The 72,089-nt window shown below is 37.1% G+C and overlaps 2 protein-coding genes across 3 annotated transcripts; both read left to right on the top strand.

Moving 5' to 3' along the window:
• The first annotated feature begins 16,304 nt into the window (after positions 1-16,304).
• LOC139963840 (uncharacterized) lies at positions 16,305-31,338 on the top strand. Its single transcript, XM_071965032.1, has 14 exons — positions 16,305-16,670; positions 18,913-19,148; positions 19,514-19,692; positions 20,774-20,865; positions 21,919-22,193; positions 23,165-23,326; positions 25,133-25,173; positions 25,797-25,888; positions 26,802-27,066; positions 27,508-27,782; positions 28,405-28,793; positions 28,972-29,086; positions 29,879-30,053; positions 30,396-31,338. The coding sequence occupies exons 1-14, from the start codon at positions 16,530-16,532 to the stop codon at positions 30,581-30,583; spliced, it is 2,625 nt and encodes an 874-aa protein (XP_071821133.1). The 5' UTR covers positions 16,305-16,529; the 3' UTR covers positions 30,584-31,338.
• A 22,005-nt stretch (positions 31,339-53,343) lies between these two features.
• Positions 53,344-70,710, top strand: LOC139963825 (uncharacterized). 2 transcript variants are annotated; one of them, XM_071965018.1, is made up of 15 exons: positions 53,344-53,589; positions 56,214-56,449; positions 56,813-56,991; positions 57,790-57,881; positions 59,034-59,308; positions 60,571-60,732; positions 61,785-61,825; positions 62,430-62,521; positions 63,605-63,869; positions 64,273-64,547; positions 65,171-65,559; positions 65,743-65,857; positions 66,740-66,914; positions 67,258-67,474; positions 67,526-70,710. In XM_071965018.1, the coding sequence occupies exons 1-14, from the start codon at positions 53,449-53,451 to the stop codon at positions 67,443-67,445; spliced, it is 2,625 nt and encodes an 874-aa protein (XP_071821119.1). In that variant the 5' UTR covers positions 53,344-53,448; the 3' UTR covers positions 67,446-67,474; positions 67,526-70,710. The 2 variants fall into 2 exon arrangements, with proteins under 2 accessions (XP_071821119.1, XP_071821113.1); XM_071965012.1 differs by having other exon boundaries at positions 67,258-70,710.
• The last annotated feature ends 1,379 nt before the right edge of the window (positions 70,711-72,089 follow it).

Here is a 72,089-nt window from a genome sequence, read left to right as displayed (position 1 = left end):
ACATGTATTGGCGTGACCTGATGTCATATAATATGTGCATAAGTGAACGGGCATTGACCTTTTTAGAAGCATTTACCTCCCAGACATGTTTGCTTTGTACCTTTAATCTGGAAGCCAAATATCCATATCACCAATGATATTTGACAGAAAGTCATTATAAAGACCAATAAAGGCAGCCGACTCTTGAAGTTTTAGACTTTGTTTCTTCAGCAGCAGATGGTTTGTTTTACAATCTTTCTTCAGAAACTCAACAGTAGGCCTACACCCTGTTAATGGTCTTTGGTTGTTTTAATGTTGTGTTTCACGTTGCGCGTCAGTGTTGTACGTGTCGTCGTGTGTGGGTAACATTGTTGCATGTGAGTGGCGTCGTGCAATGTTTCTTGGTTTAAATTACTCTTTATTCTATTTGCTTCTGGTTTATTCTAATTAATTTGTCACAACAACGACTGATAGCGATGGATATGCATCTGTTTTGTAGGCTTAAAGCCAACAATTTCTATGTAGGTTGTTTTTCTTTAAATCTGCTTTGATATCACAAATTACATTAGTGTAATTTAAGAATGATAATGTCTATGCAAAGAACAGTTTTACCTTTATGTAATATACTACAATGATTGTTGTTAATGTTGGTTTAGTCACAGACTTGTTCAGATTGTCCAGAATGACTGTCTAGAACTGATATTGAATAAACTTTGTTCAATAATGTAAGATTTTAACTACGTTGTGAGAATTTTTGGCTCTGTGACTGTTTAAAGTATATCGCTGTGAGATTTAAACAACCTTTGGAGTATAATCGTTTTAACTACCTATTTGACCCATCCCCATGACCCCACTCCCTCCCCAACACAAAAATTGTTTTACTGAATACGAATAAGAAATTATTGCCATAACTAACTTTTTTTTTTAATTAACTTTTAATTTTCCAGAAATAAATTGGGGCACTGCAGAAGAAGATTCAACCTATCCCTTCTGAAGCTATCCTCATAGCTTATTACTACACAATAGGGCAATAAAGGGGTGTTAATTTAGATGATAGAGCAAAATCTCTTAGTCTATTGAGACATTAGTAAAGCTAATACTAGTACTACTAGTACTAGTGCTCGGCCGCGCTCCCTCCAAAGGGTCGCCACTTGCCCTACTGGAGGTTTCCTGTTCCCCGATCTGGTCTTCGGATTTTTTAATGTGGATTACTTGACAGAAGAACGACTCGTTTATGTCGACCCGTTAAAGCCCATTTGTTTTATTTCATAAGAAAAGGAGGGATCGTAAAATGCTTCTGTGAAGTGTTCGCTACATACGGAGCTGAAAACTGACTAGGCCCAGTGAAATCGACGCTGGTGTTGTGCACTAACGTGGTCATAATCGCCGTGTTTTTGTCGTCCTTCGGCCATCGATGAAGGCTAATTGCATGGGTTATGACATTTCTGCAGCTTCCAACAACACAACAGACCGGCATTTCTCTCGGATATTTTACATTTTGTCAAACAAACTTGAAGTTTCTAACGATATAGCGTAATGCAGTGGTTTTTCTCTAAGTGTAAATGTGCGTGTATGTAGGACGGTATGATCGTCGCGGATCCGGTACATGCCTGGGCTTGGCATTTGTTTTCCTAACATGACGTCATCGTTGTCTTGTTTTGAAATTGCATTTTTCAGAGATGTGTTTTCAGATGCGATTAATATAATGTTAATATCTAATTAGTCCTTGATGTTATGAAGGTGATGAGGAAAGTTTTGAACAGAGATTTTTCATAGATTCAGAGGAAGTTACTCTCGATTAGTTGGATTTTTTTATGAAATGGCCTCTTTAAGAGACACCGAAAGAGACACGAACCCTGCCATCAGTTTTAGTCTGTGATAAAGGTAAAAATGGTCTTAAAACAGCTTCCACAAACAGCTAAGAATTTGTTTAACTCCATTTGGGCGATATCAAGTATTTTAATGTTTTCCCTAACACGAGGATGAAGACTTGATCAAGTCTATATACGACGTCATCCAGCCACTTGGATTCAATGTTTGTTTGTGTGCTTTTTTCAAAGTAATATTTTTGTTTCCAATGTTTATTTTCTCATTTTCTCTAATGGATGGAGTCGGCTTTGCGTATCTTAACTATTAAAGCTCTTAACATGACCTAATTAATTAATGATAGCAAGAGGAGTTTCAGTTTCAACCCTGTTAACATTTCAGCTTAAAAAACAGGGAATTAGAAAACAAAAAGAAACCGAAAGGTTGCAGATTCTAGCGGCACTATGACATCACATATTTAAAGGGAGTGAAGACTGGCGCACAAAGAAACGTCTCATGCGGTAATCTGACCTAGTTTCGAATGAGGTGTAACAAAAGTGTTGACATCACCATCGATCCCATAAAACACACACACAGCTTGCTACCGTCGGTAATTCGACACTAGTGTACAGTCAATACATACAGCTACGGTCAATACCCACAACACAGTGTATATAGCAGCGATGGACATCTCAGGTCTAGATAAAAAATAGCAAGGTGTAACGATTCATTACTGTCTGCATTTTGTAGCGACAAGAAGAAAATTTCACTTGCAAGCAACGGAAACTTAACTTTTTCAGAGCGCGGCACGCGGTTTGGAGCGAGTCTTCAATGCCTTTAAAAACTTACAGCAGCTCCCAGAGAGATCTTTTAAAGTAGGATTTCTCTCACACAGAACAAGATGTTTCTCAGCTGTCTCACGGAGTAGTTCTCCACAAAGATCTCTGTCGCATGGGCCTGAAGAAGATGGGTGGGTTGGTGTATCCCTGAAAAAAGGGATAATACAGAACTGACAATATTCAATGGTCTGGGACTGCCACTGATTTGTTGGGAGGCTAATTGAAAGGTAGCTTCATTTAATTTGAGAAGATAAGCAGCTTAACTTGGGTTTATCAAATTTTCTCTGAAGTCTTCGGAAATATTTGGTATATGCGTTATAATTACCAATATGAGATTATTGAAGGTAGTATATACCACTGAATTTGTCTGGGTTTCTTTGTGAATAAATTGAACTATTAAAGGGAAATGAAGAGACCAAAGCAAGAAGACGGAGAGGAAAAAACCAAAAGCACACACACAAACCCACGCAGACACACACAGAGACAAATATTACCTCCTTTCTGTGTACGTACCCCAAGCTTACCATATTGAATTTTATATTAGGATAATATATAAACTTTAATGTGGACAGAATATGTTACATAAAACCTGCAAAATTTGCCCAATTCAAGCACACATTCTTTTACAAATCACTCCTATCAACACCTGTACTCCTTTTAATCGATTTCACGGAATCGTGATACGGCAGCCAGTTGGAACAAATTTGCAATGTTTTGCAAATATAGGCACCCTCCATTTTACGAAACATTCTCATACTCTTACACCACCCCTCGACCACTTAATATACTAGACCCCCCCCCACAAGGTGTTTGCGCCCCGTGGCTGATACCACTGTGGACATGCATTACATATATTAATTCAACACTGACTATGTGATTTATGTTATCTACAGCCTATTAAACCATAGCCTCTCCATGCACTTACGGGTTATAACTAGGCAAAATATTTGTTGCCAGTCTGAATTCAGTCAACCCGATCAAATATTGATTGTTGTGAAGAACTTAACAACCACCAAACCTATTCAACAGATATTGTTTTGTCTTTGAGACGCACCATGTATGCTATGCTGCTACTATTTATAGATGCATCGCATACCGTACATACACACCAGCAGTAGTTCGCTATACAGTTCAAGCAATGTGAGAACAAACTGCATATACACGCCTTGTGTAGTTCAAACGAGATTAGATTTAGATATGGTATTGCATTGCTGAACAGAATAAAAGTAACCTACTATCCATGTGTACTGTTAGCTGTAACGTGAGAATCCACTGGACTTTCTGTATTTTGAAATAGCGCACCTTTCTTCATGCAGACAACGTAACGGTGTTTCTTATGCCCTACCCCTCCCCTCCCTTAATGCTAGATACATGATATGTTGTTACCAATTAAACTTCATTATATTGTTTAATATTTATTGTTCGAACTTATGGTACTTTGAGAAACAGCAACAACATTGCGAACACAACAGTATGTGTTGAGATAACCATAGATCATTGAACAGCAATTTGCATGTCATTGCATGTTTTTTAGGGATTTAATGGTAGGCGAAATATTAAATTTGGTATGCAAATCCAAGCTTCTGGAATTCGCAACAAAAGAGCCGTCGCCCTTTCTTCCTGATTGGAACAAAACTTAGAGCTGACGCTCGGTGTTCACGTTAGCTCTACATTAAAATATCCGACTGACAGATTCTACCGCCTCCAGACAAACCCAAGTACCACATTAAGCTTACTATATAATAGAGCTCTTTCGGATGACCAGCTTCCCTAGATAAGGAAACCCATGTTCCGTATAGGATAAATTCCAATTTAGAAGATGTTTCTGGGACCTGTCATTCTGTAAATGTGTGTTGCCATTGTATCACAGGGATCTCCTTTTCTTATCATATGTTCATAGTAGAATGTTATCACCGTTGGCACTAAAATCAATACCATCATCAGGTTAAAGGTATAGACAGTATAGGCCCCAAATTATAGCACGCTATAATTGCTAGAAGTTTTCAAAAAGTACTTTCCTGGAGGCCCTCAGACATTTGTAAGGAACACACAAGATGACTGAATGTCCCAATGAGGAACGTTTCCTCGAAGGTTGTGATATAAAAAAATAAGAACTTTGACCAAAGGTGACCATATTTGAATATCTAGCATATTTGGGGCCAATACAGCAACCTTTAAGTTTCAGTTGGATTCACACTGAAACAGGTGTGGAAATGACTTATTTTTCGGAGAATCTTTAAGTATTAATTCTGAAGCTATATTGATAGCGCAGCAGTGTAAGCGAAGTACCATTGCTAATTGTGAAAATCGTCTTAGGGTATGAGGCAGGTCGGTAACTATACTGCTCCGGCCGTAGGTATGGTGCTTTTCTGTTGGCTAGGATCCCGTGCCATGTCTCCTTCGATGTCGCATCAGAACCCGGGAAGATGCGAGGAGGGTCGGTCGGAGGTCGACCAGACGGTGACGTGCGTGAATCCTAACCAAAGTTTGCGTCCGGCATATGTGCATAAGTGTCATGTTGGCGCGCTATTCTCCTCAAACTGTGTCTAAGGAAGCCTACAAAGGCTTTCACAAAACTTCTTTGACTGTTTATATAGCGAATTAAAATAGCGCCACCCCTTTTCGATGATTCCAAAATGAGCCATATGTATATACGTAGTCAGAGAGCATGGCCAAGTAGAGCCAATCATACAATAGCATAATAATGACGTCACCTTTAGGTATCGTAGTATGAAGTTAAAATAGGTTTACTTGAGGTTAGCAGTTGAATAATATTTTAGCAATCAGTCAAGACAAATGTTTCCTACCAACCGAAGGTCGCATGGAAGCAATAAAATGACGAAGCTTTTAATGATATCAAGTAGTTTCCCCCTGAAAAAAATCATAAGTATTGAATAAAATAGATCTAGAAGTATCTCAAGATGGTGCAATTTCCAAGGGCTTTGTCCACTGGACACCCATAGGTGTTTTCAAATTTATTTTAGTGAATCTCTATCAGAGAACACTGAATAAATGAAAATGTCACAGGAGACAGAAACGTTTCAGGAACGCTTCGGCCTCCCCCTCCACAATCCATGCATGGGGCCACTATGTAGGGCTCTGAGATGTAATTTCAGACTTTTTTTTTATTAATTTGTTTTCTTCTCTTCAAAATTGGCAGCAAAGACGGAATACTAACTAAAATGCTGTAGCTTCCAAAGGTTTGACCGATTAAAAACAAGGTTAATTAATTGTAGCTTTAACACATTAACTGGAAAACTATGTGGATAGTGACATAGTTAGTGTTTGCGTGTGTGTTTGTGTGATAAATTGTGTGAAAGAGAGGGGGGGGGGTGGCGGAGAAAGAGGGGCACAGTGACACGTTTATTGCGTGCGTTTGTGTGTGTTTCAACGAGAGAGAGAGAGGTGGAGGTGGAGAGAGGTGGAGAAAGCGGCACTTACAAAACAGATACCAAACATTCAAATATCGCATTTCAGGTATGAATATCATAAAAAGGTACGCAGAAAGACAGTTTGCATGGTTGGCTGTAAATAAACCTGTAAACATCACCCACGCACGCTACAAAAGGCGACACCAACGGAGCCAAACAGATTACATTAAAACTTCACGACAGCATACAATGACAACAACAGAAATACATTTATGATATCACTTGTATACAATGAAACATGATTATATTTCTATAACATAAAGAAATTCATATAGCAATGTGATACAAACGATTTTAATTCTCGGTTATATGTTAAACTGTGCCAGTTATTATTCCTAATATATTGATGCCATTCTGAATACGCTGAGGATATTACTAACATTGGTATAGGATTCCTCATATGTTGATTTCATTTCTTTAAGGCATCATATTACTGACATTGAATTGTTATAAAAAAGAAATAGTATCGTTACCGATACAGTTAATATTGAGTTGATCCTCATGCTGATATAGTTCTTAGTATTCTGATAAACTGTTCACATATATATTCAGGCCAACTTACTTTGACACATTCTCTTACACACTGGCTCTTTAGTGGATTAGCAGTTTGCTAACAGTTGTGTTGAATTTAAAATGTTAATATGTTAATATACCATTTTGCGGTGGATAATTCTTGTAACGTTTATCGATAGATCTATACATATACAATTGTTGAAGGTTTTTATATTTGAATCATTACCAGCTTGAAAGATTCTGGTAATGGGAAGGGGAATTTCTGTCTCCGTATTGATATCGTTATTCTATGAAATAATATCGCTCAACCCTAAATATCACGTAATAAAGAATAGAAGCTTAATAAATGAAACAGAACGATTCAATTCAAAGAAGCAATACATATCGTTTTATATATTATCTTTTGTATGTGTTGATGTATTTAATTGATATCCTACCATCGTAACCTTTGGCCCCCTTTTTATATGAGTTAATATTCTTGTTGACGTGTTATATGACTCCTCTTTATAAATGTTATATGTATACTGGAAGGAATAAATAATATAATTATAAAGTTAATAATAAAAACATAAAAAGAAGGAGCCACATAGTAGAGTATAACTTGGAAACACTTGAACATTGGCACAGTTGTTTTCTAGTTTAAATTTGAGGATTCACACGAGGTTGGGTTGGATATTACGAATGTGCCTGTGAGCGTAAGAACAATTTCACATTCCATTTAAGGGGATAGTATAGTGCAAAGCTTCCAAGACGTTTGAAGGATACTAATAAAGTATTGTCAGAGCTTTTTTACGTAATACACTAACTTGAAAATGAAGAATTGCACACCATTTTCCGAAATCTGTGTGCTTCATAAGAGTTCCGATTTAATAGATTATGCCACTGGAACTTTTTTTTTTTGCAAGTGCATGTGTTCACATCTTCATGAAAACGGAATAAAAAATTATGCTTTTACATAAATCTAAGCAATAAAATTGTTTATGATTTATCACGGAATTTCATTTTACAGAACCATAGCTAAGATAATTGTTCATTAACACTCGATTTTGCCAATGACAGTATGCAATTCGATTGATGTGCAAATGGAAAGTTTATATTCATGTTTGACAATTTGGAAACTGAATCATGTGTTTTCGCATTAGTATATGAATTGATGGATATAATACAAACTTCTTCATTATTGATGTTAATGTATTTTCAAATCGCTCAATGTGTGTTGTGAAATATCAAGGCAATACTAGTTGTATGCTTTTAATAGTAAGTTGGAAAAATTCATTTATTAATGTCTTTAAAATTGATCGGGAAGGACAAAATGTCTCGATCGGTGAATATTATTGAAAATAAACAGTAGAATGTTTCATAAACAGGCCATTTACAAAACAAATTAATATATTTATCATGTTAATCATGATGCGTTCTAATGACGTCATGTGGGGGTGCAATGGGGTGCAGAACATATAGAAGAATAAAAAGAAAGGATACATTAGTACTTTAGAAGTAATAAATAATAACACTAGCAACACACCAACGACGCAGGACTTTGCGATACATCATTAAAGACACAGTGCCTGTCAATATAATGGTTACTGAACATTATAAGGATCCACACCTTTATACCAGAGAGTATCCATCCCATCATGTCATGCAAATTAACTTCCCGAACAATTTCATACAATGGGTAAATGTCGAGGTCTGGGCCAGAGCTGTGACATTACAGCCGGGCGTTGTGGGGTCGGGAACAATTACATAACATCACTGAACCGCATTCGGAAATATTAATTAATATCGTAATGGATAAATGAACCTAGATACGTGGTTACGAATTCCTGTAGAGGTTCAGTAATGTTTATTTTAAGATAGACTAATGTCATAGGGGAACGTTGTATTAAGTAGACGTAACGGATTTTCGCAACAACGTTAAATTAACACGAACAACATGACTTCTAAATTAAATCCATCTTTTTCAACTTCTACATTTACTTATCAGCAATCGGCTCTCCTTGCCCTCTCTACCCTCTACCCTCACCATATCCAACCCCCTCCATGCCACCGAAGAAAAACATACTAAACCATGTTGTTGATATATGTGCATAACCCATGCAATGTGTTTGTCTGTTTAATACATTGTAGTAATTCGTGGGCATTCATTTTAAAATAAATGTACCACCCTTCGATTAGTTTCTTCTATTCTAAGGTTATTTGACCTACCCCCCCCCCCTCCCTCCACACCACCTTTCCCCATGTGACAGTGAAAATTTACGGTGTACCCTACTACACCCAAAAAAAGACGAATATTAGTCATAGCCAGTTCTAGCATAGGGAATGTGTGACGAATGTCTAAGATTAACTGAAAAATGACATGACATAACGACGAATATTGTTTACACAAAAATGACTACTTTGATGTCTTTTTTTTGGTTTATTTAATATATTGACAACACTTTTCAGTAAAAAAAAATCCTTTTTTAATTAAGATACATTTAAGTCAGAATGTGAAAATCTTTAGAGCGCGTTTTCTCAAAACGCACTTTTTGCACATTCGTCACTCCGCCATAACGGGGACGATGTGTTCGATTGTTACAATGAATGAAAGACAAGATCAATGATACGTATGAAAAAAAGTCATATATTTAAACTGAATGCTGCTTTATCAAGAACTGTAATCGGCGGGATGATATATTGTTGGTAATTCGTTTGACTTACTTAGACTAAAGAAAGATTAACGATAACCTTCACCATGCCGTTTTGAAGGCCCAGACATGATTACCCCTGTATACTTATTGATAAGTAGACTGGAATTTTCCCATCTAAGTTTACACTTGACCGCGAGTCCAATCGATAAAGGTACAGATAAAGTTCAAGGAGAAATAAAGCCAACAATCTAACAATCATAGATTAAAAGACAGAGAAACTTTTCGAACAACAACAACGGAGGCTGTCATTTTGTAAATCTGTGACGTCACAGTGCCACTAGGATCTTAAACCTGTTATACTTTCTCTTTCCTTGTCTTTTCAAATTTCCAAGGTCAATTGGTAACAGTATTGACTCCTTAACCTTTTACTCATTAGGTTATGTTAAGAACATTGTAATAAATAAAGAAAAACATAAGAAAAAATGAAGCACATGTAGCTCGATGATGTCACATTTAGACTTGATCAAGTCTCCTGTCTTGCGAGTGAAGGAAGGAGCACAAAAATCTATGACATTTTCAAAACGAATGAATATTTTTCTTATCTGTTTTTGTCAAATTTTTACTGACATTTCGCTCTATCATATATGCCGATGAGGATGGCAGTAATTGTTGTTTCTTTAAGGTTAACAAATATGCAACTCATATAACGGTTCTGAACGTCAGAGCTCTCCATCCATCCTGACGTATCATTGGAACTCTTTAAGATTCCTAAAGTTGAGGCACCGAGTTTTCAGTCGACCCTGCCCGTTCTATTTCATACCTAATATAGAGACATTAAATTTAGGGTAAAAATTTGTTCTGCTTTGTTTATATACGAAGTAAAAATATACAACCCATCCACAACCCTTTCCCCACCGACCTTCTACACTATATGTTTCCCCACGACTGCAATGTGCCAAGTATGACTGTTTGGTGAACTCAAAAATCTACATCAGACCTTTGTCGTCACCGCCCTTCGAAAGCAGCTAGCACCGAATTTTCCTATACTATACTTGTATTGCGTAACTATGTCTGTCAAAGTGCAAATCACAGAGTTTTTTATCGTTAAAGATATAATCTTATCACAAAGAATCTCAAAGGTTGATGGTCTGTTTACTTTCTTTTCAGATTCAGATTCAAATTTAACTTTACCTGTCAATGAACCTCAAGAAGAAAAATTTGATATAGTGAAGTTGAGTACATATGACAGTAACTCGTCCTGTATAGTTGTTTCACTTACGAACTAGACAGGACTGTTATTTTGTGGTCAAAAACCACGGGTTAAGTTATGTACTTATATATTTTCTGTCTCAAGCCAGTACCCGTTGGATAGACTATAGTACTAAGAGATCATAATCCAAAACGTTCCGTTGGTCTTAAGAATACTGAATCGCACATTCTACTTTGAGGCAGCCCGTTTGTATGCATATTAATGATGTAATTTACAAAATATTTTCAGTATGCATAGGTATGTACACACATTGCTACCGTTGTTTAGTTTTAGACTACGGGATACATACTTTGTAATCGTAAAGACTCAGTACCTTGTTACTCCACAGCTCTCCGTATACGCTTAGTGTTAATGTAAGTTTACTCCAAGCTTGAAATCGTGATCTTGTTATAATCTCGGCGTATCGTCTAAGATCATGCGTAAAACAGTAGACACAGTTGATCGCAAACGAAATTTTAACCAAAATCATGTGTAACATGAATATATATATATATATGTTTTTCATTTATATATATATATATATATATATATATATATATATATATATATATACATATATATTCCATTCGATTGATGTGCAAATGGAAGGTTTATTCATGTTTCGTCATTATTGTAGTTAATGTTTTTCAAATCGCCCAATGTGTGTCGTGAAATATCAAGGCAATACCAGTTGTATGCTTTTAAGAGTTTGTTTGATAAAATCATTTATTAATGTCTTTAAAATTGATCGGAAAGAACAAGATGTCTCGATCCCCCATGCGACAGTGAAAATTCACGGTGAATATATATATATATATATGTATCATATATATAAATATATATATATATATATATGTATCATATATATATATATACATATATATATATATATATATATATATATATAAATATATATATATATATATAAATATATATATTTATATATATACATGTATATATTCCTTATCCATGTGAATCGTGATACACACTTGACGTAGTAACAACATTACGATCACATGGTTACAGTCTCCATGTACGAGGACTGGGGTTGATAGTGGGTCAAGTTGATTGGTTTTTTACGTGTCCATATAGGCTCTATCTTTCATGACTCTTCCACATCATGACTAAGAGTGGTATCACGGATTTTGTTGAAATGAATCTCTACCCATAATTGGAAGGAAAGTACTTATATAATATGAATCTTGAAAGGGGAAAAGACATAAAAAAGGTGTTCTGTATCCTATTGTGTGTTTACGCTAACTGACTCTAGGCGCGTGTATACCTGCAAAGCAAACGGCACGTTCTAATATTGGAACAAGATATGGCCAATAGTGACAAATATTTTCTTGAATAAGAGCTTATCTGTTTACATAATATGTAAAAACAAAATAACAAAGGACACACGATAAGTTAGTCAATTAAAGGTGGTAAAGTTTAACACAGACCGACACCAAAGATAAGGTTAATCACTGATATATTGTCTTATACTGTTGCGTTCTGTGATGAAAGAAAAGGGAAAAACCAACACTATCGTCCTGTTATTAGGGATTAGAATGCATTTGCATTACAATGACATGTACAATATATAATCTACGGTATCCTTTCAAAGAAACCGCGATACCGCATATAACATGGTCATAATATTAGTCACAATGGTCTCGGGCTTGGGCTGGGGCTGGCGTTGGGGCTTGGAGCTGGGGCTGGGTATGAGAGTGTGTCATAACAGTGGACTTCGTCATGACTCTATCGATTTTTTTTTATAGGAAGCAGTGATAATCACGTGCTTACAGTCACTATGTCAGGGTACTGGAGCTAATGGTGTATCAGTTCTGTTAACTATTTTTTCCCTCCTTTTTATTCGTGAGACATTTCTTGAAAAGCATAAGTCAGTTTACTTTCCAGTCTCCGAATGAAACGAAATGAATTTGCAAACGGAATTCTGGGATTGGAAAACATAACAATGTTTGCATTCTATCCGCGAGAATCCAGGCCATAGAATGTCACTCAGCTACACTGCTCAGTAAGACAAGAAGCCAAATCGACTCCATTCTCAGTCACATGACCAGGTATACATGTTGATCATTATACAAATAATGAATGGTTATGAGTGCAATAGTGCAAATATTTCATGAGTTGAAAGATGGAATGTTCCATTCAACGAGACGCAGCCGACTTGAATGGAACAAATTACATCTTTCAACGACTGAAATATTTGCACTATTGAACGAATGGAAACCATTCATTATTTGTTTCATACAACATATTATATTAAGATGAGTAAAATGCACTCATGCAACAGATTGTTTTGAACAGACAGGTTTCTCCGCTCTCTTACCATTGAAAAAAGTTCTACCAAAAAAGTATAACCAATGGTTCTATTTCATAGAGTGGAATAGAGCGGATTTTGCATGCAATCAACGAGCAATTGACCAATCAAATGACCAGAATACAATTAGGTGTTGTATAAACAATGCTACTTCATGTTCGTCATTTCTGTAACGTTTTATTTTTGTTGCGGCCACGTTATTACCCCATAGAACCAACATCCCATCCACCTCTTTTACCCCGTCAGAGCCATGACAGAAAGGCTCTCCCATATACCGCACAAATAACTGACTAGCACAGATAGTAGAATTAACCAATGGCCGAGGCTTGTCGTTAGCGAGGTTAACTTCAACCATACAGTGTGTCAGCTTTGTTGAATGATACTATACTTAAAATGGTTGTCAAAGTCTACTCGAAATTGTATGGTTGTCGAACCATTGTTCACGAATTATGAATATTAAAGAATATATTGTCTCTGAGTGCAAATGTTATCCCAGAGGTAAAAAACAAAACAAGCTAAATTAATGCTTTTAAGTTAATAGATTTAACCCAGTGGTAGAGATAATTTTCTTGCGAGGTTTATTTACTACCGTTGTTTGTTCCTTGTTACTATATTGCTAATTATATTTGTCAACGTCAGACTAAAAAAGTCGTCAAAACCAGAATCACGAAGAAGAAAAAAATTTAAAAAGGGGAGAGGGACCCACATAAAACTGTCTTTACTTTGAAACTACAATTTCGGTTTATCTTGAAGATAAACGAGGATGCGGATCTGAGTTCAGACTTTGATTGACTTCGTGTGAACACTGGAACAGTTGGAAGGTAAATGTTCACTATTCAATGACAGGGGTTCAGCACATTAATGACTTGACATAACAATAAACCCAGTCACACAAGTTGTGTTATATAGTATTAATGTTGTCTTAAACTAACAAGACAGTGTACAACATAACAGTAAAAAGTCTTCACCATTCCTTTTAAACACAGTTTGTTTTAACAAATCTTATTCTTATAATGTAATCTTCGTTGTTTTCTTCTAAAATAGATATACACTGTTATTAAACCATCCATTTTTTGTGAGATATTTTCTGCCGTGTCGAACTAGTGGTTACGTCACGATTAATGTTTTGAATTGGTTCTATTGAGATTCGGCATAATTTTAATTTTCATAAAATGAATATGTTTTAATTGATTTTTTGTTGTTGACAATCTCTATATATTACATGGCTTCGTAACCATCTTCACCAATGCTGTTGAAGTGTGTATCTTATATTCGAATCTACGTTGACGTCATAAACATCATCTATATTGCTCCGAAGTTATAGATATGCCATACCACAACAAGAGCTGTGTACGTCCGCATGAAAACGTAACAATTGTGTTACAAATTAGTCGTAAATAGACCTACTGAAGTGACTTGTTTGGTATGTTGTTAGTCACCATCATTCTTTGTTATGATTGGATGTTGAAAATAATGAAATATACCAATTAATTATCAGGAGGATTTAATTAGGGCGTCTAAAATATGTTTGGTGTAACAGGAAAATGGGTTAGGGACAGTGCCGGCACCAGAAATGAAAAAGCGTGTGTAAAGGTGTTATGTTATGTTCACGATATTCCATGTTTCCACAGGCATCCCTTTTCCCGAAGTTTTGGCGGGCCGAAAAAACTAGTTTGGTGACCCTTAAAAAGTATCGTGATATGCGCATTTATCTATCTGTTATGTTGATATATCCTACAAAATGTAGTTCCAACAAGCCTATATGCAAATCACAAGTAGGTATATTTCATGTTTATTCTTGTCTGCGCACCGCAGTAATACGGTCTTCAATCACTCTTGTGACGTAGATTGTACAAGGGGGGGGGGTGGGGACGGCTGTCTTGGCAATCTTCAATCTGACCATCTTCCATGGCCCTGATGTATTTGTTTGGGCAGGAGGACAACGAGTTTCTTCAAATATCATGTATAGAGAGGGAATCTAGAACTCTAGATCGAATATATAGAACTATTTTTTTCTTTTACTTAAGACAGTCATGATATTTCATGTTCAGATCTAAGACAAATTGCGGTCGTATACGATCAACCCTTGAGCTCTTATCCTCCCCGACATGGAATTGATTTTGGTAACATTAAGGGGTATCGACCGTCTGCCTAAACACAATATATATGTAAGATGGTCAGCTCTTACATAAAGTTTCTTTTGTACCATAGTTTTACTTTAGTTTATTAGTGCACTGTGCAGTGCTCACTGTACAGAGGGCTATACATTTGTACAGTATATTTGTATGTTGTCTGTGGCAGCAAAAGGGTGGGATTAACACCTCTTACACTGCTACCTCTTCTGGGTTGCTAAGCAACTATCTTTGTTCTTCCTGGAAATTAGCCCTCACAGGAAATGGGGTCTGTGTGTATATATTTTAGGAACAAAGGAGTTTTGTAAGGGTAAAGGGAGTTAGGCAGTTGGCCATGAGTATCTGAGCAAGACAGTTGCAAAAGAGGAGAAATATAGTTTTAATGCTGGATAGTTTGTTTTAAACCTTAATTTACAAAGTTCAAGTTACAGTAGTCCTTTTTATTTTATGGAAGGAGTGATATTCACCTGACAGTATGGGACACTATTTACTATAAAGGATATTATTTACTTTAAAGAATATTATTTACTTAGAGGATATTATTTTACCATAAAGGATATTCCGGGACACCATTTGTTATAACTGACATTATTTTACTACAAAGGATATTGACATTATTTAACTGAAGGATAGCCTGGGACTCTAATGCTTATTAATTAAAAGATACTATTTTGTTGGGATCGGACATTCATTATACCATTTATTCTGTTCAACTATACTGATGTCGTGGAAGATCCGATGTCGTGGAAGATATGTACTTGATGTCACCAGCAGGCCAACTCACCAGAACAGACTTTTAAATTAAGTGTATTTTCTTATATTTTGGGTGCGCACCTCACGACTCTAAGTTGTTTTATTTAATTCTTTGATTGGGCCCAGATCAGCTGTTTATTGTTTGTTATTCATAATTATAATTTCATTTGATCCAATCCAGTTGAGTTTTCCATTTTTTATGTGTCTTGCTCTGTGTTTGGTCATCACACCAAATCCAGAGTTCTCTGATCAAGAACAATCTTTATTTTCAGTGGCTAACACCCTTACATATAAACCACTAAAAAAAGAACACGTCGATTATCAGTGCATGACTAAACACTAAAAAACTAATAATAATATATCGCAGATCCCAATCAACTGATTGCAAAATTGGGAGCAAAGTTCATGAAGTATGCCGAATGCGGAGGGTGGAAATACCCAAATTTTATTGACCTAAAAGCCTATAATTACATTTGATAACCTGGGATATTTACCTCGAAAAAAAAAGAGCCTCCAGCTTGAAGTGGCGTCTGATAAAAAACGATATGAAACATCGTCAAGGTTTGACGAGGTCCTGGATTGTTAGAATACTGGAAAGAGCAAACGCTCTTATCATTTCTGTGCAGTTAAAAAGTATACGATATAATAGATTTCAAAAAAAAATCCTTTAGCAATGCAGCCATCTGTTTGTGTAAATAAAGCAGAGTCGCCATCAGTTAGCCCTTAATCCTTATGTCGGAAGTTTTACTATAAATATGGGGAAAGCTTCCGATTAACCTTCAAACTTCAACTCGATGTTCATATCATCAACGTCAAATTATTTTCATCATTCTAAGAAAGGAGCCAAAATTAACGTCAGAGAAACAAGATGTCTGCTCCTTGGGTCATCCTGTTACTTGCGCTTTCAGTTTCGATCGGTGAGACAGAGGCATCTCATTTCAGAGGAGGTCTCATTACCTGGCGACCTGTCGACCCTATACCAAGTAGTCATCAAAGCAACATTCCACAGGTAAATGAATTTGTTAATTTGTTTTAATTACGTCGTCTGCCCTTTATGTTTTTTAGTTTTTCTTCTATACGTTATGTTGTAAGCGTTATCATTTGCTGGTTGGATAAATACCTAACCATCGTTTTGCTTTAAATATTTCCACTTTTCTTTGCACGGGCCCATGCACTAGAATAAGTATATTCATGGTGGTAGTAGCGACGGAGGGATTCGCTTGGGGTAGTACAGAGAGAGAGAGGGGGGGGGGAGGGGTAACGTTCCAGTAACTGTACTTTTCTAGTGCATAGAGATAAATAGTTGGCATGTGCCCGTACTTTTGATAAGAACTAACAGCGGGAACGACTGACTTAAAATGAGCAAAGTGATTCGATTACCATTTTTATTTTGCTTCAGTGTAAATAAGTTTTGTTAGCAAGTTAGAAAGTAATGTAGTCTATGTTATGTTTTTCAAAGCAGAATGTATATGCTCGGTCAATACCTGTTGTGATATACCGTATAAAGGGGAAAAAGGTTACTTAGTCCAGTGGCGGCAAAAAGAAAAGGAATGGTGGTCGCCCCTACCAACATAATGCTTGTCTCCCCCGGTTTCTGTCCAGTCGGCTGCGATAAAACAAAATTGACCCTCCCTTACTTCCAAAGTTCCATTATTTAAGTTATATATTATGCTTGTCATTTAGCCTCTGAGGCAGATCCTGCTAGGACCGAAACGTGAGGGAAACTTACTTGTACACATTCTCTTACATAGGCTCATTAGTGGATAAACAGTTTAATAACAGTTATGTTTTATTTTAGTATATTATGCTAACAAAATGCTAAACTTCGGAAAGGTTTGCCCCCTAATCCCACACAGGGGCTTTGAATACATTCCAATGAAATTTAATTACACATTGCTACAAAAGAACCGTCTGCACTGCACCGGGATTGGACTACCTTCCACATAACTTATTAAATTCATCTTTCTGACATGTTCTTTTGCGCTTTAAAGTTGCTCCGAAAAAAACCCCGCAAAACACAATCAATTCCATACATATTGAATTTTATATCTCTCGCACATACTACTTGCTACGAGAGAACAACGAAGATCTGAACACTTGAGCTTCCTGGGACTCGCCTTCTGTACCCTCACTAGCCTCATTCCAGAGAGCTGTAGGTGTAATTAATCTCTCTGAAATGTTCTGTTGCGCTCAAAAATCGCGGCAAAACGAACAAGATTTAAGTACAGTGCTGCAACTTCTGACTGGGCTCTCATTCAATAACTGTGTACAGATGCTATTATAAAGCAAGTTGCCGCTTTTGGTTGGTTTACTTTTAGAAACCATTTATCAGCTTGTCACTACAGTCGGTCGCAAAAAGCGGAGTCGATCTTGAATTCGATCAGTATCCCTCTCGACAAATGGTGAATGTAAGACCCTGGTTATATGACGTTTATATTTTGCAACAATTTTGAATGTAATGTCGATATGAAAATTTTCATAAAATAAAATTTGATTAACCGATGATGCGTGGGTTGGAAATAGAACATGTTCACTAGCCCACTAACCTCCTCGTGATGTGCACTCTATACAGTGCGTTTTTTCACTACCACCCCCCCCCTCCTTCCCCAACTGTCGAAACGGCTCTCTTAATGTTGATTGCATTATAGGTATCGTTCATTTAAAAAAATCTTGCTCTTCGGGTGGGCAAAGGAGCCGGGTTTATATATGGCTTTGAAACTATTGCTCCGTTTACGTTAGACCATGATCGTGACAATGAACCCTACGCTCGGGATCCGATTGTTTTGTCGTGTAAACGTGGATCAGGCCCCAAGGTTGTTACCCCGCGATAGGCTAGGATCGAGAAAGGATCAAATCCCTCCGTCGGTGTTCGATTTGTTATGTAGACGTAGCTCGGTGTTGACCCGAGATCAGCGGTGACTTTTAATTTCCGTTGATGTTTGTTATGCGTTTTATTTGACACAATTTACAGTACATGCACGTGACACGACTTACAGTTTTGCGTCTTTCTTTCTATAAAGCAATGCTCAATTTCCAGTTCGGTGATCACAATCGAGAGGTGAGATACCAAGCACGTGGTCCAATGTAAACGCGTTGAAAAGGTTCAACATCTATTTACCTTGTTCTGATGCTGAACACAAAGCGAGGGGAATCCATACTGTACACGCGGCATCTTTGCTAGAACTAAAGAAACAGGGACCTTTCAAACATGCCTTGAAACATTCCTTTGAACATTTTCAATTTCCCAATAGATTGAAATATCCTACCGAATGTCATGGCGACGTAGTTGGGGAAGTCAACATAATTGTACGGATGAACACATTGCTGGAGGCAATCTGCTTGATGGAGAAGGATCCTTGCAATGCAATTGCTATGGACTGAATCAACAGCTCTCCTATGTTTGCACGGATTTTAGTGAGACGGAAGACTGGACCAGTGGCGTTAGCTCTGGCTTTTATCAACCAAATATTCCCAATTTCCAAGTTTGGTAAGTTCTCCGACCTCTTGTTCTCTCTCACCAACTCAAGGTGAATGTCATACAAAAAATTGCGAACTAATTAACACTTTCACTTCTGTATCGAGGGTATAATGTCTACAAACAGTAGCAGAGGCGTTGATATAAGATGAGGTACGACGGAATTTAAGTTAGTCTCGAGGATGTAGACTGAAGCCAATCCACCTTCACCCTCATCCTTCCCAACCTCGCATCCCTTCCCGACCAACCTCATCACCATTTCATCACCACAACAACAGTGCTTCCGTCTCAAAGGCCATTAATAACATTGATATATACAACACACAACAAAAACATCCGTCAAAGCAGGACTGTCGTCTCATGTTGTTCTTTCTCAGGTTTTCTGGATGCTGTTGGATAAATTTAATGAACTACGCAGGTGGGGATTGGTTTTTAATGGCGGCGATTGACTTGAGTGTTCGTAATGACACCGGTCGTATTAACTCATCACCGACAACTGCAACACTGCCTATTATACGGTATCACCGAGAATGTCACAACACCATTACTATACCTGGTAAGACCTTAAAGGACTCGTCTCTCTCTCATATTTTCAAAATTATTTTAAAGGAATATTCCTGAGACAGAAAATGTGATGCTGACAAGGAAGACAAAAGTATTCCTCGTTGCTATTGGGCAACCTCATTTTAATGAGTAACTTGCTCTCGGCACTAGATGTTCTGTTTCTGAAGATGTTTCTCCCTTTTTTTCCCATCATTTGATTTCATTATTACACATGTTCTTCAACATCTTCACTTTCTATATATATCTACTTTTGGAATGTTCTCATAGCTGTCTCCAGCAATTTATTTTAACAAAGTGCACATGTTGGTACATCTATCTATTAGCTGACAAGCGCAGCTTTACATATCACAAACTTTTTCTATAGGATATAGACACTAGGCGTATCTGCGTACACTGGTTCTATGATTTAAACGCCACAAATATTCCGGCGACATATAATGTGACCCATGATTAATATTCTACAATTTTAGTTGAAATCCCATCTTAATATAGTGTTCCTATATCTCATGAAGCAAGTGGAACATTGTAGGTGATATGTAATGTCATCATTGCAGATGTTCTTTGAATTGCTTATATTACCTTTTATAACATTTTCGTTAATATTATACTTGAAATGTGATACAATTTTTTATTGGGGGGGGGGGGGCGGGGGGAGACTTTTGTTAGCTATCGATGTTCTTTGCATTTTCTTAATTTAAAAAATATTATTCCAATAATTCGCACATAAAGACGAAAAGCAAAGACAATACAGCTCCATTGCCATGGTGACATCGCTAAATCGAATGTTCCATATATACAGTCATGAAATTTGAAAAGAAAGTCTCAAAGACTCAAAATGCTACGACGATTTGGGTATGACCTAAACATGCAGACAATTCCAGGCAATCTTTACAATTGATTAACACGCTGTTACTGAATTCCTTTACTTATAGTTTCATACCGTATCTGTTTTACGAGCTAACACTTACATCATGACAGTAAAAGCAACCTTTGGTGGCACTACAAAGCTGGCGAATTAACAACATTACAGTAGGATAATTTCATTTCTAATCTTCTCTTTCTACTTATTCCAGTGGCTGATCCGGATGGTGACGACGTCAGGTGTTTCTGGGCAACTAATTGTGGTACTGGTTGCTTTAACCTACCTGGAGCTGTGCTTGATAATGTAAGGCCTTATCCAAAGAGCATAGAAATATGTATATGTTATGAAGCGCCGAAACAAACTCAAATGATATCAATAAATATCAAAGATCACCATGTTAAAATGTACGTCTGCGTATGGGTGTATGTATGGGTGGGTGTATTATGTATGGGTGGGCGTATCTGTGTGTATGTTTGTAAACATTTGAAATTGTAATGAGTTGGAAAATCCAGAACAGCGCAAAGACCTCCGGCCTCCACCGGGAGTCGAACCCGGGCTTCCCGCATGTGGACACCCTAATCAACTAGGCTATGGACGCTGATATACGTACATATATAAATATATATACATATATATGTTATTATTATTATTATCAGTATTTTTATATTTATATTAGTTGAAACGTATCAAATATATGAAATATCAAACATTGCAGTCATCGGAAAAGTTACAAACCAACATTAAGTATACTTGTAGTGTGATGGCTTGCAATTATTGTTAATGTTATTACTAAATACCGTTACTATGTTTGATAAACTGAAACATTGTGTTGTACAAGTTATTGGAAAATTTCATCCAAGCATACTTTAATTTTGATGGTGTGTTAAATTTAAGGAACAGAACGACCGTAGTCTTTCAAAACCTTTTATCATATTTGTATAAGTTTCATTATGTTTAGAACCATTTTTGGCATGTTTTTGTTTTTATTGTGAAGGGAACCATCATAATAAGAATCATAGTAGTATGACCAGAAATTCTACAAGTCTTGTTTATCAAAGGACAAGCTGCATCAACAGAGATGGAAGTCCTTCACTCTTTTGTACTATTCTTGAAATTCTTCAAGATTCTGTCAACTCACAACACATTATCTGTTATATCCTTCTGGTCGTCTTGAAAGCTCTAAATGATTTACATATTTAGCATACTTATGATGTAAGTCGTATACTGACAGAAGTCCTAAGGTACGGTTCCTCGTGTAGTGCTCTGATCGGGAAAAGAACTGCATTTGGTTGTGGACGCATGCCCTATAGAATTTTTGTGACACTCATTTTCTTTCCTGTAACTTTCGTTCAATAGGGAACATGTGTTATCACATGGGATACGACTGGGCTTTCAGTTGGGCTTTACGGTGTTTCTATAGAAATCATGGATTTTGCGACACCAACTTCAACACAACCTCTCAGTTATATACCTCTGCATTTCCTTGTGGATGTGATCAGCAGTTCAGTCTCTTGCTTGGATCAACCTGTCTTTATTCCTCCAACACGGGTCCCGGATTCTTGTGTAGGTATTCCAGAGAACGGCACCTACCATGAACCGATCATCGCTAGGACCAGTTCCGCGAATGTCAGGTAAACAAATAAAGACATTAGTAGATAATGAAAGATACTTCCTTCATGTCAGTCTGTCCGATCAAAATTAATTCCACTAAAATGAAGTCAGTCGACTTCATTTATTTGCGATAATGCATGCTACTGGAAGGCAAAAGGGAACAAGGGGATAGAAGTTGCAACTTTTGACAAAATATTTAAAAATAAAACTTATACCACAACCGAAAAGTTGTTTTCGCCCCTAAAAGTAGAACAATACTTCTTATCATCAAGTTTCATGCATGACAAATAGAAAAAAAACACAGTTTTGATAAGTACTTGATTGATAGAGGTACGTACTCTCTAAATTATTCCGAGATGTTGAGAAGCGTTTCCCTAGATAGTTGAATTATGTGTCAGTGAGATGTTCTCCCTTGAAATTATTATTGCATTGTATTGTATTGTTGAAGTTTCTAAATTATAACTGGTTTACATGATTATAGTTTGTCTGTGTTGTACTTGTCGATTCCAATAATTTCAGACAAAGTTTTTGCTAGAGACATTCATTCTCATTCGTGGTCAGAGATAAAAGTGTTCTCGGTCAGTCGGTCGTGGATGCATGTCCTGTTGATTTGTAAGAAACCAATATTTCAAGTTCTTAATATCCCTTATTTACTGTCGGTCACTGTTTCTGGACTTGTCATAAAAATAATAATATATTAGTATAATATATAACGCATACACACATTTATCTGGTATTACATATGCTAAAAGTTTATACCAAAATAATGGTAATGCAAAGACATATCTATAATGTTGCTGATTTTTATTGCGGGGGGGGGGGGGGGTGTTTATGTTTTTGTTTTGTATTTGAACCTATCCTCGTTCCAACCAACTTTCCACGCCGTTTATGTTCACTTTCATCAGTAAAACTCATGGAGAGAACATTATTTGGTAAGTACTTGTAGTGTTGATTTCAAGTGTATGTACTTATCTTCCTACTTTTCAATCAGCATTACTGAAATAACAACAATATCACCGTCTGGAATGATCAAATCTGAACTCTTACCTTACCCTGACGGCCTGCCTACGGATTACTATATAAATACTACTTGGAACCCGATCACAGTTGGAGAAGAAGAAATCATGTGCTTTAATGCGGAGACAAACCTTGGGTGGGTATATAACTTAAATGTTATCAATTAAAAACAAATTCTTAGATTTTATTTTAGCTCACCAACATTTCTCTCGGTAGACAAATATGTTGAGGAAGAATCCCGAACAATTCTGGCTTACAAGTTTTAAAAGAATTGTCTGGTAGGCCTTAGGCGTTACCTTCAAAACGATAAATAATTTTCCAAACATGTTTTTCAAAATATGAGAACGCTAATGTTGCGTTTGACAGAAACACGATTTTTTAATCGTTTAGGATGGAAATTTCAAATATAGGCTACTTTGAACAGTAACGAATCTTTGCAAATGTAGATTGCGACATAACCCACGCTCCATACAGTTCCTACAGTAATCACAACAAACACCGCATTTGCACACAGACAAACACCACAGATTAATTTCTTCCTTACTTTTCGGTGACTTTTTTATAAATAATATATGTATTAAAAAAATCGTTAAGCCGTCATATACGCAGAGCATCGGTAATTTTATGATTCTGTGTAACAGAAGATAACTTTGAGAAGTAGACTCCTCGTTGTTTATACATTGCGCTGTCCATCTACTATGGGAATGATGTTGGCATGTAGGCTACTCTAACGTTTACAATCGGCCAGTTCTGCGAAGCCTAAGCGTCTCGGTACTAAATTCTACTCTGACATCGATTCCGCCAAGTGTCAGCTTTTGATGTTCCAAATACATTTCAAGCTTCCTTTTACTGTAAAGTTGAATCGTGAAGTTTATTTCAGCGATTTCAAAGAACGATTTAAGAACTGTGGTTTGAGTGTGAGAGTGTATTATATGCAACGCTATGTACGTGACGAAGTGGACATGGTAGGCTGTATACGTACGTTCGCGATGTGTACGTAATATATAGTAAGCAATCACCTGTGCATATACGTACACGCGAGAGAGTATGTGCTGCGGAAATGGGAGTGCTCACTTCGAGTCGCTCGTTTTGCCTTTTTGCCTGCACCACGTCATTCACCAATGCGCTCGAACAAACAGTGCTGTAGGTGAGAAACTGGTGAATTTAAAACCAGATTTCTACAGGAAGAAAATGTCAAATGAGGACAATTTTCACATAGTTAGAAAGAGCAAAACTAGAACTATGAGGACAATGTATCAAAATCTTCACCAGACAATTCCTTTAATTAGTAACAAATAACAAAAACTTGTGAAATGGTCACGTGTGATGAAGGAAAATTTAATGTAAGTTTTCATTATTTCGGTACAAACATACGTTACATTGACACAGTTAGCAGTGCATATATTGCCTACACTATGCTTTGCCATCTACAATATGGAAAGTATTGATCTGAGTTGTTGGGTAATTTTAAACGATAATACAGCAATCTGACTTTTCTGTCTACCAGCTGGAGTCATATTAAATTAATAAAACACAAAACAACAACAAAACAACACAGACGTAATTGCAAAAACAGCGGCCTAAATTGTATCTATTGTTAGAGCCATTTTCATGGGATAGTATCCTTTTGGAATACTTTAAAAAACATTCATCATGTAAAGCATTTCTCATGTAAAGCACTTTAGTCTGAACCAACAAGAGGTCGTAATAAATTTCCTTATAAATCACACAGTAGGTTTTTTTTTCTGTATGGTTAAGAAAATATCTTCACTGATAGTTGTTTGGATGGACGTAGTTTAATTTATTGTGTGGGTTTAGGAAAAGGTTAGTTCAGCATTAGAAATGCTTGGTGAGATTAAGTATATCTAATATCTGATCTGATCTTGCTGCTGTATACCAGATTGGGCTTTCACGTCTTTACTTTACGTCATTTTGCTCTCAGATCCTTCGGTGCACAGACATGTATAACTCTCATTACTGGTAGTAAGTATCTCAAACATTTTTTGGGGAATAAACTGATTCGTAATTAAAACTTTATGGTACCCGTAAATATGTAAAGCCTTACATATCCATTTTTGTTGTTGTAGAAAGTCTTTGGTGTTCATTAATTCTTAATTCTCGTATTTTTATTGCAGTCTAATGTACCCCTTAAATATGTTTGTGTTCGAAAAGTTGATCATAGGTAGTCATCAGTGTCGGTACTAGTTATCGTGGAAATGACTGCATAGTTGTAAGGAAACATAGTGGCGTAGCTAGGATTTCAATGGAACCGGGTCACGACAGAATTTATTTTGAACTACCTTTAGCCTTGCCTTGTGGACACTGGGGACCCCTGCAGTTCAATGGACCACCTATTGCTACGCCTCTGAAGAAGCATATTTTTCTTTTTGTGATCGCAAAAAAGGGATTGAGGTAATTGATAGTTAACTTCAGATCATTATTTGGATGTGCGTAGGTTTTTTGAGCAAGGACAGGGAATCCTAATCACTGTATGGTAAGTAGAGGGCGTGATTGCAAGCAGGTTGAAGGATAAGTGAAAGCATACGGCATATCCCGAATTTCTGAAGTTTAACTATGTTTCACTTTGCTTTCTCCATTCCCTGCAGACCCCCCTCCAGAGATAATTACTATTCGACCAGGCAACGGGGAGCATACGCCACTAGAAGACTTACAAGTGCTCGTACGCTATGACCAGGCGGTAAGCTGTCATTGATTTTTTAGATCCTCCTGCAAGCAGGAACTCGCGAAGAAGCCTCATTAGCTTATCAAAGCCGCAAGCTGACCGAAGTCAGTCCCTTAGATTCATATTTAACGTCCATGATTATGAGTTTTCAATTGTCAACAACTCTGTAACTAGAAGACATACATTCATCTTGGAGTGACTCGAACTGGGGACCTTTTGATTGGAAGGCACCGGCGTTAACCAATGAGCTAACACTTTTTAAACGTCGTCATGGAACGACGTCATTAAACGACGTCGTCATGGAATTCCTATAATCCTTGTTTTTCTCAGTCAGAAAGTTAGGAACATGGAAACAAGGACTTTCCCACACTTCCTCCACGTTTTCATACACAAATAGCAATGCTATTGGCCTAGCTATATGGCCTGCTATATGGCCTGCTATATGGCCTTGCTATATGGCCTGCCATATGGCCTGCTATATGGCCTTGCCGGTCGTGTGGATCAGTAACAAACAATTCCAAACAGTAAAATGATCAATTTTCACTTTTAGATACCTACCTCATAATCCTTAAGAGATTTACAACGCCTATAATGACTGGAACATATACGGCACGAAATAACCTGCAAACAGTAGCCTACAAAGTGTTTACTAAATTCCCTACTTTAATTGCCTATTAGATACATCGATAACGTACAAACCTTTATCTCAGAACATCTAGATAATAAATATGATATGCGAATTGATAAACAAGGAATAACGTTGTCTGTGCTAATTTGAGTCGGAATGTCCCATAATTAACATGATCATGACCATTAACTGAATATTAAACCATTGACTGAGTGATATTTAATATATTCATAGTAACATAATTATTAAAATAAATGTACAAAATGATTAACTTTCCCCCTCTATTTCTTTCAAATTCAGGTTGCTCGACCATCCAGATCTACTATGATATCTCTTCACACCCAAACAGGAAGTAACGTCTATAATGTTGATTCTCAAAATTATCAACAAGTCTCTTTTCCTGGTGACAACACCCTTCAGTTTGTCGTTCCTGCTCAGTATCTGAGTGAGATGACGTCATACTACATCTTAATGGAGTCGGGAGCTGCTAGAACCACGACTTACTGCGGAATAGAGTCTGCAGCCATCGATGATCCAAATCAATTGACGTTTTTCGTCACTCAGGGTAATTTAAAACTTTTCTCTGTTTTTTATACTATTGAACAAATGCTAAATACCTCGATACTCTAAATTCTTCAAACGTCAACCAACAAAGAGTTAGTCATTTTTATGTAAAGCTACTTTCACATCGATCTTAATGGCAATATACATAGAGGAGCGGTTTGATGATACAAAATGGCCACTTGATATAAGCAAGCAGAGTGATTGTAAAACTATCAAAATTTACATAAAATAACGTACGCGTAGTGTTATTCGTTCTTCATGGACATGTGAATTATACAAAACTATAGTTTTCCCTTAGATGCATTCAGCGCATTGAGAACCTGCACATTGGCAAAATTAATTTTCCATGATCTATACAAACAGATTTAAGATGTCGGATATCAATTGTTATCTATCGATCGGATATTTATTCAATACCGTGCTCTGTCATGTCATTTTATAGTCCCAACTACAACTGCCAGTCCAAACGTCACTAATAAAACTGCTACCATGACACCTACGCCGAATGACGATGATGAGTTTGGTGACGAAATTGTCCTCCGCTGTGGCCCAACATCTTTTCAGATCGACATCCCACGAAAGCTGGTTGAAGATTCATTTGAGACTACCGGGCTTTATCTCCTGGGAGGTGCTGGGAATCCAGGCTGCATGAGCTTTGACAATCATCAGTACATCAGTCTTAACAGCTCACTAACCGGCTGTGGTAACCAATACACGGTATGAAATAACATCTATCTTTTAGAATATTGTCGATTGAGGTGGCTCATGTATTCCTGCATATTTGCATTAAAAAGTACCGGTAAGGATGAAAGAGTAATTATCAACACAAACATTGTCAGTTATCTCCGGTACACTGAAAATTTCAATCACTATCACCCCTCCCTCACCCCCTCCCCTTTACACAAACTCACACTCCCTTCAATTCACGCGAGAATACATAGGCTACACACATTCTAACGTTTACAGGTACAGACATTGTATATTAAATTACACACTTCAAGTCGGAATTAATAAATACATTTCAAATTTTAAGTTAATTGCTTTTTACCTGTCTGCCTGATTTGCATAAACTTTACTGCTCATCACAATTTGATTGAAAGAATGAAAGAAAATACGAAACGACGACAGAAGAGATAATGTCATAAAGTAGAGAACGTTCGAGGAGATACATTTGACTTGGGCTCATGTTTGTCTTTGTAATGTCACGTTTAATTAATTAACAACATCATCGGCACTGACGTGATTAGCATTTTCCAAAATTAAATGTCATGCTGTCTTTTGTTTATTTCTTTCTCTTTCTTTCTTTTAATTTTTCTTCTTCGTTTCTTTTGCTTAAAAGGATAACTCAACACACAGTTTTTACTCTAATACTGTCGTAAATCATGACAACAATACCAACATGATCGTGGAGTACCTAAGCTTGCAGATTCCGTTTACCTGTGAGTACGACCGATCCAAGAAACTCCTTTCACACTTTGTGACTATCAGCGAGTACATCGTGAAACGTGAGAAAGGAAGCTTTGTCTACGACTTCGCTATGTATACGGATATCTCGTACACGGTTAGATACAACACGTATCCCGTAGAGGCACATCTTGGTACAAACTTATTCTTTCGATCGGAGCTACTTCGAGCCGCTGATAATTTAGAAATCCACCTGCGTAGCTGTCGTGCGACGCCCTCTCCTAACTACGAAGATTATCTCGTTTACGAATTTATTAGAGACGGGTAAGTAAGCTCATAGTTAGTCATATCAGAAGCTACACTTGAAACTGAGGAATTAAAATGTTTGTGAATACCAATAAGACAGATGAAAGCTGAACAAGTAGAAAATACCAATTTATCATGAAAGTTATCGTTTAGTTGCCAAAGCGTCAATAATTTGATTTTAATTCTCTTTTCACAGATGCGGTGCTAATAACGCCGCGGTGAGAGTGCTAACACTACAAACTCCGAAACAGGCGGATTTTGAAATCTCAAGCTTTAGGTTTAGACGAGACATTGGAAATGAATATTCACAGGTAAGATTTGTTGTGCAAAGTAAACAAAAATTTATACGAAAACGTTATCGCAACGGTCGCCTCGTCGGGATTGGCATGCTTACCATGAGAAACTAGCCTGAAAGGGCATTAAAACTAGAACATTGTCTTGTGTTGATATTTTTGCCATTGTTTAATTCAGTAGTATAACATGCAGCATGAGCTAAAGTTGTGCATGCATCCTACCTTTGTTTCTCTTTTCAAAATTTCATTGTGCCAATAACCATTGTTACGTCACTGGATTTTAGTATCAGCTTTGGTAAGAATCTGCTGCCTTATCAACGACTTGGCAACACTAAATTCTATCCCAGAAGCTAATCAAATAAAGATCTGTCAGGCATATTGAAATTTGGTCAGTAGTGTCCATATGTCATATTTTGAATAAAAGTCAATATGAGAATTCAGAACTCTATCACATAAACTGATGTCTCCGTTACTTTCTTGTTTGACTTTCATGCGTACTATTTTATAGTTGAAAGCCTTAACATTCAGGCTAACTGAATAAGTTTTACACTAAAGCGAGAATCATGACAAGTCTCTCCTGACGTAGAAATTAGTTGATGGAAATATCACATCGTCATACAATCATTTTGCTGATATATTGATCACTCCTTGTACTGCATTATACATGCCAATGTTATGACGTTTTAGACGGAGAGTATAGCGGATGGGGAGAGATGTCGTGGTTTATTACTATTAGGAAAATACTACTTTCCATCAAACACTATATAGCTTGTGTAATTGTACTTTGGAATTTTTTTTTTTTGTCATAAGGTTTGGGTTCACTGCGAGGTCATTGTCTGTGACGTAAATGATACATATTCAGAGTGCCGTCGAGGCTGCGAAGAGAGCCGTTATCGTCGATCCATTCATCAATATGATCAGAAAGTAGAACGACTTGTAAGAGGGCCTATTTTACTCGAAGGAATTGACGACAGATCCGAGACTCGTAAGTTATTATCAAATTTAAGTATGCTAATTGAACAATGTGAACGTAAATAAGAAATGAATGTGTAGCAATGTGTACGGCTTGGCTTGCCTATTAAAAGTGGTAATTCTGTGTAAAATGTCAGATTCATAAGCACCAGGAGTGTACTCTGCACAATCATAACACTTCGGTAATACGCCCTCACTGATAGTTATACAAAAGCCAGTTTATAATATTCACACTCCAGAAGTATCACTGTTTTTTAGACCGCTCTACTTGCTTGCGTACACACATAACTTTTCCGATTTGGCTTGATGATGCATTTCAGTTTCAAGATTTTTTTTTTTCGTTTCTGTATTACAGTGAAGGCGGGCGAAGCTAATGGAACACCTCACAACTTTTCATCGGTTTTCACTACTTCCCTCTCCATCGTGGTCGTTGCAATGGTTATCAGTTTGATGATGATTAGCGTGGCATACTATCGTGTCATGCGCAGATTAAATCAACATAGCTACGAGGCGCTGCCAAACTATGCAGGCGTAAACCACTAATGAAAACACTAACGGCTCGGTAGTTTAGTATACGTAAAGCTTTTACGAACGTATGAACAACTCAGTTATACAATAGCCTATTGCTGTCAACAATGTCAAAACATTTGAATTTCTGGTTGTGTGGGTGTACACAGAGATGTCATCGCCTTACATTTCCAAGACACATTTTCGTCTCTGGAATTAGTGGAACCAGCATAATAGCGCATTCTTACACAACGGCTGCAGTAGTTTATTTAGTTTTGCCTTGGTCTGTAACGTCGGCATCATGCTGCATTAGTATCATGTTTGTTCACTGACAGGAAATATTTCCAGTCCCACTTTTAAGTGACATAAAGTAAGAAACAAATGAAGTATAAACTCTCTCAGGCTTAATTAAATATCAATATCCTCTTCCGTCAAAGTATCCATATTGTGTTTAGTTTATTTTAGTTTTGGTTTGGTCTGTAACACTTAAATCGTCGGCATCATGCTTTATTTGTATCCTGTTTGTTAACTGACAGGTGATATTTTCAGACTCATTTTATATGTATATAAAGCAAGAAACGTATGAAACTTGAACTCTTCATAAGGTAATTGTCTAATATGCGCTTTGCCCTCAATCTATCCATACTGTACAATTTCGATAGGGTACTAAACACCAATAAATCTTAAAGCAGAGGCCTTTTGAATATAACAACAGACTTTTTGTTCTTTCTTTGCCCCCTCTTCAAATCGCTTATTTACTTTACGTATTCTACATCATGTGGAATTTATCAATATTGCTCCCATTTCCCAACCCTCTTCCATATGTAAGACAATATAGCCCCATTGCAACATTTAAAGCGTGTTAAGCTTTATAGTATTCAGATAATAGAACAGACATTTGAGAACTGTCTTATTATTAAAAGAAGATTATTAAAAGAAATAACTAGCTGGTCCTTCATCTCTCGGCCCATTCACGTGGCTTTTTTAGATGCTACTAACATATTATTTAACACTTTGTCATTTCGAAGAGATAAGCGTTCTGCAGAAAAAGAACGCCACTATGACGGACATTTACGGAAAATTTGAGAACAATTACTTATAGGTTTGGATGATAATGTTGTTTCGATTTACCTTCCGCCTCATACAAAGCTTAATCTGCATGGACCCTGGCTACTATTCGAACATCTACTACCATGGTATCATATTGCAAACGGTGGTCACTCCTATCATATCATACGCGCTTGTTTACGTGCAAAATCGGCAAGGAGCCCTGTGTAGCTAAGGAACAACGAATCCTGTCGTCTCTTTGTCGTCTTTATGTACATGTGTACTTTATGTACATGCAGTTCGAATGTTTGAAAAATACTCAAAATCGCAATTTTGGAATTGATAATTACAGTTAACATTGGAAAACTTTTACCACTTAGCTAGCAGTAGCACAGCTCGCGTAACTTCACAAGGAATTTGACACCTATGACATTCAAGGAGTACTATAAGAGTTGGGTGCTACAAGGGAGCAAATAACATGACCCTCCGTGGTTGGTAGGTTTCTTTCCATGCGCGTCTCTCCCATTGACGTAGGCGGTCCAGGTTAATGTATACGTCGATGCCGTGAAATAACATTTGCCTCGTCTACAATGAGCCAGACTATGAATAAAAATTGCCAATATTAACGTTCTTAACAAAATGTGTTCTTGAGATCTTCAGATGTCAAACGCTGTCAACCTTACATAAGCTTTGACCTCCAAAAACATACATTAGTTGCACATCACATCACACCACTAATCTATGATGTCATATAGGTCTGAAAAGTTTGTCCATGTTAACAATCCTTAGTTACAGGATTTAAAGTTCGACTGTCGTCATTTGTGACCTCTGTCCTAAATTGACCTGTAAAGTCCACCAAAACAAGGAGGAACTTATGCTAATTATAAGCATGTCTTTGGCGAGGTATGATATTTGCCAATATTCCACTTGTAATACTGTGTTTAAAAAGTAGCTGATGACCTCAAGTGGCATTTAGCACAAAAAGATGTCGCACGTCGCAAGACAAATATATATAGATCACAATTTGACCATTGACTCCCACCAAACGCAAAGGAAAGGACACTAGCCACCTTTGACGCGACATTTGTGAATATTCATTTTCCTGTGATACTGTGTTTGTCCGCTACATGGCGTACGCTTCTACTTAACTGCATATAGTGTTCAAATTTAAAGTATTACTGGCTCGAAACAACAGGAACGTAAAATCTTGAGAATGGTAATAGCTCTATTACAGGCATCAATCTCCCATATAATTTAACTCTAATGGTTCACATTGTGTCTTCTCTCAATAAATCAAACGAAAAAATAAATACCTTTCTCAAACGAACTGGTACCTTTTGACAGTCAAGCTCTGCATATCTTCCAAAAACGGAATCTGTGAGATAAAATACACGTAAACAGATTTTGTTTCATTTAACACAAAATTCCGGAACTAACTGGACACAAATGAAGCAGCAAATATAGAAATGAATTCTGCGTACTCTTGATGTCTCTCAGATGTCTCTAAGCGCAACCTAATCATGGTAATGAAGTGCAGTGTATGAAGTATCAATATATAACATGAATTTAACAATACACGGCGCTATTAATAGGATCAACTACCACATGTTTATCAGGTACAGCAGCCGAAACAGACCATATACTTCACGGGGGAGTAGAGTTATCCAATCTTTCCACTTTGCTTTCACAGTTTAATCGTCATTGTACACAGAAACAGGTATATCCTTGTAGCGAATAAATGGTCGCAATCTTTACGAAAAGCAACTCGCTTCTTAATCAATTTGGTCACGTTATGTAGTCACTGTGATGTAATGTCCATTTGCAGTGCATTTCCGTGATAGCTCAGTTGATTTCGTGTTTGTGTATCTGAAATACGTATGGCTAGCCATTAGGGTTTCTCTTCTTTTTTTCCTGAATTCAGCATATACTGAAATATTCAAGAAATTAGTGAACTAATTAACGATAAGATTAATCTAATATAAGATAATGATACCATATCAGATTGTTGTTGATTTATATACGTGAATGCTAATACATTCGGAATGTTTGTCAGCAGTCAAAATTGAAGTTAGCAAAATTTCATGTTGAAAAACAAGATATTTTCAGCTGAAATGCCATGATGACAATATTCACTTTATTGTTGCCAGATGCAATCGCACGATATCACCAAATTAAGAAAAAAATCTTCGCCATTCAAACTGTGGTTTTGACCAAAGGAAGTACCCGGAATATACCTTTAAAGGTATCTCAAGGTGTCTCAAGCTGTCTCTTGTTCAAAACAATGATTTTCAATAGGGTCATTGGAAGAAGAAAGTGTATTGCTCAATGAACTGTATCGTTATGCTTAGCTAACTGCCTTTCACTATACAAAAAAAGTGTCGTATTAAAATCAGACAATATCGGTGAACACTTGTCTATAGGGACTTGGTTAGTTCGTAAACATGTTATTTCACATAAAGTTATACCTGTCAGAGATTGTCTATGTTATGGGAGTTACACAAACCGTATTAGGCATCGGCCCGACGTAGGAAAAGTGATCTAAAAATGAACTTTTCGTTCCGCACGATTTGTGCGGCTTGAATTACCAAGCAAGGTAAAAAGTACCATATGCTGTTGTTATTGGAGGCATTCACATAAGACTCAAACACAATGGCCAAAGTAGGGTTTGCAACAATTGCTTGGGAGAGAGGATCATCTAATGAGAAACTGCCCAAACTATAGATGTAAACAATGTGATGAGCTGGGACACTCCGAATCAAGATGCCCAACAATAGAGTGCTTTAACTGTCATCGCTTTGGCCACAAAAGCTTCAACTGCACTGAATACGAAGAAGATTACGAGCAAGAGACCATGCAGGATCAGCAAGACAATGAGACATAAAGAGAATCCGATCAAGGGAACAATAATGAAGTTCAAAACAACCTGACCTTAAAGGAGACACCAGAAAAGACAGTCAAGTGACAGATCAGGCCACTAGATCGAACTTAGACACAGGAGAAAGTGAAACTTCGATCGTCATGGATACAGAAAGCGAAAATTTACCAAAGCAAAGACATAGTGAAAATAGTAATAACAAACAGACCAAACCAGAAGATAAATAAGAAAAAACGCAGAAGGAAGACCTAACTTACAACATTAAATTCCCAACCTGCGAGAACTCAATCCTCGGCTACAGAAAACACAAGAATGAAGAGAGCAGCTTCAACCGAAGTTTACACTGTACCGAAGAAGTTAACCAGTCAACAAAAGAAAACCACACAACCAGCGATCGAGAAAACCTACATTTCCGCCGTAAGGAAAAAGGACAGACAGGAACTGCTAATAAAGGAGGCAAAATAACTAACTGAAATCACTATTCGACACAATTCATTACAGTGAAAATGGCAATCAAACTTTACTGTAGACTTGCCATTATGCTATATAACACTAATTCTACGGAAGGCATGAGCGAAAATAATGTCTTGTAAGAACTATGACATCAATTATCAATTAACTCACCATCACATAAGTGCATATCACAGTCGTAGTATTAAGAAACATTTTACCGATATTGCTACTTTTTTTCTCTTTGTTAAATCAAGAATTTTGCATAATTGGTTTCACTGAAACCTGGTTTACGGATGATATATCTCCTCTTATTAATATTGACAAATGCACACTAATTGAACAACATCGTAATGAAAGAAGGGTTGGTGGTGTTTGCCTTTTTATAAATAATGACTTAAATTTTAAACATCGTAAAGAGTTTTCTATTTTAAACAATTCTATTGAAGCTATATTCATTGAAACGAGTACACCAAGTAACGACAAACTTATCGTTGGTTGTGTATACAGACCTCCAAACCGTTCGAATGATGATTTCAATTTAAATATGCAGCTAATCCTTAGCACCATCGCTAATGACCACTGCAGTTCCTATATTATGGGAGATTTTAATATTGATTTATCTAAAGCAAGCATATTCATAAGTTTATTTCTGAAAGTAAAAGTAAAACATGGGATGAAGTGCTTACTAAGCCTGACGCTAACACTTCTTAAAATGCTTTCTTTGATTCATTTAATTCAACGTACAATACCTGTTTTCTATTGCATAACATCAGTAAAACAAAAGGGAGGAGAAAGAAACACCCTTGGATAACAAATGGAATCTTACAATCCATTAGGAGGAAAAATCTGCTCTATAGACGCTACCTAAAGAACAATACTAATAACAGTAGGTCAACCAATACTATGTACCGGAAAAGACTTAACAAGATTATTATTTTGTGAAAGAAATTATACTATTGTAATAAGATTAACAATAGCAGAAACTCGCTCCCCCTGCTCCCCCTGGCTACGTCCCTGAGTAGTAGTAGTAGTAGTAGCAGTAGTAGTAGTAGTAGTAGTAGTAGTAGTAGTAGAAGTAGTAGTAGTAGTAGTAGTAGTAGTAGTAGTAGTAGTAGTAGTAGTAGTAGTAGTAGTAGTAGTAGTATGGTTGGTTGCATACTGAAAGTTTGGCTCGGGGAAGTAAGCTGCATTATGCAGCCATGTTACGTAGGCATATGTGTCATTTTATACTCATTATTACTACGCTAGTACTTAGACCTGGAGTTTTGCAATCTATTGTCTGAAACAAGAGAATGTTTCATGAAACATGGAAGGTGTAAATTCACAACAAATGTAACCATAACTGAACATTGTGTCCCTGCTTGTTATTGTGGACATCATTGGGCCAACATTAATACATTTTGAACTTTCATCATTTTTTTTCAGGCAGTACAGATACATAGCCTACGGTCAACAGGTTCAAATGTGCTGGGGGTTCCTAGCAAGACACGTCAGGGTTGTGCTACCATCACGTGTAGTCCAAAGGATCAGAAGTGGGTTTCCAGCCAATGGTCATTACACTGGATTCAAGTTGCCAGGAGAAAACTTAATTGTATAGGAAGCCTTGGTTGAGAAATCCCTCCAGAAACACCATTTCTATTCTACGATTGTGTTGGATTATCAATCCGTCAGGGTTCCCTCAGTGCTGATATATTGAAATTCAAGACTTTTAATTAAGGATGAAATAGTTATTTTCCAGACCCAACATCAACAATGAAAGAAACGGCATATTTTGAAGCATTTTGAGACATGTATTGGCGTGACCTGATGTCATATAATATGTGCATAAGTGAACGGGCATTGACCTTTTTAGGAGCATTTACCTCCCAGACATGTTTGCTTTGTACCTTTAATCTGGAAGCCGAATATCCATATCACCAATGATATTTGACAGAAAGTCATTAAAAAGACCAATAAAGGCAGCCAACTCTTGAAGTTTTAAAACTTTGTTTCTTCAGCAGCCGATGGTTTGTTTTACAATCTTTCTTCAGAAACTCAACAGTAGGCCTACACCCTGTTAATGGTCTTTGGTTGTTTTAATGTTGTGTTTCACGTTGCGCGTCAGTGTTGTACGTGTCGTCGTGTGTGGGTAACATTGTTGCATGTGAGTTGCGTCGTGCAATGTTTCTTGGTTTAAATTACTCTTTATTCTATTTGCTTCTGGTTTATTCTAATTAATTGTCACAACAACGACTGATAGCGATGGATATGCATCTGTTTTGTAGGCTTAAAGCCAACAATTTCTATGTAGGTTGTTTTTCTTTAAATCTGCTTTGATATCACAAATTACATTAGCGTAATTTAAGAATGATAATGTCTATGCAAAGAACAGTTTTACTTTTATGTAATATAATACAATGATTGTTGTTAATGTTGGTTTAGTCACAGACTTGTTCAGATTGTCCAGAATGACTGTCTAGAACTGATATTGAATAAACTTTGTTCAATAATGTAAGATTTTAACTACGTTGTGAGAATTTTTGGCTCTGTGACTGTTTAAAGTATATCGCTGTGAGATTTAAACAACCTTTGGAGTATAATCGTTTTAACTACCTATTTGACCCATCCCCATGACCCCACTCCCTCCCCAACACAAAAATGGTTTTACTGAATACGAATAAGAAATTATGGCCATAACTAACTGACCCAGCATTTTCCAGAAATAAATTGGGGAACTGCAGATTTTGCACACGGTACTGTTCCTCTGACATGCTTGGTTCAAAATCGTAACCCTTAGGCCTTTCCTGCTCTGTCATTGATTCCGCCATGTTTCACTTTTCGGTGTTCGAAATACTTTACAAATGCTTCCTTTTACGTGAATTTTATATCAGCGATTTTGAAGACCGGTTTATGAACTGTGGTTTGAGCGTTGGTGTGCAATGCTATATACGTAGCAACTTGGTTTAGTAGACTGTATATGTACGATCGCAATACGTACGTAAGAAATGATAGGCAATCACCTGTGCGTTTGCATGCTAGAGTATATTTGTTGCGGAAATGGTAGTGCTAACTTCAAGTCGCTCGTTTTGCCTATCTGCAAGCACTACGTCATTGACCAAATTGATGCGTTCGAACAAACGGTGCTTTTGGTGAGAAACTGGTGGATTTGAAAACCAGATTTCTACAAGAAGAAAACATCGAATGGGGAAAATTTTCCCATGGTTAGAAAGAGAAAAATAAGAACTATTAGTACAACGTATCAAACTCTTTCACCAGGCAATTCCTTTAACCCATCCCTTCTGAAGCTATCCTCATAGCTTATTACTACACAATGGGGCAATGAAGGGGTGTTAATTTAGATGATACAGCAAAATCTCTTCGTCTCTTGCGACATCAGTGTAGTAAAGCTAATACTAGTACTACTAGTACTAGTGCTCGGCTGCGCTCCCTCCAAAGGGTCGCCACTTGCCCTACTGGAGGTTTCCTGTTCCCCGATCTGGTCTTCGGATTTTTTAATGTGGATTACTTGACAGAAGAACGACTCGTTTATGTCGACCCGTTAAAGCCCATTTGTTTTATTTCATAAGAAAAGGAGGGATCGTAAAATGCTTCCGTGAAGTGTTTGCTACATACGGAGCTGAAAACTGACTAGGCCCAGTGAAATCGGCGCTGGTGTTGTGCACTAACTTGGTCATAATCGCCGTGTTTTTGTCGTCCTTCGGCCATCGATGAAGGCTAATTGCATGGGTTATGACAATTCTGCAGCTTCCAACAACACAACGGACCGGCATTTCTCTCGGATATTTTACATTTTGTCAAACAAACTTGAAGTTTCTAACGATATAGCGTAATGCAGTGGTTTTTCTCTCAGTGTAAATGTGCGTGTATGTAGGACGGTATGGTCGTCGCGGATCCGATACATGCCTGGGCTTGGCATTTGTGTTCCTAACATGACGTCATCGTTGTCTTGTTTTGAAATTGCATTTTTCAGAGGTGTGTTTTCAGATGCGATTAATATAATGTTAATATCTAATTAGTCCTTGATGTTATGAAGGTGATGAGGATAGTTTTGAACAGAGATTTTTCATAGATTCAGAGGAAGTTACTCACGATTAGTTGGATTTTTTATGAAATGGCCTCTTTAAGAGACACCGCAAGAGACACGAACCCTGCCATCAGTTTTAGTCTGTGATAAAGGTAAAAAATGGTCTTAAAACAGCTTCCACAAACAGCTAAGAATTTGTTTAACTCCATTTGGGCGATATCAAGTATTTTAATGTTTTCCCTAACACGAGGATGAAGACTTGATCAAGTCTATATACGACATCATCCAGCCACTTGGATTCAATGTTTGTTTGTGCGCTTTTTTCAAAGTAATATTTTTGTTTCCAATTTTTATTTTCTCATTTTCTGTAATGGATGGAGTCGGCTTTGCGGATCTTAACTATTAAAGCTCTTAACATGACCTAATTAATTAATGATAGCAAGGGGAGTTTCAGTTTCAACCCTGTTAACATTTCAGCTTAAAAAACAGGGAATTAGAAAACAAAAAAGAAACCGAAAGGTTGCAGATTCTAGCGGCACTATGACATTACATATTTAAAGGGAGTGAAGACTCGCGCACAAAGAAACGTATCATGCCGGTAATCTGACCTAGTTTCGAATGAGGTGTAACAGAAGTGTTAACACCACCATCGATCCCATAAAACACACACACAGCTTGCTACCGTCGGTAATGCGACACTAGTGTACAGTCAATACATACAGCTACGGTCAATACCCACAACACAGTGTACAAAGCAGCGATGGACATCTCAGGTCTAGATAAAAAATAACAAGGTATCACGTTTCATTACTGTCTGCATTTTGTAGCGACAAGAAGAAAACTTCACTTGCAAGCAACGGAAACTTAACTTTTTCAGAGCGCGGCACGCGGTTTGAAGCGAGTCTTCAATGCCTTTAAAAACTTACAGCAGCTCCCAGAGAGATCTTTTAAAGTAGGATTTCTCTCACACAGAACAAGATGTTTCTCAGCTGTCTCAGGGAGTAGTTCTCCACAAAGATCTCTGTCACATGGGCTTGAAGGGTGTATCCCTGAAAATGGGGATAATACAGAACTGACAATATTCAATGGTCTGGGACTGCCACTGATTTGTTGGGAGGCTAATTGAAAGGTAGCTTCATTTAATTTGAGACGATAAGCAGCTTAACTTGGGTTTATCAAATTTTCTCTGAAACCTTCGGAAATATTTGGTATATGCGTTATTATTATCAATATGAGATTATTGAAGATAGTATATACCACTGAATTTGTCTGAGTCTCTTTGTGAATAAATTGAACTATTTAAGGGAAATGAAGAGACCAAAGCAAGAAGACGAAGAGGAAAAAAACAAAAAGCACACACACATGTTGGTTTTACATTCCAACCGAGGACCCCATTGTATTTTCCATTGTTCAAATCCACGTACCCTAACCTTAACAATACCCCATACAATAGAAATTCTTCCGAGGACGTGGTGATTCTTTAGAAATCACAACCGAGGACCTGGAATTCTTTTGTTCAAGTCCTCGGTCAGGTAGAAAACAAACGCACACACACACAGACAGACAAAAAATACCTCCTTTCTTGATAATATATAAACTTTAATGTGGACAGAATATGCTGCATTTTAAAACTGCAAAATTTGCCCAATGCAAGCACACATTCTTATACAAATCACTCCTATCAACACCTGTTCTCCGTTTAATCGATTTCAAGGAATCGTGATACGGCAGCCAGTTGGAACAATTTTCCAATGTTTATACCAGGGTTGAAACCAAGTATACTTCAGAAAAAATAGTGGGTGAAGAGGTCAACACCCCCCCCCCACCCTACCCCTACTCGTCCCATTGACAGACAGAATATTATACAAGTATTGTACAGTATATAACATATGCGTACGGTACAACATGAAGAGTCGAATATTCTTCAACATTGTTTCAAACATTGCAATTTAGTACCATTTTGCAAATATAGGCACCCTCCATTTTACGAAACATTCTCATAGATAGGGAGGGGACAGGCCTTCCCTTACACCACCCCTCGAACACTTAACATACTAGACCCACCCCCCCCCCCCTCCCACAATCTTTTTGCGCCCCGTGGCTGATACCACTGTGGACATGCATTACAGATATTTATTCAACACTGACTATGTAATTTATATTATATACAGCCTATTAAACCATAGCCTCTCCATGCACTTACGGGTTATTACGAGGCAAAATATTTGTTGCCAGTCTAAATTCAGTCAACCCGATCAATTATTGATTGTTACATGTGAAGAACTTAACAACCACCAAACCTATTCAACAGATATTGTTTTGTCTTTGAGACGCACCATGTATGCTATGCTGCTACTATTTATAGATGTATCGCATACCGTACATACACACCAGCAGTAATTCGCTGTAGTGTTCAAGCAATGTGAGAACAAACTGGACATACACGCCTTGTATAGTTCAAACGAGATTACATTTAGATATGGTAATGCATTGCTGAACAGAATAAAAGTAACCTACTATCCATGTGTACTGTTAGCTGTAACGTGAGAATTCACTGGACTTTCTGTATTTTGAAATAGCGCACCTTTCTTTATGCAGACAACGTAACGGTGTTTCTTATGCCCTACCCCCTCCCCTCCCTTAATGCTAGATACATGATATGTTGTTGCCAATTAAACTTCATTATATTGTTTAATATTTATTGTTCGAACTTATGGTACTTTGAGAAACAGCAACAACATTGCGAACACAACAGTATGTGTCGAGATAACCATAGATCATTGAACAGCAATTTGCATGTCATTGCATGTTTTTTAAGGGTTTCAATGGTAGGCGAAATATTAAATTTGGTATGCAAATCCAAGCTTCTTGCGTTCGCAACAAAAGAGCCGTCGCCCTTTCTTCCTGATTGGAACAAAACTTAGAGCTGACGCTCAGCGTTCACGTTAGCTCTACATTAAAATATCCGACTGACAGATTCTACCGCCTCCAGACAAACCCAATTACCACATGAAGCTTACTATATAATAGAGCTCTTTCGGATGACCAGCTTCCCGAGATAAGGAAACCCATATTCCGTATAGGATAAATTCCAATTTAGGAGATGTTTCTGGGAGCTGTCATTTTGTAAATGTGTGTTGCCATAGTATCACAAGGATCTCCTTTTCTTATCATATGTTCATAGTAGAATGTTATCAGCGTTGGCACTAAAATCAATACCATCATCAGGTTAAAGGTATAGTCAGTATATGCCCCAAATTATAGCACGCTATAATTGCTAGAAGTTTTCAGGTCTTTACTCTCCAATTGTCCTCAGACATTTGTAAGGAAGACACAAGATGACTGAATGTCCCAGTGAGGAACGTTTCCTCGAAGGTTGTGATATAATAAAAAAGAAGAGAATTTTGACCAAAGGTGACCATACTTGAATATCCAGCATATTTGGGGTAAAAAACAGCAACCTTTAAGTTTGAGTTGAATTCACACTGAAACAGGTGTGGACATGACTTATTTTTCGGAGAATCTTTAAGTATTAATTCTGAAGCTATATTTGATAGCGCAGCAGTGTAAGCGAAGTACCATTGCTAATTGTGCAAATCGTCTTAGGGTATGAGGCAGGTCGGTAACTATACTGCTCCGGCCGTAGGTATGGTGCTTTTCTGTTGGCTAGGATCCCGTGCCAGGTCTCCGTTGATGTCGCAAAAGAACCCGGGAAGATGCGAGGAGGGTCGGTCGGAGGTCGACCAGACAGTGACGTGCGTGAATCCTAACCAAAGTTTGCGTCCGGCATATGTGAATAAGTGTCACGTTGGGGCGCTTTTCTCCTAAACCTGTGTCTAAGGAAACCTACAAAGCCATCGCAGAACTTCATTGACTGTTTATATAATGAATTAAAATAGCGCCACCCCAATTCGGTGATTCCAAAATGAGCCATATGCATATACGTAGACAGAGAGCATGGCCAAGTAGAGCCAACCATACAATAACGTCATAATTACGTCACCTTTAGATACCGTAGTATGAAGTTGAAATAGGTTTAATTGATTTTAGCATTTGAAAAAAATTCCAGCAATCAATGAATGACAATTTTTTATCTTAAGGAATAGTCGAACCTGGGCACAAAACCAAACTACCAAACGACTGATGCGCTCACAGCCCCAGTCCCTTTGCATCGGAAGCAATAAAATGACGAATCTTTAATGATATCAAGTAGTTTCCCCCTGAAAAATTCAAAGTATTGAATACAATAGATCTAGAAGTATCTCAAGATGGTGCAATTTCCACCGGCTTTGTCTACTGGACACCCATATGTGTTTTAAAATATGTTTTAGTGGCCTTGTTTGCATTACTGAATCACTATCAGAGAACACTGCATACATGAAAACGTCACAGGAGAACGAAACGTTGCAGGAACGCTTCGGTCTAACCCCCCTCACCCCCCCCCCGCCACCATCCATGCATGGGGCCATTATATGTGGCTCTGAAATGTAATTCTCGGTTTTAAGGGAAGATTCATTCCTCTTTCAGACGTTTTCAGTGATTTTAGTTTTTTCAAAATTGGCAGCAAAAACGGTATACTAACTAAAATGCGGTAGCTTCCAAAGTTTTGACCGATTAAAAACAAGGTTAATTAATTGTAGCTTTAACACATTAACCGGAAAACTCTATGTGGATAATGACACAGTTAGTGTTTGCGTGTGTGTATGTGTGATAGACAGTGTGGAAGAGAGAGAGGTGGGGGGGGGGAGAGGCTTAGTGACACATTTATTGTGTGCGTTTGTGTGTTGGTCAACGAGAGAGAGAGAGAGGTGGAGGTGGAGAGAGGTGGAGAGAGCGGCACTTACAAAACAGATACCAAACATTCAAATATCGCATTTCAGGTATGCATATAATACAAAGGTACGCAGAAAGACAGTTTGCATGGTTGGCTGTAAATAAACCTGTAAACATCACCCACGCACGTTACCAAAGGCGACACCAACGGAGCCAAATAGATTACATTAAAACTTCACGACAACATACAATGACAACAACAGAAATACATTGATGATATCATTTGTATACAATGAAACATGATTTTATTTCTATAACATAAAGAAATTCATATAGCAATGTGATACACACGATTTTAATTCTCGGTTATATGTTAAACTGTGCCAGTTATTATTCCTAATATACTGATGCTATTCTTAACATGCTGAGGATATTATTAACATTGGTATATGATTCCTCATATGTTGATTTCATTTCTTTAAGGGATCATATTACTGACATTGAATTGTTATAAAAAAGTAGTATCGTTACTGATAAAGTTCACATTGAAATAATCCTCATGCTGATATAATTCTTAGTATTCTGATAAACTTTTCACATATATATTCAGGCCAACTTACTTTGACACATTCTCTTACACACTGGCTCTTTAGTGGAGTAGCAGTTTGCTTACAGTTTTGTTTAATTTAAAATGTTAACATGTTAATATAACATTTTACGGTGGATAATTCTTGTAACGTTTATCGATCTTCCATACATATAAAATTGTTGAAGGTTTTTATATTTGAATCATTACCAGCTTGAAAGATTCTGGTAATGGGAAGGGGAATTTCTGTCTCCGTATTGATATCGTTATTCTATGAAATAATATCGCTCAACCCTAAATATCACGTAATAAAGAATATAAGCTTAATAAATGAAACAGAACGATTCAATTCAAAGAAGCAATACATATATATCGTTTTATATATTATCTTTTGTATGTGTAGATGTATTTAATTGATATCCTACCATCGTAACCTTTGCCCCCTATTTATATGAGTTAATCTTCTTGTTGACGTGTTATATGACTCCTCTTTATAAATGTTATATGTATACTGGAAGGATTAAATAACATAATTATAAAGTTAATAATAAAAACATAAAAAGAAGGAGCCACATAGTAAAGTATAACTTGGAAACACTTGAACATTGGCACAGTTGTTTTCTAGTTTAAATTTAAGGATTCACACGAGGTTGGGTTGGATATTACGAATGTGGCTGTGATCGTAAGAACAATTTCACATTCCATTTAAGGGGATAGTATAGTGCAAAGCTTCCAAGACGTTTGAAGGATACTTATACAGTTTTTTCGGAGACATTTTACGTAATACACTAACTTGAAAATGAAGAATTGCACACCATTTTCCGAAATCTGTGTGCTTCATAAGAGTTCCGATTTAATAGATTATGCCACTGGAACTTTTTTTGTTGCAAGTGCATGTGTTCACATTTTCATGAAAACGGAATAAAAAATTATGCTATTACATAAATCTAAGCAATAAAATTGTTTATGATTTATCACGGAAGTTTATTTTACAGAACCATAGCTAAGATAATTGTTCATTAACACTCGATTTTGCCAATGACAGTATGCAATTCGATTGATGTGCAAATGGAAAGTTTATATTCATGTTTGACAATCTGGAAACTGAATCATGTGTTTTCGCATTAGTATATGAATTGATGGATATAAAACGAAATTCGTCATTATTGATGTTAATGTATTTTCAAATCGCACAATGTGTGTCGTGAAATATCAAATCAATACTAGTTGTATGCTTTTAATAGTAAGTTGGAAAAATTCATTTATTAATGTCTTTAAAATTGATCGGGAAGGACAAAATGTCTCGATCGGTGAATATTATTGAAAATAAACAGTAGAATGTTTCATAAACAGGCCATTTACAAAACAAATTAATATATTTATCATGTTAATCATGATGCGTTCTAATGACGTCATGTGGGGTGCACTGGGGTGCAGAACATAGGAAGAATAAAAAGAAAGGATACGTTAGTACTTTAGACTTGATAAATAATAACACTTTCAACACACCAACGATGCAGGACTTTGCGATACATCATTAAAGGCTGCACGGTGCCTGTCAATATAATGGTTACTGAGCATTATAAGGATCCACACTTTATACCAGAGAGTATCCATCAAATCATGCCATGCAAATTAACTTCCTGAACAATTTCATACACAATGTCGTAAATATCGAGGTCTGGGCAGAGCTGGGACGTTAGAGCCGGGCGATGTGGGGTCGGGAACGATTACATAGCATCATTGAACCGCATTCGGAAATATTAATTAATATCGTAATGGATAAATGAACCTAGATACGTGGTTACGAATTCCTGTAGAGGTTCAGTATTGTTTATTTTAAGATAGACTAATGTCATAGGGGAACGTTGTATTAAGTAGACGTAACGGATTTTCGCAACAACGTTAAATTAACACGTACAATATGACTTCTACATTAAATCCATCTTTTTCAACTTCTACATTTACTTATCAGCAACCGGCTCTCCTTGCCCTGTCGACCCTCTCCTCTCACCCTACCCAACCCCCTCCATGCCACCAAAGAAAAACTTACTAAACCACGTTGTTGATATATATATATATATATATATATATATGTGCATAACCCATGCAATGTGTTTGTCTATTTTATACATTGTAGTAAACCGTGGGCATTCTTTTTAAAATAAGTGTACCACCCCTTCGATTAGTTTCTTCTATTCTAAGGTTATTCGACCTACCCCCCCCCTCCCACACCGCCTTTCCCCATGTGACAGTGAAAATTCACGGTGTACCCTACTACACACAAAAGTGACGAATATTAGTCATAGCCAGTTCTAGCATAGGGAATGTGTGACGAATGTCTAAGATTAACTAAAAAAATGACATGACATATAACGACGAATATGTTTACACAAAAATAACTACTTTGTAAGAAATGTTTCAATCAGCAACGAATATGAGAACTCAAAGTTTTGTTTTTGGTTTATTTAGTATATTGACAACACTTTTCAGTAAAAAAAAAAATCTTTTTTAATTAAGATACACTTAAGTCAGAATATGAAAATCTTTAGAGCGCGTTTTCTCAAAAAGCACTTTTTGCACATTCGTCACTACGCCAGAACGGGGACGATGTGTTCGATTGTTACAATGAATGCAAGACAAGATCAATGATACGTATGAGAAAAGTTTCATATATTTAAATTGAATGCTGCTATATTATAGGAACGGGAATCGGCGGGATCATATGTTGTTGGTAATACGTTTGACTTACTTAGATTAAAGAAAGCTTAACGATCAACATTCACCATGCCGTTTTGAAGGCCCAGACATGATTACCTCTGCATTACCTATTGATAAGTTCTACTAGACTGGAATTTTCCCATCTAAGTTTACATATGACCGCGAGTCCAATCTAAAAAGGTACAAATAAAGTTCAAGGAGAAATAAAGCCAACAATCATATATTAAAGGACAGAGAAACTTCTCGAACAACAACAACGGAGGCTGTCATTTTGTAAATCTGTGACGTCACAGTGCCACTAGGATCTTAAACCTGTTATACTTTATCTTTCTGTGTCTTTTGGAATTTCCAAAGTCAATTGGTAACAGTATTGACTCTGTAACCTTGGCATACATTAGGTTATGTTAAGAGCATTGTAATAAATAAATAAAACCATAAGAAAAAATGAAGTACATGTAGCTCGATGATGTCACATTTAGACTTGATCAAGTCTCCTGTCTTGCGAGTGAAGGAAGGAGTACAAAAATCTATGATATTCTCAAAACGAATTAAAATTTTCTTATCTGTTTTGTCAAATTGTTACTGACATTTTGCTCTATCATATACGCCGATGATGATGGCAGTATTTGTGTCTTCTTTAAGGTCAGCAATATAAGTATTTCAGCAATTCATATAACGGTTCTGAACGTCAGAGCTCTCCATCCATCCTGACATATCATTGGGACTCTTTAAGATTCCTAAAGTTGAGGGGCCGAGTTTTCAGTCGACCCTGCTCGTTCTATTTCAGACCTAATATAGAGACATTAAATTCAGGGTAAATATTTGTTCTGCTTTGTTTATATACGAAGTAAAAATATACAACCCATCCACAACCCTTTCCCCACCGACCTTCTACACTACATGTTTCCCCACGACTGCAATGTGCCAAGTATGACTGTTTGGTGAACTCAAAAATTTACATCAGACCTTTGTCGTCACCGCCCTTCGAAAGCAGCTAGCGCCGAATTTCCCTATACTATACTTGTATTGCGTAACTTAACGAACAGACTTAACGAAACTTGGTTTTTATCGTTAAAGATATAATTTTATCACAAAGAATCTCAAAGGTTGATAGTCTGTTTACTTTCTTTTCAGATTCAGATTCAAATTTAACTTTACCTGTCAATGAACCGCAAGAAGAACAATTTGATATAGTGAAGTTGAGTACATATGACATTAACTCGTCCTGTATAGTTGTTTCACTTACGAACTAGACAGGACTGTTATTTTGTGGTCAAAAACCACGGGTTAAGTTCTGTACTTATATATTTTCTGTCTCAAGCCGGTACCCGTTGGATAGACTATAGTACTAAGAGACCATAATCCAAAACGTTCCGTTGGTCTTAAGAATACTGAATCGCGATGTTTTCACACATTCTACTTTGAGGCAGCCTGTTTCGTTTGTATGCATATTAATGATGTAATTTACATAATATTCTCCAGTATTTATGTACACACATTGCTACAGTTGTTTAGTTTTAGACTACGGGATACATACTTTGTAATCGTAAAGACTCAGTACCGGGGTTACTCCCCGAGCTCTCCGTATACGTTTAGTGTTAATGTAAGTTTACTCCAAGCCTGAAATCGTGATCTTGTTATAATCTCGGCGTATCGGCTAAGATCATGCGCAAAACAGTAAACACAGTAGATCGCACTCGAAAGTTTAACCGAAATCATGTGAAACTTGCATATATCACATGGTTACAGTCTCCATGTACGAGGACTGGGGTTGCTGGTGGGTCAAGTTGATTGGTTTTTTATGTGTCCATGTAGGCTCTATCTTTCATGACTCTTACACATCATGACTTAGAGTGGGTTCACGATTATGTTGAAATAAATCTTTCACCCATAATAGGAAGGAAAGTATATAATGTGAATCTTGAAAGGGGAAAAGACTTAAAAAAGGTGTCCTGTATCCTATTGTGTGTGAACTCTAACTGACTCTAGGCGACATCTTTACCTGCACAGCAAACGGCACGTTCTAATATTGGTACAAGATATTGCCTATAGTGACATATACTGTCATTTATGAAAGCCTTCATTTTCTTGAATAAGAGCTTATCTGTTTACTTAATATGTAAAAACAAGATAACAAAGGACACACGATTAGTTAGTCAATTAAAGGTGTTAAAGATTAAGACAGACCGACACTAGAGATAGGTTAATCACAGATATATTGTCTTATACTGATGATTTCTGTGATGAAAGAGAAGGGAAAAACAAACACTATCTTCCTGTTATTAGGGATTAGAATGCATTTTGCATTAGAATGACATGTACAATATATAATCTACGGTATCCTTTCAAAGAAATCGCGATATCGCACTAGATATGACATGGTCATCATATTAGTCACAATGGTCTGGGGCTGGGGCTGGGGCTGGCGCTGAGATGGGGCTGGGTATGAGAGTGTGTCATAACAGTGGACTTCGTCATGACTCTATCGATTTTTGTTATAGGAAGCAGTGATAATCACGTGCTTACAGTCACTATGTTAGGGTGCTGGGGCTAAGGGTGTATCAGTTCTGTTAACTATTTTTTCCCCTCCTTTTTAATTCGTGTGGCATTCTTGAAAAGCATAAGTCATTTTACTTTCCAGTCTCCGAGTGAAACGAAATGAATTTGCAAACGGAATTCTGGGATTGGAAAACACAACAATGTTTGCTTTCTATCCGCGAGAATCCAGACACTAGAATGTCACTCAGCTGCATGCTCAGTAAGACAAGAAGCCAAATGGACTCCATTCTCAGTCACATGACCAGGTACATGTTGATCATACAATGCTACATCATATTCGTCATTTCGGTAACGTTTAATTTTAGTTGCGGCCACGTTATTACTCTATAGAACCAACATCCCACCCACCTCTTTTACCCCCGCCAGAGCCCTGACAGAAAGGATCTCCCATATGCCGCACAAATAACTGACTACTACAGATAGTAGAATTAACCAATGGCTGAGGCGTGTCTTTAGCGAGGTTTACTTACCGTGTGCCAGCTTTATTGAATATTACTATACATAAAAGGGTTGTCAAAGTCTACTCGAAATTGTATGGCTGTCGAACCATTGTTCACGGAATCATGAATATTAAAGAATTGATTGTCTCTGAGTGCAAATGTTATCCCAGATGTAAAAAACAAAACAAAAAAGGTAAATAAATGCCTTTAAGTTAATATATTTAACCCAGTGGTTGAGATTATTTTCGTGCGAGGTTTATTTGCTACCACTGTTTGTTCCTTGTCACAATATTACTTATTATATTTGCCAATGTCAGACTAATAAAGTTGTAAAATCCAGAATCACGAAGAAGAACAAAATAAAAAAAGGGGGAGGGACCCACTTAAAACTGTCTTTACTTTGAAACTACAATTTCGGTTTATCTTTAAGATAAACAAGGATGCGGATCTGAGTTCAGACTTTGATTGACTTCGTGTGAACACTGGAACAGTTGGAAGGTACATGTTCACTACTCAATGACAGGGGAACATCACATTAATTACTTGACATTACAATGAACCCAGTCACCCAAGTTGTGTTATATAGTATTAATGTTTCCTTAAAAAAACAAGACAGTGTACAACATAACAGTAAAAAGTCTTCACCTTTCCTTTTAAACACAGTTCGTTTTAACAAATTTTATTCTTTGAATGTAATCTTCGTTGTTTTCTTCTAAAATAGATATACACTCAGGTTTTTACCGGTTTTTTACCGGGAGGTTTTTCCCACCTATAAGTGGGAAAAACTGGGAAAAACCTCAAATTATATAGAATTCCTAAAAAATTCATGTGGAACTTGTGGAGGAGCATAGAAACTACAAGAAAATGGCATCTTATGGTAGGGGATTAGGTTACATCCAAAGAACAGCCATAATCTATAACTTTGTGAGTTTACCGATTAGACTATTATAAATAATTCAAATAAATAATATATTGGATGCTCAAATAAACCAACTTTATTTTCCTATCGAGATGCATAATTCCATAATCTAGAGAATGGACAAGTATCAAACTGTTGGTGCCTCCTAGGGCTATGGTTCGTCATATTTTACATATCACATGCATGAAGTTGTATAATAATTGGACCATGTTTACATCAAGGTAAACAGTTGGGTTGTGTGAATGGCTCGATAGGGCCATTGTGTGTTTAATACTTTAATTGGGCCCATGTGCCTTACATAGTTTCAAAGCAGTTTCTATTGAGCCCCCTGGATTGAAGTTCACCTCAATAGACTGTTGCCTACTGTATTAATTGAATGCACTGTCTGAGCACATAATAGGCCCGAAGAATTTAGGAGGGGTGAGTGTCCCAGTGTAGACCTATAATGGTTTGGGCAATAGGCAATGCATACTGCTAAAGAGATCGTGACAGAATAACTATACATGTACAATATGAAAAATACTCTTTTTTCCACAAAAAGTAGAATTAGGTTGTGATAAAATAGCTCAAAATGAAGCTAAGAAACTCCCATATTCAATAAGATATGCCTGTCATGAAACAATATCGTGCCTACTGATGACCCTGCATATAACGGACAAGTAATAATAGTTTTCGAGACAGAGGCGGTTTTTACCGGTATTTACCAGTTTTTCCCGGTTTTTACCTGGTTTTTACCGCTTAGTGGGAAAAACAGGTTTTTCCTGGGAAAATGCCAACCCTGTTTACACTGTTATTAAACCATCCATTTTTTGTGAGATATTTATGCCGTGTTGATCTAGTGGTTACGTCGCGATTAATGTTTTGGATTGGTTCTATTGAGATTCGTCATAATTTTAATTTTAATAAAATGAATTTGTTTTATTTGTTGTTTTTGGACAATCTCTATATATAACATGGCTTCGTACCCATCTTCACCAATGCCGTTGAAGTGTGTATATCTTATATCTGAATCTACGTTGACGTCATAAACATGATCTATATTGCTCTGAAGTTATAGATATGTCATACCACAACAAGAGCTGTGTACGTCCGCATGAAAACTTAACAATTGTGTTACAAATTAGTCGTAAATAGACCTATTGAAGTGACTTTTTGGTATGTTGTTAGTCACCATCATTCTTTGTTATGATTGGATGTTGAAAATAATGAAATATACTAATTAAATATCAGGAGGATTTAATTAGGGCGTCTAAGAAATGTCTTGGTGTAACAGGAAAATGGGTTGAGGACAGTGCCGGCACCAGATATGGAAAGTGTGTGTAAAGGTGTTATGTTATGTTCACGATATTCCATGTTTCCACAGGCATCCCTTTTCCCGAAGTTTTGGCGGGCCGAAAAAACTAGTTTGGTGTCCCTTAAAAAGTATTGTGATATGCGCATTTATCTATCTGTTATGTTGTTCCAACAAGCCTATAGGCAAATCACAAGTAGGTATATTTCATGTTTATTCTTGCTATAAGGTTCTGCGCACCGCAGTAATACGGTCTTCAATAACTCTCTCTCACTTCTTCCTGTCGTGCATATCTGTGTCGTAGATTGGACAAGGGGGGGGGGGGGGGGTATGGACGGCTGTCTTGGCAATCTTCCATCTGACCATCTTCCATGGCCCTGATGTATTTGTTTGGGCAAGAGGACAACGGGTTTCTTCAAATATCATGTATAGAGAGGGAATCTAGAACTCTAGATCGAATATATAGAACTATTTTTTAATTTTACTTAAGACAGTCATGATATTTCATGTTCAGATCTGGGACAAATTGCGGTCGTATACGATCAACCCTTGAGCTCTTATCCTCCCCGACATGGAATTGATTTTGGTAACATTAAGGGGTATCGACCGTCTACCTAAACACAATATATAAACCACAAAAAAAGAACACGTCGATTAGCAGTGCATGACTAAACACTAAAAAACTAATAATAAACTATGAATGGGATCCTATAGCAGATCCCAATCAAATGATTGCAAAATGGGGAGCAAAGTTCATGAAGTATGCCGAATGCGGTGGGTGGATATACCCAAATTTTATTGACCTAAAAGCCAATAATTACATTTGATAACCTGGGTTATTAACCGCGTAAAAAGAGCCTACAGCTTGAAGTGGCGTGTGATAAAAAACGATATGAAACATCGTCAAGGTTTGACGAGGTCCGGGATTGTTAGAATACTGGAAAGAGCAAACGCTCTTATCATTTTTGTGAAATTAAAAAGTAAACGATATAATAGATTTAAAAAAAATCCTTTAGCAATGCAGCCATCTGTTTGTGTAAATAAAGCAGAGACGCCATCAATTAGCCCTTAATCCTTAGGTCGGTAGTTTTACTATAAATATGATGAAAGCTTCCGATTAATCTTCAAACTTCAACTCGGTGTTCATATCATCAACGTCTAATTATTTTCATCGTTTAAAGAAAGGGGCCAAAATTAACGACAGAGAAACAAGATGTCTGCTCCTTGGGTCATCCTGTTACTTGCGCTTTCAATTTCGATCGGTGAGACAGAGGCATCTCATTTCAGAGGAGGTCTCATTACCTGGCGACCTGTCGACCCTATACCAAGTAGTAATCAAAGCAACATTCCACAGGTACATGAATTTGTTAATTTATTTTAATTACGTCATCTTCTCTCTACATTTTCAGTTTCTCTTCTATACGTTATGTTTTATGCGTTATTATTTGCTGGTTGGATAAATACCTAACTATCGTTTTGTTTAAAATATTTCCACGACTTTTCTTTAGAGTGCACGGGCCCAAGCACTAGAATAAGTGTATTCATGGTGGTAGTAGCGACGGAGGGATTCGCTTGGGGTAGTAGAGAGAAAGAGAGAGGGAGGTGGTAACGTTCCAGTAACTGTTTTTATTTTTCTAGAGCATAGAGATAAATAGTTGGCATGCGCCCGTTCTTTTGATTAGAACTAACAGCGGGAACGTCTGACTTGAGATGAGCAAAGTGATTCGATTACCATTCTTTTTTGCTGCAAGTGTAAATAAGTTTTGTAAGCAAGTTAGAAAGTAATGTGTCTAAGTTATGTTTTTCAAAGCAGAATGTATATGCTCGGTCAATACCTGTTGTGATATACCGTATGGACGGCAAATTGCTTACTTAGTCCAGTGGCGGCAAAAAAAGGGGAATGGTGGCCTCCCCTACCTACATAATGCTTGTCTCCTCCCGGTTTTTCCCCAGCCGGCTGCGATAAAATAAAACTGACCCTACCTTATATTTCCACATCGGGATGCTTTTACCCCTTATCCTGCACAGGGGCTTTGAAAAAACATTCCGATGAAATTGAATTCTAAGTTGCTACAAAAGAACCGTCTGCACTGCACCGGGTTTGGACTACCTTCCAAATAACTAATTAAATTCATCTTTCTGACATGTTCTTTTGCGCCTTAAAGTTGCTACGAAAAAAAACCCCGCAAAACACAATCAATTCCATAGATATTGAATTTTATATCTCTCGCACATTATACTCGTTACGAGAGAACAAAGAAGATCTGAACACACTTGAGTTTCCGGGGACTAGCCTTCTGTACCCTCACTAGCCTCATTCCAGAGAACTGTAGGTTTAATTCATCTCTCTGAAATGTTCTGTTGCGCTCAAAAATCGCGGCAAAACAAACATCATTCAATAACTGTGTACAGATGCAATTATAAAGCAAGTTGCTGCTGTAGGTTGATTTACTTTTAGAAACCATTGTTCAGCTTGTCACTACAGTCGGTCGCAAAAAGCGGAGTCGGTTTTGAATTCGATCAGTATCCCTCTCGACAAATGGTGAATGTAAGACCCTGGTTATATGACGTTCATATTTTGTAACAATTTTGAATGTAATGTCGATATGAAAATTTTCATAAGATAAAATTTGATTAACCGACGATGCGTGGGTTGGGGATGGAACGTGTTCCCCATCCCACTAACCTCCTCGTGATGTGCACATTATACAGGTGCGTTTTTACACTACCACCCCCCCCCCTCCCCAACTGTCGAAAAGGCTCTCATACTGTTGATTGCATTAAAGGTATTGTTCATTTCATAATTTTGTTTTATATAGACTTTTATATAGATAAAAGTGCTTTTTATAAATTAAATATAAACGTAGAAATGACCCAGAACTTTTACAATTTCCAATATTATTTTAAAATTCCAACGCGGATCCACGAGGATGGGGTGGTAGAGTTATTATAGACCTAATTTATGCACCATTGATCTTCTATATTTGTTTGGTCTGGTAGAGGGGACCTTCATACATTCGAGACGGCTTCAACCGCCCCAGGGACACTCCTCCTACTTGTAAAAGTATTTTTCCCGCCACTGAAAGTGATATGAAATATGAAATGAAAGTTCAATTTTCTGCAATGGAATAAACTAAGAGGATACTATCTTTAACAAATTGAAAACAAATTTCCAAAGGAACGTCTTAGTTTTATTATTTGTCTAAATTTACCTTGATTTTCCTCAATTTGAACAACATAACGAATTGACGCATACATGGCAAAAAGGGCAAACTAGTCTTTGTATTCATACTATGTGCAACAAAATAATGCTTTGTTTTGAAATTCACTATGTGGGAAATATTATCCAACTCAACGTAGGTTAATTTACCAATGCTTGACAAAGCAGTGACGTGCGCAAAGGGGCCGGGTTTATATTTGGCTTTGAGACTATGGCTCCGTCAACGTTAGACCACTATCGTGATAATGATCGTGATAATCCCGCGCTCGGGATCTGATTGGTTTGTCGTGTAACGTGGATCAGGCCCCAAGATTGTAACCCCGCGATAGGCTAGTTCGAGGAAGAATCAAATCCCGCCCTCGGTGTTAAATTTGCTATGTAGACGCAGCGGGGTTGATCCGAGATCACTGATGACTTTTAACTTCCGTTGATGTTTGTTATGCGCGTTACTTGACACAATTTACAGTACATGCACGTGACACGGCTTACAGTTTTGCGCCTTTCTTTCTATAAAGCAATGCTCAATTTCCAGTTCGGTGATCACAAGCGAGGGGTCAGATACCAAGCACGTGGTGCAATGTAAACGCGTTGTAAAGGTTCAACATCTATTTACCTTGTTCTGATGCTGAACACACCGAGCGGGGGTGTGGGGGTGATTCCTAACTTACACGCGGCATCTTTGCTAAAACTTAAAGAACCAGGGACCTTTCAAACATGCCTTAAAACATTCCTTTGTACATTATTCAATTTCCCAATAGATTGAAATATCTTACCGAATGTCATGGCGCCGCAGTACAGGAAGTCAACATTATTGTACGGATGAGCACATTGCTGGAGGCAATCTGCTGGATGGAGAAGGATCATTGAATTGCAATTGCTATGGACTGAATCAACAGCTCTCCTATGTTTGCACGGATTTTAGTGAGTCGGAAGACTGGACCAGTGGGGTTAGCTCTGGCTTTTATCAACCAAATATTCCCTATTTCCAAGTTTGGTAAGTTCTCCGCCATCTTGTTCTCTCTCACCAACTCAAGGTGAATATCATGCATAAAATGAATTTACTCTATCACTGCTGTATCGAGAGTATAATGTCTACAAACTGTAGCAGAGGTGATGGGATAAAATGAGGTGAGACGGAAGTTAAGTTAATCTCGAGGATGTAAACTGAAGCCAATCCACCTTCACCCTCATCCCTCACACTTCGCATCCATTCCCCGACTCAACCTCACCACCATTTCACACAAAAAAAAGTAGAGTGCTTCCGTCTCAAAGACCATCATTATAACACTGATACATACAACACACAACAAAAACATCCGTCAAAGCATTTGTGTCGTCTTATCTTGTTCTTTCTCAGGTTTTCTGGATGCTGTTGGATAAGTTTAATGAACAACGCAGGTGGGGATTGGTTTTTAATGGCGGCGATTGACTTGAGTGTTCGTAATGACACCGGTCGTATTAACTCATCACCGACAACTACAACACTGCCTATTCTACGGTATCACCGAGAATGTCACAACACCATTACTATACCTGGTAAGACCTTAAAGGACTCGTCTCTCTCTCTCATATTTCCAACAATTATTTTAAAGGAATATTCCTGAGACAGAAAATGTGATACTGACAAAGGAAAACAAAAGTATTCCAAGTTGCTATTGGGCAATCTCATTTTAATGAGTAACTTGCTGTCGGCACTAGATGTTATGTTTCTGAAGATGTTTCTCCCTCTTATCCCCCATCATTTGATGTCATTATGACACATGTTCTTCAAAATCTTCACTTTCTATATATAATCTACTTAATGTCATCATTGCAGATGTTCTTTGAATTGCTTTTATTACCTTTTATAACATTTTCGTTAATATTATACTTGTAATGTGATACAATTTTTTCTTGGAGGGGGGGGGGGCGACTTTTGTTTAGCTATCGATGTTCTTTGCATTTTCTTAATTGTTAAAATATTATTCCAATAATTCGCACATTATGAAGAAAAACAAGGACAATACAGCTCCATTGCCATGGTGACATCACTAACTCGATTGTTTCCATATATACAGTCATGAATTTCAAAAAGAAAGTCTCAAAGACTCAAATTGCTACGACGATGTGGGTTTGACCTAAACATGCAGACACTTCCAGGCAATCTTTTCAAATGACTAACACGATGTGACTGGTGAATTCCTTTCAATTATCGTTTCGTACCGTATGTGTTTTACGAGCTAACAATTACATCATGACAGTAAAAGCAACCTTTGGTGGCACTAAAGCTGGCGAATTAGCAACGTTACAATAGGAATGATTTCATTTCTAATCTTTTCTTTCTACTTATTCCAGTGGCTGATCCGGATGGTGACGACGTCAGGTGTTTCTGGGCAACTAATTGTGGTACTGGTTGCTTTCACCTACCTGGAGCTGTGCTTGATAATGTAAGGCCTTATCCAAAGAGTAACGTAATAGGTTTATGTAATGAAGCGCCAAAACAAGCTAAAATGATATCAATGATTTCAAAGATCACGATGATTAAATGTATGTTTGCGTATGGGTGTGTGTATGGGTACATTCATGTATATAAGGTCGTATGTGTGTGTATGTTTGTTTACATTTGAAATTGTAATGAGTTGGAAAATCCAGAACAGCGCAAAGACCTCCAGCCTCCACCGGGATTCGAACCCGGGCCTTCCGCTTTATATGTGGACACCCTAATCAACTAGGCCATGGAAGCTGATATACATACATATATAAATATATTTAAATATACCTGTTATTATTATTATTATTATTATTATTATTATTATTATTATTATTATTATTATTATTATTATTATTATTATTATTATTATTATTATTATTATTATTATTATTATTATTATTATTATTATTATTATTATATTAATTGAGACTTATCAAATATATGAAATATCAAATATTGCAGTCATCGGAAAAGTTACAAACCAACATTAAGTGTAGTGTGATTTGTAGTGTGATTTCTTGCAATTATTGTTAATGTTATTACTAAATACCGTTACTATGTTTGATAAACTGAAACATTGTGTTGTACAAGTTATTGGAAAATTTCATCCAAGCATACTTTAATATTGATGGTGTGTTAAATTTAAGGAACAGAACGACCGTAGTCTTTCAAATCCTTTTATCATATTTGTATACGTTTTCATTATGTTTAGAACCATTTTTGGCATGTTTTTATTTTAAGTGTAAAGGGAACCATCCTATTCAGAATCATAGTAGTATGACCAGAAATTCTACAAGTCTTGTTTATCAATGGACAAGCTGCATCAACAGAGATGGAAGTCCTTCACTCTTTTGAACTATTCTTTAAATTCTTCAAGATTCTGTTAACTCATTACACATTATCTGTTATATACTTCTGGTCGTCTTCAAAGCTCTAAATGATTTACATATTTAGCATACTTATGATGTAAGTCGGATACTGACCGAATTACTAAGGTACGGTTCCTCGTGTAGTGCTCTGATCGGGAAAAGAACTGCTTTTGGATGTGGGTGCATGCCCTGTAGAATTGTTGGGACACTCATTTTCTTTCCTGTAACTTTCGTTCAAGGAAACATGTGTTATCACATGGGATACGACTTTGACATCGGTTGGGCTTTACGGCGTTTCTATAGAAATCATGGATTTTGCGACACCAACTTCAACACAACCTCTCAGTTATATACCTCTGCAATTCCTTGTGGATGTGTTCAGCAGTTCAGTCTCTTGCTTGGATCAACCTGTCTTTATTCCTCCAACACGGGTCCCGGCTTCTTGTGTAGGTATTCCAGAGAACGGCACCTACCATGAACCGATCATCGCTAGGACCAGTTCCGCGAATGTCAGGTAAACAAATAAAGACAAGTAGATAATGAAAGATACTTACTTCATGTCAGTCTGTCCGATCAAAATTAATTCCACTAAAATCAAGTCAGTCGACTTCATTTTATTTGCGATAATGCATGCTACTGAAAGGCAAAAGGGAACAAGGGGATAGAAGTTGCAACTTTTGACAAAATATAAAAAAAAAAACTTATACCACAACCGAAAAAGTTGTTTTCCCCCTAAAAGTAGAACAATACTTCTTATCATCAAGTTTCATGCAAGACAAACAGAAAAAAAAAACACAACTTGATTGATAGAGGTACGTAGTCTCTAAATTATTCCGACATGTTGAGAAGCGTTTCCCTAGATAGTTGAATTATGTCTCAGTGAGATGTTCTCCCTTGAGATTAGCATTGTATTGTATTGTTGAAGTTTCTAAATTATAACTGGTTTAGGTGATCATTGTTTGTTTCTGTTTAATACTTGTCGATTCCCATAGTTTCAGACAAAGTTTTGTCGACAGCGCCAGAACCTTTTTTCCTTTCTTTCCTCTACTTATGATGTAAATACTGACAAGTTTTGCTAGACATTCATTCTCATTCGTGTGCAGAGATAAAAGTGTTCTCGGTCAGTCGGTCGTGGATACATGTCCTGTTGATTTGTTATAAACCAATCTTTCAAGTTCTTCATGTATATTAGATTCTCCTGCAAGCAGGAACTCGCGAAGAAGCCTAATTGGCTTATCAAAGCCGCAAGCTGACCGAAGTCAGTCTCTCACATTCATATTTAACGTCCATGATTATGAATTGTTAATTGTCAACAACTCTGTAACTGGACGACATACATTAATCTGGGAGTGACTCGAACCGGGGACCTTATGATTGAAAGGCACCAGTGTTAACCACTGAGCTAACACTTCATATCCCTTATTTAGTGTCGGTCACTGTTTCTAGACTTGTCATAAAGTCATAAAATATGTGTATAATATATGACGCATACACACTTTATCTGGTATTACATATGCTAAAGGTTTATACCAAAATAATGGTAATGCAAAGACATGTCTATAATGTTGCTGATTTGTTTTGTTTTTTTGTGGGGGGGGGGGGGAGGGGGTTTGTTTTTGTTTGTTATTTGAATCTATCCTCGTTCCAACCAACTTTCCACGCCGTTTATGTTCACTTTCATCAGTAAAACTCATGGAGAGAACATTATTTGGTAAGTACTTGTAGTGTTGACTTTAAGTGTCCCTTATGTACTTTATCTTCCTACTTTTCATTCAGCATTACTGAAATAACAACAATATCACCGTCTGGAATGATCAAATCTGAACTCTTACCTTACCCTGACGGCCTGCCTACGGATTACTATATAAATACTACTTGGAACCCAATCACAGTTGGAGAAGAAGAAATCATGTGCTTTAATGCGGAGACAAACCTTGGGTGGGTATATAACTTAAATGTTATCAATTTAAAAAAATTCTAAGATAATATTTTAGCTCACCAAAATTTCTCTCGGTAGACAAATATATTCAGGAAAAATCCCCGAACAATTCTGGCTTATAAGCTTTACAGAAATTGTCTGGTAGGCCTTAGACGTTACCTTTAAAAACGATAAATACTTTTCTAGACAGGTTTTCAAAATATGAGAACGCTAATGTTGCGTTTGACAGAGAAACAATTTTTTAATCGTTTAGGATGGATATTTCAAATATACTTTGAACAGTAATGAACGTGACGTCATCTTCCCAAATGCAGATTGCGACATAACCCACGCTCCGTAGAGTTCCTATAGTAACCACAACAAAAACCACGTATGAATACAGATTAATTTCTTCCTTAGTTTTCGGTGATTTTTTTATAAGTTATGTATGTTTTAAATTCGGTACATACATAAGTTACATTGACACAGTTAGCAGTGCATATATTGCCTACATTATGCTTTTCCATCTACAATATAGAAAGTGCTGATCTGAGTTGTTGGGTAATTTAAACGATAATCCAGCAATCTGACTTTTCTGTCTACCAGCTGGAGTTATATTAAATTAATAAAACACAAAACAACAACAAAACAACACAGTCGTAATTGCAAAAACAGCGGCCTAAATTTTATTTCTTTTTGAAGCTATATGAATGGGGTAGTATCCTTTTGGAATACTTTAAACAACATTCATCATGTAAAGCATTTGTTTTAATGAAGCACCCACACTTCCCACACTTTAATCTGAACCAACAAGAGGTATTAAAATTTCTTATAAATCACTCAGTAGGCTTTTTTTCTGTATGGGTAAATAATCCCTTCAACGATAGTTGTTTGGATGGACGTTGTTTTATTTCAGTTGCGGGTTAAGGAAAAGGTTAGTTCAGCATTAGAAATGCTTGGTGAGATAAAGTATCTACAAATCTATCAAGTTATATCATATATCTGATCTGATCTTGCTGCTGTATACCAGAATGGGTTTTCACGTCTATATTTTACGCCTTTTTGCTTCCAGATCCGTCGGTGCACAGACATGTATAACTCTCATTACTGGTAGTAAGTATCTCAATATGTTTATGTAATTAAAACGATATGGTACCAGTAAGTCTTTAAAGCTTTACATGACCATTTTGTTTTATTTCATTAAAAAAGTCTCTGGGGTTGATTTTCGTATTTTTATCATATTTTACCCCCTAATTATGCTTGTGTTCGAAAAGTTGATAATAGGTAGTCATTAGTGTCCGTACAAATATGTTATCGTGGGAATGACTGCAGAGTTGTGTGGATCACAGTGGCGTTCCTAGGGTTTCAAGGGTCCCGGGTCAAGACCGAATTTTATTTGAACTACCTTTGACCTTTCTTTGTGGACATTGGGGACCCCTGCAGTTCAATGGACCACCTATTGCTATGCCTCTGAGGAAGCATATTTTTCCTTTTTGTAATCGCAAAAAATGGATTGAAGTAATTGATAGTTAACGTGAGATCATAATTTGGATGTGCGTAGGTTTTGAGCAAGGGCAGGGAAACAATTCACCTACTCACTGTACGGTAAGTAGAGGGCGTGATTCGAAGCAGGTGGAAGGATAAGTGAAAGCATACAGCGTATTCCGAATTTCTGAAGTTTAACTATGTTTCTCGTTGTTTTCTCCATTCCCTGCAGACCCCCCTCCAGAGATAATTACTGTTCGACCAGGCAACGGGGAGCCTACGCCACTAGAAGACTTACAAGTACTCGTACGATATGACCAGGCGGTAAGCTGAAAGACGTCGTCATGGAATTCCTATAATCCTTCTTCTTTTTCTCGGTCATAAAGTTAGGAAGATGGGTACAAGGACTTTCCAACACCTCCTCTACCCCTTCTTCTACGCACACATAGCAAAGTTATGTGGCCTGCTACCTGGCCTGGTATTTGGCCTGGTATATGGTCTGGTATATGGCCTTGCTATATGGCCTTTCTATGTGGCCTGCTATATGGCCTTGCTATATGGCCTGCTACATGTTCTGCTACTGTATATGGCCTTGCTATAGTTCAGCTGGTCGTTTGGATCAGTAACAAAAAATTTCCAAACAGTGAAATGGTCAATTTTCACTTTTAGATACCTACCTCATAATCCTTAAGAGATTTACAACGCCTATAATGACTGGAACATTTACGGCACGAAATAAGCTGCAAACAGTACAAAATGTTTACTAAATTCCCTACTTTAATCGCCTATTAGATACATCGATACAGTACAAACCTTTATCTCAGAACATCTAGATTATAAATATGATGAATTTCTCTACATTTGATTCCCAATGTCAACAACTAGGCCAGTTTAGATAAGCATTTTTTGGGGAGAATACGATTCTTCGGGAATGTGTCCAAAATAACACGGCCGATTGTTAATCTGAGAATTGACAAGCATTACAACCATGATCATTTTGCAAGCATTATCAAATGTTGAGGTTTTCAAATATTCAAACATATTTCATAATAAACCTTTACAGCTCTTTTGACCCTTGCGTGACTAACATAATTCATCAAACTTTATGCATAGCCTAAAAACATTGTATTTCATTAAATATACTTCTTAATTCAGCTTGGGTCTGAAATCATCTTTTAATTTACAAATGATATAAAAGGAATGCAAAATTTTGATATGCGAATTGATAAACTAGGAATAACGTTGTTTGTGTATAGTTTGAGTCGGAATGTCCCATACTTAACATCGTGACCATTTACTGAATATTAAACCATTGACTGAGTGATATTTAATATATTCATAGTAACATAATTATTAAAATACATGTAAAATATGATTAACTTCCCCCCTCTATTTCTTTTACATCAGGTTGTTCGACCATCCAGATCTACTATGATATCTCTTCACACCCAAACAGGAAGTAACGTCTATCAGGTTGATTCTCAAAATTATCAACAAGTCTCTTTTCCTGGTGACAACACCCTTCAGTTTGTCGTTCCTGCTCAGTATCTGAGTGAGATGACGTCATACTACATCTTAATGGAGTCGGGAGCTGCCAGAACCACGACTTACTGCGGAATAGAGTCTGCAGCCATCGTTGACCCAAATCAATTGACGTTTTTCGTCACTCAGGGTAATTTTAAACTTTACTTTGTTTTTTTTATACTATTGTGCAAATGGTAAAATGCCACCACCACCAACTGACAAGGATAAAGACACTTAATTGGGAGGTGGGGGGCGGTCAGATGCTAGAACACATGACTTGTAGGTTGGAGGTTACTTGTGCTCTTTCGCTCCCTGTTCTAGTGAAAACCTTTTTGTTTCTTCAAATGTATTTAGAAAGTTATCCTTTCTTCATGGACTTATGAATTATACAAAACTATAGTCTATCTCAGATGCATTCAGCGCATTGAGAACCCGCACATTGGCAAAATGAATTTCCATGATCAATACAAACAGATATAAGATGTCGGATATCAATCGTTATCGATCGGATATTTATTCAATACCGTGCTCTGTCTTATGTCATTTTGCAGTTCCAACTACAACTGCCAGTCCAAACGTTACTAATAAAACCGCTACCGTGACAACTACGCCGAATGACGATGATGATTTTGGTGACGAAATTGTCCTCCGCTGTGGCCCAACATCTTTCCAGATTGACATCCCACGAAAGCTGGTTGAAGATTCGTTTGAGACTACCGGGCTTTATCTCCTGGGAGGTGATGGCAATCCAGGCTGCATGAGCTTTGACAATCATCAGTACATCAGTCTTAACAGCTCACTAACCGGCTGTGGTAACCAATACACGGTATGAAATAATATCTATCTTTTAGAATATTGTCGATTGAGGTGGCTAATGTATTCCTGTATATTTGCATTAAAAAGTAAGGATAAAAGAGTAATTATCAACACAAACATTGCCAGTTATCTCCGGTACACTAAAAATGTAATTCACTATCACCCCCTCCCTCAACCCCTCCCCATCCCCTTGCACAAAACACGCTCACCTCAATTCACGGGAGCATGCAATGAGTACACACATTCTAACCTTTACAGGTACAGGCAATGTATATTAAACTACACACTTCGAGTTGGAATTAATAAATACAATTCAAATTTTGAGTAACTTGTTTTTTACCTGTCTGCCTGATTTGCATATACTTTACTGCTCATCTCATTTTCCAAGAACAAATAAAATAAAATAAGAAACGACGACAAACAGACGAGATAATATCATAATGTAGAGAACGGTTGAGAAGATACACATGACTTGTACTCATGTTGTCTTTATAATATCACGTTTTATTAATTAACAACAACATCGGCACTGAAGTGAATAGCATTTTCCAACATCAAATGTCATGCTTTCTTTTCTTTCTCTTCTCTTCTTCTTTCTTTTAAATTTTCTTTTTCGTTTCTTTCGCTTCAAAGGACAACTCAACACACAGTTTTTACTCTAATACTGTCGTAAATAATGACAACAATACTAACATGATCGTGGAATACCTAAGCTTGCAGATTCCGTTTACCTGTGAGTACGACCGATCCAAGAAACTCCTTTCACACTTTGTGACTATCAGCGAGTACATCATGAAACGTGAGAAAGGAAGCTTTGTCTACGATTTCGCTATGTATACGGATATCTCGTACACGGTTAGATACAACACGTATCCCGTAGAGGCACATCTTGGTACAAACTTATTCTTTCGAGCGGAGCTACTTCGAGCCGCTGATAATTTAGAAATCCACCTGCGTAGCTGTCGTGCGACGCCCTCTCCTAACTACGAAGATGATCTCGTTTACGAATTTATTAGAGACGGGTAAGTAAGCTCATAATTAGTCATATCAGGAGCTACACTTGATACTGAGGAATTAAAATGTTTGTGAATACCAATAAGACAGATGAAAGCTGAACAAGTAGAAAATACCAATTTATCATGAAAGTTATCGTTTAGTTGCCAAAGCGAAGAGTCAATAAGTTGATTTTAATTCTCTTTTCACAGATGCGGTGCTAATAACGCCGCGGTGAGAGTGCTAACACCACAAACTCCAAAACAGGCGGATTTTGAAATCTCAAGCTTTAGATTTAGACGAGACATTGGAAATGAATATTCACAGGTGAGATTTGTTGTCTGAATAAAACAAGAATTTGTACGAAAACTTTATCGTAACGGTTGCCTCGACGGGATTGACATGCTTACAATGAGAAACAAGCTTGAAAAGGCATTAAAACTTGAACATTGTCTTGTGTTGATATTTTTGCCATTGTTTAATTCGGTAGTATAACATGCAGCATGAGCTAAAGTTGTGCATGCATCCTACCTTTGTTTATCTTTTCAAAATTTTCATTGTGCCAATAACCATTGTTACGTCACTGGATTTTAGTATCAGCTTTGGTAAGAATCTGCTGCCTTATCAACGACTTAGCAACACTAAATTCTATCCCAGAAGCTAATCAAATAAATAACTGACAGAAATACTAAAATTTGGTCAGTAGTGGCCATACGTCTTATTTTGGATAAAAGGTAATATGAGAATATATAATATCAGATATGTTTTAAAAAAATCGAAAGAAATTCGTACAAACAAGTAGAGCACATTAAGCAGTTCGTTTTACTTTACTCTATCACATTAACTTATGTCTCCTTTACTTTCTTGTTTCACTTTCATACGTACTACTTTATAGTAACTATAGTTGTAAGGCTTTAAAATTCAGGTCAACTGAATAAGCTTTAAACTAAAGCGAGCATCATGACAAGTCTCTCCTGCGGTAGAAAATTAGTTGATGGAAATATCACATCGTCATACAATCATTTTGCTGATATATTGATCACTCATTGTACTGTATTACACATACCAATGTTATGACGTTTTAGACGGAGAGTATGGCGGAGGGGGAGAGAAGTCGTGGTTTATTATTATTAGGAAAATACTACTTTCCATCAAACACTATATTGCTTGTGTAATTGTACTTTGGAAATATATATTTTTTGCCATAAGGTTTGGGTTCACTGCGAGGTTATTGTCTGTGACGTAAATGATACATATTCAGAGTGCCGTCGAGGCTGCGAAGAGAGCCGTTATCGTCGATCGATTCATCAATATGATCAGAAAGTTGAACGACTTGTAAGAGGGCCGATTTTACTCGAAGGAATTGACGACAGATCCGAGACTCGTAAGTTATTATCAAATTTAAGTATGCTAATTGAGCAATGTGAACGTAATAAAGAAATCAATGTGTAGCAATGTGTACGACTTGGCTTGCCTATAAAAAGTGGTAATTATGTGTAAAATGTCAGATTCATAAGCACCAGGGCTGTACTCTGCACAATCATAACACTTTGGTAATACGCCCTCATTGACAGTTATACAAAAGCCAGTTTATATGCATTCACACTCCAGAAGTATCACTGTTTTTTAGACCGCTCTACTTGCTTGCATATACGCATAATGAACTTTTCCGATTTTGCTTAATGATGCATTTCAGATTGAAGAGTTTTTTCATTTCTGTATTACAGTAAAGGCGAGCGGAGCTGATGGAACACCTCACAATTTTTCAGCGGTTTTCACTACTTCCCTCTCCATCGTGGTCGTTGCAATGGTTATCAGTTTGATGATGATTAGCGTGGCATATTATCGTGTCATGCGCAGATTGAATCATCATAGATACGAGGCGCTGCCAAACAATGCAGGCTTAAACCAGTGATGAAAATACTAACGGCTCGGTAGTTTAGTATACGTAAAGCTTTTAAGAAAGTATGAACAATTCAGTTAGACAATAGCCTTTTGCTGTCAACAATGTCAACATTTGCATTTCTGGTTGTGTGGGTGTACACAGAGATGTCATCGCCTTACATTTCCAAGAGACATTTTCGTCTCTGGAATTAGTGGAACCAGTATAATAGCGCATTCTTACACAACGGCTGCAGTAGTTTATTTTAGTTTTGCCTTGGTCTGTAACGTCGGCATCATGCTGCATTAGTATCATGTTTGTTCACTGACAGGAAATACTTCCAGTCCCATTTTTAAGTGACATAAAGTAAGAAACAAATGAAGCATAAACTCTCTGAGGCTTAATTAAATATCAATATCCTCTTCCGTCAAAGTATCCATATTGTGTTTAGTTTATTTTAGTTTTGGTTTGGTCTGTAACACTTAAATCATCGGCATCATGCTTTATTTGTATCCTGTTTGTTAACTGACAGGTGATATTTTCTGACTCATTTTATATGTATATAAAGCAAGAAACGCATGAAACATGAACTCTTCATAAGGTAATTGTCTAATATGCGATTTGCCCTCAATCTATCCATACTGTACATTTTCGATAGGGTACTAAACACCAATAAATCTTAAAGCAGAGGCCTTTTGAATAAAACAACAGACTTTTTGTTCTTTCTTTGCCCCATCTTCAAATCGCTTATTTACTTTACGTATTCTACATCATGTGGAATTTATCAATATTGCTCCCCTTTCCCAACCCTCTTCCATATGTAAGAAAATATAGCCCCATTGCAACATTTAAAGCGTGTTAAGCTTTATAATATTCAGATAATAGAACAGACATTTGAGAACGGTCTTATTATTCAAAGAAGATTATTAAAAGAAATAACTAGCTAATCCTTCATCTCTCGGCCCATTCACGTGGCTTTTTTAGATGCTACTAACATATTATTTAACACATTGTCATTTCGGAGAGATAAGCGTTCTGCAGAAAAAGAACGCCACTATGACGGACATTTACGGAAAATTTGAGAACAACTACTTATAGGTTTGGATGATAATGTTGTTTCGATTTACCTTCCGCCTCATACAAAGCTTAATCTGCATGGACCCTGGCTACTATTCGAACATCTACTACCATGGTATCATATTGCAAACGGTGGTCACTCCTATCATATCATACGCGCTTGTTTACGTGCAAAATCGGCAAGGAGCCCTGTGTAGCTAAGGAACAACGAATCCTGTTGTCTCCTTGTCGTCTTTATGTACATGTGTGTACAGTTCTGATAAGTCGAGTGTATTCCAGCTGCAGTTCGAATGTTTGAAAAATACTCAAAATCGCAATTTTGGAATTGATAATTACAGTTAACATTGGAAAAATTTTACCACTTAGCTAGCAGTAGCACAGCTCGCGTAACTTCACAAGGAATTTGACACCTATGACATTCAAGGAGTGCTATAAGAGTTGGGTGCTACAGGGAGCAAATACCATGACCCTCCGTGGTTGGTAGGTTTCTTTCCATGCGCGTCCCCCATTGACGTAGGCGGTCCAGGTTAATGTATACGCCGATGCCGTGAAATAACATTTGCCTCGTCTACAATGAGCCAGACTGAATAAAACTTGCCAATATTAACCTTCTTAACAAAATGTGTTCTTGAGATCTTCAGATGTCAAACGCTGTCAACCTTACATAAGCTTTGACCTCCAAAAATATACATTACATCACATCACACCACTAATCTATGATGTCATATAGGTCTGAAAAGTTTGTCCATGTTAACAATCTTTATTTACAGGATTTAAAGTTCGACTGTCGTCATTTGTGACCTCTGTCCTAATTGACCTGTAAAGTCCACCAAAACAAGGAGGAACGTATGCTAAATATAAGCATGTCTTTGGCGAGGTATGATATTTGCCAATATTCCACTTGTAATACTGTGTTTAAAAAGTAGCTGATGACCTCAAGTGGCATTTAGCCTCCACACAAAAAGATGTCGCACGTCGCAAGACAAATATTTATAGATCACAATTTGACCGTTGGCTCCCACCAAACGCAAAGGATAAGACACTAGCCACCTTTGACGCGACATTTGTGAATATTCATTTTCCTGTGATACTGTGTTTGTCCGCTACATGGCGTACACTTCTACTTAACTGCATATAGTGTTCAAATTTCAAGTATTACTGGCTCGAAACAACAGGAACGTAAAATCTTGCGAATGGTAACAGCTCTATTTCAGGCATCAATCTCCCATATAATTTAACTCTAATGGTTCACATTGTGTCTTCTCTCAATAAATCAAACGAAAAAATAAATACCTTTCTCAAACGAACTGGTACCTTTTGACAGTCAATCTCTGCATATCTTTCAAAAACGGAATCTGTGAGATAAAATACACGTAAACAGATTTTGTTTCATTTAACACAAAATTCCGGAATTAACATGACACAAATGAAGCAGCAAATATAGAAATGAATTCTGCGTACTCTTGATGTCTCTCAGATGTCTCTAAGCGCAACCTAATCATGGTAATGAACTGCAGTGTATTAAGTATCAATATATAACATGAATTTAACAATACACGGAGCTATTAATAGGATCAACTACCACATGTTTATCAGGTACAGCAGTCGAAACAGACCATATACTTCACGGGGGAGTAGAGTTATCCAATCTTTCCACTTTGCTTTCAGAGTTTAATCATCATTGTACACAGAAACAGGTATATCCTTGTAGCGAATAAATGGTCGCAATCTTTACGAAAAGCAACTCGCTTCTTCAATTTGGTCACGTTATGTAGTCACTGTGATGTAATGTCCATTTGCAGTGCATTTCCGTGATAGCTCAGTTGATTTCGTGTTTGTGTATCTGAAATACGTATGGCTGGCCATTAGGGTTTCTCTTCTTGTTTCCTGAATTCAGCATATACTTAAATATTCAAGAAATTAGTGAACTAATTAACGATAAGATTAATCTAATATAAGATAATGATACCATATCAGATTGTTGTTGATTTATATACGTGAATGCTAATACATTCGGAATGTTTGTCAGCAGTCAAAATTGAAGTTAGCAAAATTTCATGTTCAAAAACAAGATATTTTCAGCTGAAATGCCATGATGACAATATTCACTTTATTGTTGCCAGATGCAATCGCACGATATCACCAAATTAAGAAAAAAATCTTCGCCATTCAAACTGTGGTTTTGACCAAAGGAAGTACCCGGAATATACCTTTAAAGGTATCTCAAGGTGTATCAAGCTGTCTCTTGTTCAAAACAATGATTTTCAATAGGGTCACTGGAAGAAGAAAGTGTATTGCTCAATGAACTGTATCGTTATGCTTAGCTAACTGCCTTTCACTATATAAAAAAAAAGTGTCGTATTAAAACCAGACAATATCGGTGAACACTTGTCTATAGGGACTAGGTTAGTTCGTAAACATGTTATTTCACATAAAGTTATATCTGTCAGAGATTGTCTATGTTATGGGTGTTACACAACCCGTATTAGGCATCGGCCCGACGTAGGAAAAATGATCTAAAAATGAACTTTTCGTTCCGCACGATTTGTGCGGCTTGAATTACCAAGCAAGGTAAAAAGTACCATATGCTGTTGTTATTGGAGGCATTCACATAAGACTCAAACACAATGGCCAAAGTAGGGTTTGCAACAATTGCTTGGGAGAGGGGATCATCTAATGAGAAACTGCCCAAACTATAGATGTAAACAATGTGATGAGCTGGGACACCTCGAATCAAGATGCCCAACAATAGAGTGCTTTAACTGTCATTGCTTTGGCCACAAAAGCTTCAACTGCACTGAATACGAAGAAGATTACGAGCAAGAGACGGAGACCATGCAGGATCAGCAAGACAATGAGACATAAAGAGAATCCGATCAAGGGAACAATAATGAAGTTCAAAACAACCTGACCTTAAAGGAGACACCAGAAAAGACAGTCAAGTGACAGATCAGGCCACTAGATCGAACTTAGACACAGGAGAAAGTAAAACTTCGATCGTCATGGATACAGAAAGCGAAGATTTACCAAAGCAAAGATATAGAGAAAATAGTAATAACAAACAAACCAAACCAGAAGATAAATAAGAAAAAACGCAGAAGGAAGACCTAGCTTATAACATTAAATTCCCAACCTGCGAGAACTCAATCCTCGGCTACAGAAAACACAAGAATGAAGAGAGCAGCTTCAACCGAAGTTTACACTGTACCGAAGAAGTTAACCAGTCAACAAAAGAAACCACACAACCAGCGATCGAGAAAACCTACATTTCCGCCGTAAGGAAAAAGGACAGACAGGAACTGCTAATAAAGGAGGCAAAATAACTGACTGAAATTACAATTGGACACAATTCATTACAGTGAAAATGGCAATCAAAATTTACTGTAGACTTGCCATCCACGGAAGGCATGAGCGAACATGATGTATCTTGTAAGAACTATGACATCAATTATCAATTAACTCACCATCACATACGTGCATATCACAGTCGTAGTATTAAGAAACATTTTACCGATATTGCTACTTTTTTCTCTTTGTTAAATCAAGAATCTTGCATAATTGGTATTACTGAAATCTGGTTTACGGATGATATATCTCCTC

The sequence above is a fragment of the Apostichopus japonicus genome, chromosome 3 (assembly GCF_037975245.1).
Source record: "Apostichopus japonicus isolate 1M-3 chromosome 3, ASM3797524v1, whole genome shotgun sequence".
Taxonomy (NCBI): domain Eukaryota; kingdom Metazoa; phylum Echinodermata; class Holothuroidea; order Aspidochirotida; family Stichopodidae; genus Apostichopus; species Apostichopus japonicus.
Note: the sequence above shows the minus strand (reverse complement) of the source record. Positions and strands in the feature narration are given on the sequence as shown.

Bases quoted from the DNA above. Each gene is read 5' to 3' on its own strand.
- LOC139963825 (XM_071965018.1), top strand. From the start codon at position 53,449: ATGTCTGCTCCTTGGGTCATCCTGTTACTTGCGCTTTCAATTTCGATC. The intron at 63,870-64,272 runs GTAATTTTAAAC...GTCATTTTGCAG, and splicing joins GACGTTTTTCGTCACTCAGG to TTCCAACTACAACTGCCAGT. The intron at 66,915-67,257 runs GTAAGTTATTAT...TCTGTATTACAG, and splicing joins TGACGACAGATCCGAGACTC to TAAAGGCGAGCGGAGCTGAT.
- LOC139963840 (XM_071965032.1), top strand. From the start codon at position 16,530: ATGTCTGCTCCTTGGGTCATCCTGTTACTTGCGCTTTCAGTTTCGATC. The intron at 19,149-19,513 runs GTAAGTTCTCCG...GTTCTTTCTCAG, and splicing joins ATTCCCAATTTCCAAGTTTG to GTTTTCTGGATGCTGTTGGA. The intron at 23,327-25,132 runs GTGGGTATATAA...TTTTGCTCTCAG, and splicing joins AATGCGGAGACAAACCTTGG to ATCCTTCGGTGCACAGACAT.